The sequence below is a fragment of the Scardinius erythrophthalmus genome, assembly GCF_964197995.2.
Source record: "Scardinius erythrophthalmus genome assembly, chromosome: 3".
NCBI lineage: Eukaryota > Metazoa > Chordata > Actinopteri > Cypriniformes > Leuciscidae > Scardinius > Scardinius erythrophthalmus.
In genome coordinates this window covers 48,467,342-48,539,430 of record NC_138223.1, presented here as the reverse complement: position 1 = coordinate 48,539,430, position 72,089 = coordinate 48,467,342, and the positions used below count along the sequence as shown (strand labels likewise).

Sequence of the window (72,089 nt, the reverse complement as noted above, 5' to 3'; positions counted from 1 at the left end):
ATGCTTAATGTTGCAGTGCATGATGGGAGCCACCAATCAGAACGCATCAATGGCTGACATCATGCATTGCAGCATGAATAAATTATGCAGCTGAATTGTCCTGTAATTTCCATTGTTTGCTTTTATTTTGCTATTGTTTTGTTCTGACTTTAGTAGCTTGTTTTGTGATGTTCAGAGTTGATCTGTTTGTCACTAGTTTGTTTATTGTCACCATTGTTGAGATGCATATGCTGATTCTTGATGTCTGTGCGTTTAAACACAATAACTTCTTTGCACAAAGTATTTTCACAATTTTTCCTATTGCTGTTGGATCTCAAACTGTAGAATCTCAGAGCTAGAATCACCAATACTAAAACGAGACATCAAGCATATAGTCAAATATTTAGACTCTGAATGACATCAGTGAATCAGGACACTACATGATGATAATGTCATTATCATCAAAACATATTGTGAGCAGGTCATGTTTTCTCTTGCAGTAACAAATGTGCTTTATAATTACAATGTTGGAACAGTCAGAGAAAAACTAATATTAAAAAATGAAAAGAGTCAAGAGCCCAACTAAAGCAAACACTGACCACCAAAATGGTAACTTGAAAAGAAAACTTCCATAAAACATTACCGTCTAAACTTCTGTTGAATCTCAAGAACTTTTGTCGATGTATGACAGAAATAAAGTCAAACTGGTAATAATAAGTGCAACAATGTGTAATGACTCAAAGTCAGTTGTAGTTCTTGTGTTTCTCTTTTTTCTGTTATTGTTTTTTCTCTTTCCGTCAATGATTCTGCTTATTAACATCAGCTGTCACCACTAATGGCCAATCACTTAATTAATCACTTAATTATCTCATTAACTTCAACACTGCTTCAGTGTTAACTTAATTATCTCATTAACTTCAACACTGCTTCAGTGTTAATTTTAACACTCTGTAGAGTGGGACCATATGTGCTCTGAGCAGTGTTGATTTAACACTGGGGAATTTACTGTGTAGGTGCAGCATTCTAACATTGAGTCATAATGAGCTTTTTGTGAAGAAATTATCCGCTTCCAAATTATGTCATTTTAATCACGAAATTGAAACAACAATTAAAAAACAATTTGCTCTTTATGGTGTGCGAGTGATAGAGCAACGAACCAACTGATCAGATCGCAGCGTAACAACATTGAATGCTCGGCCGAACAGCTGATAGCTGTACAGGGCGCCTTATTATTTTTCATCTCCATAAATATATCTAGTAGTAATGCTAATGCAAGGGCTAGAAATCAATTAATCTTTTGCTGATACTTCCTTGTCATCATGGAGAGCACAGTTCATGGTTGCATAACTTGCATAGCAACGACAGACGCCACGGCAGAGCAAGCGCGAAAGGAGACAGCGGCGCGCTCGCGCTTTCCACTTGTTTTTACACATCTAAGGTGCGTTCCATTCGACAGGGTCCATACGCAGTGTTGACTGCTCCCCTACTCCCTGAGCACGGTAGATCAGTTAAAGTGGACTTCACTGACAATAACAGCTCATTTGAAACACCCTGCTAACGTCATCAAACTACGGGGATTATGATATAACATAAATATGTGATGCGATCTGGGAAAACCCACCACATGGCAAAATTTTACCTATTACAGGTTTTGATATCATATGGAAGCTGGTATAAAGCCCTTTCCAAATCTGTTTTTATTTTTATCATAGCTTATTGGTAGCAAAAGTTATGTTTATCTGAAGTCGGTCGATCGCTATGATTTTTTGGAACGGAATTTTGAGAAAAACAGGTTTAATTAACTGTCACCGTCGGGATGCTTGGCACTCTTTTTTTTATTGCATTTTTCTTCACATCACACATTTTAGTAATTATCATAAATTAGGTATCATTTGAAAGCTTACAAACTAAACATTCATACTGAGAAAACCGTTTTGGAATTGGACATTGTGTTACCATGGAAACGGTACTCTAAATTCTTTTAGTGGTTTCCTCTCCTATTAAGCTGTCAGTTTTCATATTACAAAATGTATCTTTCTGTAACCTTTTCTTATCTTAACAAATCACATATCATCATAAATATCTCAATGTTCCATTTTTTGTGATATAAAGTGATATTTGGACAGAAATGTATTAATTTGTTAAAGGAGAATGCATCAAACAAAATTCAATGGAATGTGTGTGACACCCGGTAGATATTTTTGGTACAGCGCCTAAACAAAATCTCATAGGAACTTACATTTTTGTGACATCAACTTCAAATTTGGAACATACCTTGGTTAGATATATGGCTTTTATTTTTATATGAATTAATATATGTATGTTATATTAATTAATTAATTTGGTTATATAAAATAAATATTTAGTACAGTACATTTGATTTGCCGTAAATTTTAAGTTCCAAAACGTTTTCATACTTTCATTTTATAAAGTGCTTTCACTTCCTCAATAATCTAAAATAAAATTCCAAAATCATACTTGAATTACAACCTTTTAAGTTTGGATAATGCATTTTCACGTCTATTCTCAAAAAGGGGACTGAGAGTTACGGGGTTAAAGAGACAATGAAAATAAATGCACAACAGTCAGGCATCACAAGTAAAAGTCATTTTACTGTGGTAAAAGACTTAATTTAGTCACTGTACATGTTGTAAAATATACAAAATGGTCACTTTGACCCCAAGGAACACACAACACTTACAAACAATCTGTTTATGAAGTTCAATATATTAACTTTTTAACTCATTTTTCTGCAAAAGAGCGTTATTATAAGTTACATATTTTCTTAACAATTAATATTTTTCTAAAAACGAATTACTCAAGTGCCTTGGAATTTTTCTTATAAAAAAAAACATTTAGTGTTTAAGTCTATACAAATATTTAATATCTATTCATACTATTGTAGAATTTACACTTTAAAAATGACACACACCATTATATATTACAACTGCAAAAGACTTGCAAGTTCAGACACCTACAGTTCACTATTATTTACAGCCTGAGGGAGGGGACAAACCAAGTTCTGTTTGTCCTCACTCACAAATTCCCTTATTTCATTGTAAAGATACTGTTGCCTTTTAGCATCAAGGCCCTTTGGATGGAGTTGACAAGGCAATTCATTTGGGTCAAGAGCAAGAGCATTTTTGCCCAAGTCTTGGGAAACTTCATCACTGTTTAGGAATTTTTTCATTGTGACAAGTGTGGAGCCCTTACTGAATGAGAAATGATGATAGCTTTTAATGTTGTCTAATTTTCTGAAATATGTACCCAAGAATGTGCTCCATTCATACATTGGTACAAGAACAGTACCATCCTCTTTACCGCAAAGACACGGTACATTGACCCCAGATGGACTTGATCTTTCAACTACTTGGGCAATATCATCTAAACAGTCAACCTTATTTCTTCTCAAGTTTCTTTTAAAGAGTCCAAAGCACCAGTCACAGGAAAACTTTGTGTGACCAGTAAGAAGGAAGCTCATTGTGACTGACACATGGCGACCTGTCAAGACACGCCACAAAATATACCACATCACAAAAGAATTCTTATTTTGCCCCGCACAGTTATCTGCATGGAGATGCATGTGCATTTCACCCAATCCATAGTTCTCAAGGAAATGGTGCAAAAGGCTAATAACACAGTTGCTACCTTTCCCAGTCTGTATGGATTCATCCAACAGGTAAGTGACTTGTTTTGGCAAGGCCTCACATGCTACACCAAAAACGCCACATTTACGTGGTGTTTTAAAATACATTGGACCTGGTTGTAGGGGATTGCTGGGGTAGTGAATCTGTTGAGCAAAGTCCATGCTATAATGTGTCATCCCCTCAAAGCTACAAGGAATGTGTGGACCTAACTCTAACTCAGAAGGCAAGTTTGCTTTTGAATCCGTACAAAGTTGCTGATAGTATGAACGTTCTATTCTAGCTTTCTCTAGGTGATCTGTGGCCAGACGATGCAGCTCTGCCTTCTCTGCATCAGACCTATTGGCAGCCTCGCTGATATTTTTTTGATACTTTTGGCATGTCCAACATAAGTCAGTTGCTGGCCGCATTGTGACAATAAATGGTGCAACCTCCCGCCAGATGCGACGAAATGTAACAACTGAGACCACACGCCGGTTTGTCGCAGCAACTGCCACACAGTAATCGGAGTACACCATTGCCTTTGTGCAGTTAGTTGGGAGCAGTTTCAAATCACTTCTCCAAAAGCCTGGTACCCTCCCAGGAAGATGAATGCCATGAGTTTCTGCATAGTTAAAAATGAAATGCGCAACATACACATTGTCATCTTTCTTAAGTGCATTAGGAGGCTGACGCTTTTTGTTGCCATGGATGCGTGGAGTAACACCGTGCTCCTTGTAATGCTTAATAAGAACATTTAGCTTGTCCTGCCCAATGGTGTGAAGATATTTGAATGTATCCCTGCATATTTTCTTGCCATGGTGAAAGAAATCAGTTCTTTGGGACTTTCGAGATGTCTGTTCTTTTTTTCGCGAACAGGATGTCAGCTGGGAGAGATGCATTCCACACGAGAGTTTGGCTAAAATGGCAATATCTAGCTCTTCCCTTGTCATTTCCAGGTAACAGCAACGAATCATCTGCAGCTCCTCTTGTTTAAAACGTGTTGAACATGGATAACCGTCATTGTGTTTGCAAGTACATACAAACTCTTGAATTTCATCTTCCTCATCATCTTGAACTGCAGCTGGTGGTAATACCTGTGCTACATCTTCAATAATAGGATGGTCATCATCTGAAATAAGAAAGGACACATAAATAACTAGACTTAGACTATATTAAATGTTTTAAAAATGGCTAAACCAGACATGCACTCCTAATACATCAACCCTGACAATGCATTACCTATTTCACCTGGACAGTGCACCTACGACCTGTTAAAACTTGTAGGCCTATAACAACAAACTTGTGATAATAATAAAAATAACTAGACTAGGTTACATATGTCGCAGAGTTAAGAAACTCTGTATGTTTTGTATTGGTTCAGAATCAACTCTTATCAGGCACATTAATAATCACTGAGTGTATTACAGTATATTCAGCAACTTATAATACATAACAGCTTCAATATCTCCTCGAGAAAAGATGACTTTACCCGTAGCGTAAGCTTATGCAACACGAGAGTAACGTTACTCTCGTAAGAGAACCAGATGCAGTTCGTAGCTGTAACTTTGAAGTTTAAGTTCAGGCTATCACATTTATATGAAAATGGTGCGTGGCAAAATTCAAGAAGAAAAAGAAAGCTCTTTCAGGAGCACTAAGAGCACTGTATCACTACACAAGGAGGAGACTAGCTACCAGTAAGTTAGTCCTGAAGAGGACAGCAACCACTTAGTAAAGTTAGTGAAGTAAATTTTCTGTTGTTTATACTGGGCGTTGTCTCTGAACTTTTGATCACTGCATGGTTAGATAGCACTAACGTTACTTGTTTATTGGAAGCCTACATTTAGAATAGCAAACACAGCGCACGAAAATAATAACGTTAACATACCTTCATCGGACTCCTCCTCTTCGGTAACTTCATCATCAGATCCTTCATCTGCATCTCTGGATGTGAAATAGTCCATTATGACATCATTTAGGGCACTGACATCCCCAGGAATTAGCAGATTGAGGCGAGCGAGATCATTTAAGTGAGCAGCTATTTCAGACTCCGTTGTTCTCTTGCTCTCCTCCATCTCGCGGTTGTTATAAAACTGCGTGACGTTATAGTTTAAACAGGATTGGGCGCCAAATGCGCACTAATACACATTCACTGTACATGTTATGTGGTTTATTTTATAGGTAAACTATCTTTGTAGTGTTATTAACAGTGTGTGTTAAGAGACGGACAGGTGATACGGCGATTTTTTTTCCCTCTCTGCCTGCCGGTCGCATAGAATGCATTAGAGAAAGAGAGTATTTTCAGCTTGACACTATAAATCGCTGTTTTTCTGCACTAAACAATGGAATTTTGCCAAGATATTTTCAGAGATAAGAGAAAAGATGTTATAGAATAATAATTTAATGAAAAAAAAAATTACAAAAAAAAACTGACATTCAAACTATTTTTGAATTTACTGAAAACGGCCCAGCGCGACATCCGACGGGTTTTCCCAGATCGCATCACATATATATAGGACATATATATAGGACTACATTATATTTTAATTTGTATTATTATATTATATATTTACAATTATATTGCACTATTTTACAACTACCTAAAATAAAATCACTTTACTTCACAAACTAGCTAAGCTGGCTGCATTCACTGTCATTTAACAATGGCGAAATGTATGAATACTTACACACACGTTAGTTATGTCCGTTCTTACTGGTAATGACGTGGTTCGCGAAATGACAGTTGGGTGATCATCGCTCTCCACTTCCTGTGAAGTGATGTATCGATGTTCCCTTATTCCCTATGCCGTGCGCAGTGCCCTTTGAACTGAACATGTTCGCTACCTTCGGATTGGAACCTCACTTAAGATGGCGGAATACCCTGTGAAGTCCACTTCGCAGTCCACAACGCACTTCTAGAGCGACGTTGTTGATTGTTTGAGCATGTGACTGCGCGTTTCTCCTCGTTTTCTATTGTTATGCGCAGCATATTTCCCGCACACACAAACACAGTTAAAAAACGAAATTCATGCTTGCATTTATTAAGACAAACCTAGTAAAAACGAATGCAGTCTATACACTGACTTGGCAGCTCTGTGAAATGTAATACAACAGTGCCACCTACTGTCTAAATGCATTAACATTAAAAGTATGAGGTGAAAATCTTTTGCATAGACACAAGTAAATGGGTTTGTCAATTAGCCTGAAATTATATATTTTTTAAAAAAAATCAGATCTTGTGCATCCTCACATTGGAGTCTCGAGTTAATGTACAAAGTTTGGTTTTGATACGTGACAGCGTTCCTGAAATATGAACTACTTCCTGTTTTGGCTACTACTCCGCTGATTTCGTTTGGCTGTGACGGGCAAACGCTTCCGAAAATCAAAAATCATTCTAGTAACTTTTGTGAGGCTTGGTCCAAGGATCATGTACGTCCAGTTTCGTGAAGATCAGACCAAATTTGTGACCTGTGAAACTTTAGTTTCGCTTTCTGCTCAATCCAATATGGCGGACGAACGACATGGACTTGTGATGTCATCTTAAAATCGTTTTTGTTGTGTTTAAAATGGAGATCACGATTACATATATCTGACAACTACACAGAATAACATGTTCCAGTCTATTTATAAAAAAAAAACTAATGTTAATCATTAATTCAAACACGTTTAAAACGAATGAATTCAGTCTCAGCAGTAAAGCAGTATCTGCTCCAAATATCGGCCCAAGAAAATCGGCAGCCCGTATCGGTAATCAGCTAAGGCTGATGAAAAAAAAAATCAGTATCGGCACTAAAAGATCCATATCGGTCGATCCCTAGATGCGAGTCATATAGAAATAGACATACACGTTTATTTTCATCAACATTGAAAATATAAATATTTAAAATGTCACAACAAGATTCTTAGAATCAATTTTACAGTAATGTGCACAATTTGTACCAGACACACATAACAACTACAAACCTATATTTAAATTGAACTAGTTGACCAGCAGTGGAAGGTGCCTGGGGGCACAGGCTAGCTGCCTCAATTAGAAGAACCCTAGTAACCCAAACACACATGTGAAGATTGGATGCAAGAATACACACAGCACTAGGTGTAATCACCACACACCATATACGTTGGCAGCTAGCCTCCCCGCTCCAGAAACCCCCAGCTCCTGCACAGAAAATAAACATACAAAATCAAAAAAACTTATAAAAGACAATATAGGTATAACAACAAAAGAAAACGGACACAAAATACAAATGACTTATCTTAAGAGAAAACAAATTAAAAGCACACACTTCACTCAGACTCTCAGCAGTTATAAATTACAATGCCCAGAGTGAATTATGAACCATAACGAAAAAATAAACATTGTGCACCAGCATATTGAGTCTATTTTTTTTTTATCAATCAAGGATCAAGCAGGTAGCAGCTGGTAAAGACGAACCAGCCAGCAAGCCGCACCAGCCCCGATCGAGGCGCGTAACGACACCGCAACGTGCGCACAGTTACTAACTAGACGTAGAGGCAAAACAGCAACGTAGTCACAATTAGACGCTTCACGATTCAATATTGACGCTCAATCCCATTGAGTTGGCAGGGAGGACCCTCAGATCTGCAGAGCATAACAACAATATGTAAAAGAGAGTAACAGATTACTAAACAACAAAGCTATAATTATACATACCGCGGGATGGTCAATGTAAACAAACCATTCATGGCCGCGCACCATGCGGGAATACAGCTGCTCGATCCGAAACATACCGCTGTAAATAACATGCTATAAATATTTACTGGAAATAGAACAGATAGCAGCTTAACACGGTCAACACTTGTTTATAAGGCTACACATACCAGTAATAAGTAGACAGCGAGCGCACAGCAGACAGGAAGACAAGAACACAGCCCTAAACCGTCGGCGTCAACAGATGACATCACGGCAATACCAAAACGCATATCCGGTCGCCAAAACCCACTTCTTTTATGGTGCGTTCAAGTTATCTCCTATAGATCGTATTTACGAGTTGAACGCATTTGAACGCCACCACAATGTCGTAAATACCAGTGGGGAGCTCAGGATTTTCAGAAATTATTTAAAGGGGTCATATAATTCCATTTTTGTACAAGCTAATATGATTCTTTAGGGTCTAAATTAAAAGTTTGTAATATACTTTAATTAAAAATTCTCATTAGTATTGTAAGAAAACACTAATTTTACCTGGTCAAAAACAGCTGTTTTCAGCACGCTGTTTCAGTGCATGTGTCTTTAAATGATAATGAGCTTTGCTCACCCCGCCCCTCTGTTCTGTGCGTACACCGTTTCTAACACAATAACCACGCGTTGTTCATTATAAACGTGGGATTATGAATTATATTGAGAACGTCGTACATAGAAAACATGCCGTAATGTACCCTGAGTGTAAACCTTAGATGCATTCATCGTGAAGCCTACAGCAAGGTTTGCAAATTTCGCAAAGATTAATATAAATACTAATATAAAGGTTAATAAAACATTACACTCACATCTTCTGGAGGTTCAGCAGGAACACGTTGGTACCGATCCGTTTTTTCTCGTTTGTAAAGCTGTCTGGTGTGAAATGATTCGCGCAAACATGAAAGCACAGACGATCGTGGGGAATCCCCGTGAGGGAATCCCCGCGTCAATCCTTTGGGCATATCGCTTCAAAAACAAAACTCAGCCACTGCATCTTCAACGGCTCGGATTTAGGAACATCCAAATGACTGCTGTGTTCCTTATTACATCTAAGAACAGAACACCACAATCGCTTAGACGCCATTCTACTCCAGCATATTAACAATGGCGGACTACTATGACGACGGCTGTCACAGCTTGCTCAGGGCGGGTCTTGTGTTGAAACACGGCTGTCAACCACAATAGCGGGAGGGGCGTTGGATATTATGACGTCACAATATCGAACGGCTTGATTTCATAGAGGGTCAACCATATAAGGAGATTAAAACAAAACCACTGGATGGATTTTTATCATGATAGGATGGTTGTGTACAGGCACTGCCAACAGACATTTCAGTGCAATCAACTTGTAAAAGTGCATGTACCATTATATGATCCCTTTAAAAACATAAAAATACAAAGTACACCTGATGCACATGTCTTTGTTCTTCGTTTTCTAGAACAAGAGTTTAAGAACCTTACTGTATTTTTGTTTAATTAATTAAGAGAAAGTACTCCGCCATCTTGCTCCGACAAAAGTGACTTGAACGCACATGCCGTTATAAGCATAGACATCATATAGATCGACGCCCTATCGACCGCTATCGCTTACTGGCGCGGTTGAGCCGTGGGGCCGCCATCTTAGACCGGTCACAAGCTCCACTCAGTGTAATCTGTATGGCAGGTGCAATGAGCTGTCAGCGCATTCAATTAATCATACCTCACTGAATACCGAACTGATTTTCATGCAGGTTTTTTTTCTGCAAAGGTTATTCATGTAGCTATGATACAGGACACATGGTTTGGCGTATTTTAATATTCATAGTAGGGCTTAACAGTTATATAATATTCTGATATAATAAAGTGACCAGACGTCCAAAATCAAAATATGTGATGTAAGATATAAGGTATTTTATAAATCACACACTATAAATATGATAAAGAAGCAGAAACAGATAGTTGCAGTAAAGTAAGATATTTTAATAAGTTGAAGAAACGTGTGTATTACACTGCTTCCCGATATCACGTGCGCATACACAAATAACATATAACGTTATATAACAGTTATGTCTGGTCGAACAATGTATGAATTAACTTCAGATTGGATTGCGTTGGTAATAGGCACTCACCTAGCGCTAAAAGTAAATTGCGTTCCTCTAACAAGTGCTTTCGAACTTCTTTCTGATCTGAATGGTGTGTGTAAAGTTAAAACACTTGAGTTGAGGGAGGGAGAATTATCTCAGTGTCTAGAACGCAACTGAATGCCTTTTTAATCGTCTCAATTCTTGAAAAACCACAGGAAACTACTTCTAAACACGAAATACTTGATTCACAGAGGGTCTATTTGCACGTCTATAAACGTTACCTGCGGTAATTTTATTTTACAGAAGGTAAAAGACAACTTAATTTTTTCTGACATTGTCCGTAATGATTAGCCTACTGAGATGGCACATTCGGACGGGAGTAAAATAACTGAGAAGCTCTTGTAATTATTACTTTACCCCACCTCTCCATGACGGGTGAACACCGGCTGGTGCAGTAAACATAGCCTAGCTAACGTTAGCTGGCTACGATTTCAGTACAGTAATATCAAAGATCCTTGCTCCTTCTCAATTATCTGGTAATATTCTATTCACAAAATACAACCAATAGTACGGTAATGTTAAAAGTAATCCCCCGGGCACTATTTGCGATGATCCGACGATTAGAACAAGGAAAATGCTCCACATTGCTCTGTCATCCTAACTGCTGCCAAGCAAACAAAACTAGGAGTACGACCGGTTTAAGATGGCGGCCGCATTTCTCAGTGAGCAGCGGCCAATGTGGCATCTAGTCTCTATATAATATCTATGGTTATAAGCACGACTTCCCACCTCGTACGTACGAACTTCCCAGGAGGACTTGAACGCACCATTATACCCCATACAAGGGCAGACAATAAGCCACACGCATGCGCACGATCTCCCAATAGGTGGAGTTACTCCACCCTGCTACATATATAAAATAGACTGACCCTAATTTGAGAAGAATATCCTAGTTTGTGAAATAAAAAATGAAATTAAGCCATCTTCTGCAACATACACAGCAAAAACTCCAGTGTTAAATTAACACTCCTGGGAGTGTATATGAGTCCACACTCAAGAGTGTAAAGTGTTAAAATATGAGTGTTAAATTAACACTCAAGAGTGTTAAAGTTAATGAGATAATTAAGTGATTAATTGAGTGATGATTGACCATTATTGAAGACACCTGATGTTAACAAGCAGAATCACTGAAGGAGAAAATCACAAATTGTAAGTTACCATTATGGTGATGGGTGTTTGCTTTAGTTGGGCTCTTGACCCTTAAATGTTTACTTTAAATTTTGCTTGTCTGCTGTTATTGATTTATAACAGTCAGATGAACAAAGAAACAATGTGATCTGATGGTGTTGGTTATGTTTTGACATAATCATGTTGTGATCTGAAAAACAAAACTTATTGAGATAGGTTGGTTTAACTTGTTAAGTATAGCAGCTCTGTGATTCTACAGTATATGATTTTCAGTATTTTTCATATAATCCAAAAATATTTCATAAACATTGTTCTGATCAAAAGACTTTTGAATGAATGTATTTAGAAACACAGACATCAATAATCAGCCTGTGAATCTCAACAATGGTGACAGTAATAAAGCATGTTGCAGTGGCTGCCACCAATCACAACTCATTAATGGCTCCCATCATGCATTGCGGTATGAATAAATTATGATCTGAATTGTCTATGTAATTTACTTTTCCTAATTGAATATCTGCTCGTCACCATTGTTGAGATGCATTGACTGAATCTTGACGTCTGTGTGTGCCTAAAAAGAAGATTTTTTCTTTTTTTTTTTTACAACTTTTAAGAAATCCTTTGTATTATATATACAATTCTGGATATTTATGCAGAATCACAGTTATGCTGTAACCAACAACATAAATCTAAGTCAGAAATAAGGATCTTAATGAGTTCAGTGATCAAGTTCAAATGATGATTGTCATAATATAACCAACACCATCAGATCACTTTTTTTCTTTGTTCATCTGTCAGTTATAACTCAGATACAACAGCCAAACAAAATCTAAAGCAAACATTTAAGGGTCAAGAGCCCAACTAAAGCAAACAATGATCACTATAACGGTTGCTTATAATTTGGGATTTTCTCCTCCAGTGATTCTGCTTGTTAACATCAGGTGTCTTCAATAATGATCAATCATCACTAAATGAATCACTTAATTATCTCATTAACTTTAACACTCTTGAGTGTTAATTTAACACTCATATTTTAACACTTTACACTCTTGAGTGTGGACTCATATACACTCCCAGGAGTGTTAATTTAACACTGGAGTTTTTGCAGTGTATCTATTTAAAATGTAACATACAAAAGTCTTAACTGTAGATATCTGTGAAATAATCAGAGAATCTGATTACAAAGTCTATGTACAATTTATGTATGACACGAGTCAATAATCTGAGTTTGAGGGATGGACGAGACTGTTGGGAATGTTGGGATTATCCATAGTGGGTTGCGTCGATCTGAGAAAAATAGGGAGAAGGGGGAACTAAGGAAATTACACATAGGCCTATTGTGTGGAAAGTTGTATTTGAATTTGAGGAAGGAAAACAGTGGACTTGGTTTCATATTTCCTCATTAGAATGATGGACAGATAACTTCACTATATCATCTCAACACAAACAAACTTTTTCTTCAGTCAGTCGTGTCGGGTGATGATCACTGTATCATAATCAGATTATATCAGGTAAGATCTTCTTTCTGCTCATAATGATCCTCATCACTCTCTTTATGTTAAAAACATATATTAATGTGTGTGTGTTACAGTTGTGTAGTTATAATTGATTTGTGTGTAGTTATAGTTGAGTAATTTGGGCTTTGACCAGGTCAGGACTCTTACTAACATTTTTAAGGATGAAACTTCATGAATAACCCCAGAGCACTTGTGATTCTTAATTTCTAGGAAAACAACAGAGCATTATTTAATTCGATGACTGTCTAAACACCAGTGAGGGGTAGGTTTAGGGGCGGGGTCAGTGGTAGGTTTAGGGGCGGAGTCAGGGGTAGGTTTAGGGGCGGGGTCAGGGGTTGGTCATTTGTACGAATTAGCCAATAGCCACCTCATAAAATATGAGAAATTTATCAAGTTGTTTCATCCTTTATTGCATTGTGCTTGACAATAACGGTTTTAAAAGTCTCAATTTGAACTCTGAACCAAAATAAAATGCTGTGGAATGTTTTACATGTGTGGTTGAAACAAAGAGAAAACACCTTTTATAAGTCATGTGTCAATGCAATGGCTAATTTGTTTATTGTCTATCTGTAAAGGAAACTCGTCCTCTGAACTGGTTTGTGGATAAACAGAAATAAACTGACAATGGTTTCCTTTCATAAAGGTGAGTAATCTTCTTGTGTTTACAGGTTGGCTCTCATCGCCCCAAAAACCTTATGAACTGTGAACGTTTTCTCAGACTCAATCCAACACAATTTCAGTTGTTTTTATTGACTTTTTTTTTTATTTTCATATTTCAGGTTTTATAAAAACTCATCCTCTCATCTCTGCTATTCTGTGTAAGTCTAAACAGTGTTTATTTTTTTTAATTTTTTATCTGTATGCTGATGTAATGAATCAGATCTGGTTTATCCTTCACGTCACTTCACACAGTAAATTCCCCGGTGTTGAATTACCATCGCTCAGTGTACATAAGGGAAACCCCAGCAGAGTGTTCAAAGAAACACAGAAGCAGTGTTAGAGTTAATGAGATAATTAAGTACAAGATAATCTTAGCTGGCCCCCTGCTCTTCCTCTCCTCTCCTCTGCTCTTCCTCTCCTCTGCTCTTCCTCTGCTCTGCTCTTCCTCTGCTCTTCCTCTGCTCTTCCTCTGCTCTTCCTCTGCTCTGCTCTTCCTCTGCTCTTCCTCTGCTCTTCCTCTGCTCTTCCTCTGCTCTGCTCTTCCTCTGCTCTTCCTCTCCTCTCCTCTGTTCTTCCTCTCCTCTCCTCTGCTCTTCCTCTCCTCTGCTATTCCTCCTCTGCCTCTCCTCTGCTCTTCCTCACCTCTGCTCTTCCTCTCCTCTGCTCTTCCTCTCCTCTGCTTTTCCTCTCCTCTGCTCTTCCTCTCCTCTGCTCTTCTTCTCCTCTGCTCTTCCTCTCCTCTGCTCTTCCTCTCCTCTGCTTTTCCTCTCCTCTGCTTTTCCTCTCCTCTGCTCTTCCTCTCCTATGCTCTTCCTCTACTCTGCTCTTCCTCTCCTCTGCTCTTCCTCTCCTCTCCTCTGCTCTTCCTCTCCTCTGCTCTTCCTCTCCTCTGCTTTTCCTCTCCTCTGCTTTTCCTCTGCTCTGCTCTTCCTCTCCTCTGATTTTCCTCTCCTCTGCTCTTCCTCTGCTCTTCCTCTCCTCTGCTCTTCCTCTCCTCTGCTTTTCCTCTCCTCTGCTTTTCCTCTCCTCTGCTTTTCCTCTGCTCTGCTCTTCCTCTCCTCTGATCTTCCTCTCCTCTGCTCTTCCTCTCCTCTGCTCTTCCTCTCCTCTGATCTTCCTCTCCTCTGCTCTTCCTCTCCTCTGATCTTCCTCTCCTCTGCTCTTCCTCTCCTCTGCTCTTCCTCTCCTCTGCTTTTCCTCTCCTCTGCTCTTCCTCTCCTCTGCTCTTCCTCTCCTCTGCTCTTCCTCTCCTCTGATCTTCCTCTCCTCTGATCTTCCTCTCCTCTGATCTTCCTCTCCTCTGCTCTTCCTCTCCTCTGCTTTTCCTCTCCTCTGCTCTTCCTCTCCTCTGCTCTTCCTCTCCTCTGCTCTTCCTCTCCTCTGATCTTCCTCTCCTCTGCTTTTCCTCTCCTCTGCTCTTCCTCTCCTCTGCTTTTCCTCTCCTCTCCTCTGCTTTTCCTCTCCTCTGCTCTTCCTCTCCTCTGCTCTTCCTCTCCTCTGCTCTTCCTCTCCTCTGATCTTCCTCACCTCTGCTTTTCCTCTCCTCTGCTCTTCCTCTGCTCTTCCTCTGCTCTTCCTCTCCTCTGCTCTTCCTCTGCTCTGCTCTTCCTCTCCTCTGCTCTTCCTCTGCTCTTCCTCTCCTCTGCTCTTCCTCTCCTCTGCTTTTCCTCTCCTCTGCTCTTCCTCTCCTCTGCTTTTCCTCTCATCTGCTCTTCCTCTCCTCTGATCTTCCTCTCCTCTGCTCTTCCTCTGCTCTTCCTCTCCTCTGATCTTCCTCACCTCTGCTTTTCCTCTCCTCTGCTCTTCCTCTGCTCTTTCTCTCCTCTGATCTGCTTTTCCTCTCCTCTGCTCTTCCTCTCCTCTGCTCTTCCTCTGCTCTTTCTCTCCTCTGATCTGCTTTTCCTCTCCTCTGCTCTTCCTCTCCTCTGCTCTTCCTCACCTCTGCTTTTCCTCTCCTCTGATCTTTCTCTCCTCTGATCTTCCTCTGCTCTTCCTCTCCTCTGATCTGCTTTTCCTCTCCTCTGCTCTTCCTCTCCTCTGCTCTTCCTCACCTCTGCTTTTCCTCTCCTCTGCTCTTCCTCTGCTCTTTCTCTCCTCTGCTCTGCTCTTTCTCTGCTCTTCCTCTCCTCTGATCTTCCTCACCTCTGCTTTTCCTCTCCTCTGCTCTTCCTCTGCTCTTTCTCTCCTCTGATCTGCTTTTCCTCTCCTCTGCTCTTCCTCTCCTCTGCTCTTCCTCTGCTCTTTCTCTCCTCTGATCTGCTTTTCCTCTCCTCTGCTCTTCCTCTCCTCTGCTCTTCCTCACCTCTGCTTTTCCTCTCCTCTGATCTTTCTCTCCTCTGATCTTCCTCTGCTCTTCCTCTCCTCTGATCTGCTTTTCCTCTCCTCTGCTCTTCCTCTCCTCTGCTCTTCCTCACCTCTGCTTTTCCTCTCCTCTGCTCTTCCTCTGCTCTTTCTCTCCTCTGCTCTGCTCTTTCTCTCCTCTGCTCTGCTTTTCCTCTCCTCTGCTCTGCTTTTCCTCTCCTCTGCTCTTCCTCTCCTCTGATCTTCCTCACCTCTGCTTTTCCTCTCCTCTGCTTTTCCTCTCCTCTGCTCTTCCTCTGCTCTTTCTCTCCTCTGCTCTGCTTTTCCTCTCCTCTGCTCTTCCTCTGCTCTGCTCTTCCTCTCCTCTGCTCTTCCTCTCCTCTGCTTTTCCTCTCCTCTCCTCTGCTCTTCCTCTCCTCTGCTCTTCCTCTCCTCTGCTCTTCCTCTCCTATGCTCTTCCTCTCCTCTGCTCTTCCTCTCCTCTGCTCTTCCTCTCCTCTGATCTTCCTCTCCTCTGCTCTTCCTCTCCTCTGCTCTTCCTCTCCTCTGCTCTTCCTCTCCTCTGCTTTTCCTCTCCTCTGCTCTTCCTCTCCTCTGCTTTTCCTCTCCTCTCCTCTGCTTTTCCTCTCCTCTGCTCTTCCTCTCCTCTGCTCTTCCTCTCCTCTGCTCTTCCTCTCCTCTGATCTTCCTCACCTCTGCTTTTCCTCTCCTCTGCTCTTCCTCTGCTTTTCCTCTCCTCTGCTCTTCCTCTCCTCTGCTCTGCTTTTCCTCTGCTCTGCTCTTCCTCTGCTCTTCCTCTCCTCTGCTCTTCCTCTCCTCTGCTCTTCCTCTCCTCTGCTTTTCCTCTCATCTGCTCTTCCTCTCCTCTGATATTCCTCTCCTCTGCTCTTCCTCTCCTCTGCTTTTCCTCTCCTCTGCTCTTCCTCTCCTCTGCTCTTCCTCTCCTCTGCTCTGCTTCTCCTCTGATCTTCCTCTCCTCTGCTCTTCCTCTCCTCTGCTTTTCCTCTCCTCTGCTTTTCCTCTCCTCTGCTCTTCACCTGCTCTTTCTCTCCTCTGATCTTCCTCTCCTCTGCTTTTCCTCTCCTCTGCTCTTCCTCTGCTCTTTCTCTCCTCTGCTCTGCTTTTCCTCTCCTCTGCTCTTCCTCTCCTCTCCTCTCCTCTCCTCTGCTCTTCCTCTGCTCTTCCTCTCCTCTCCTCTCTTCTGCTTCTCCTCTGCTTTTCCTCTCCTCTGCTCTTCCTCTCCTCTGATCTTCCTCACCTCTGCTTTTCCTCTCCTCTGCTCTTCCTCTGCTCTTTCTCTCCTCTGATCTGCTTTTCCTCTCCTCTGCTCTTCCTCTCCTCTGCTCTTCCTCACCTCTGCTTTTCCTCTCCTCTGATCTTTCTCTCCTCTGATCTTCCTCTGCTCTTCCTCTCCTCTGATCTGCTTTTCCTCTCCTCTGCTCTTCCTCACCTCTGCTTTTCCTCTCCTCTGCTCTTCCTCTGCTCTTTCTCTCCTCTGCTCTGCTTTTCCTCTCCTCTGCTCTGCTTTTCCTCTCCTCTGCTCTTCCTCTGCTCTTCCTCTCCTCTGATCTTCCTCACCTCTGCTTTTCCTCTCCTCTGCTCTTCCTCTCCTCTGCTCTTCCTCTCCTCTGATCTTCCTCACCTCTGCTTTTCCTCTCCTCTGCTCTTCCTCTGCTCTTTCTCTCCTCTGCTCTGCTTTTCCTCTCCTCTGCTCTTCCTCTGCTCCGCTCTTCCTCTCCTCTGCTCTTCCTCTCCTCTGCTTTTCCTCTCCTCTCCTCTCCTCTGCTCTTCCTCTCCTCTGCTCTTCCTCTCCTCTGCTCTTCCTCTCCTCTTCCTCTCCTCTCCTCTTCCTCTCCTCTGCTCTTCCTCTCCTCTGCTCTTCCTCTCCTCTGCTCTTCCTCTCCTCTTCCTCTCCTCTGCTCTTCCTCTCCTCTGCTCTTCCTCTCCTCTGCTTTTCCTCTCCTCTGCTCTTCCTCTCCTCTGCTCTTCCTCTCCTCTTCCTCTCCTCTGCTTTTCCTCTCCTCTGCTTTTCGTCTCCTCTGCTCTTCCTCTCCTCTGCTTTTCGTCTCCTCTGCTCTTCCTCTCCTCTGCTTTACCTCTGCTCTGCTCTTCCTCTCCTTTTCCTCTGCTCTTCCTCTCCTCTGCTCTTCCTCTCCTCTGATCTTCCTCTCCTCTGCTCTTCCTCTCCTCTTCCTCTTCTCTCCTCTTCCTCTCCTCTGCTTTTCCTCTCCTCTGCTTTTCGTCTCCTCTGCTCTTCCTCTCGTCTGCTTTTCCTCTCCTCTGCTTTTCGTCTCCTCTGCTCTTCCTCTCGTCTGCTTTTCCTCTCCTCTGCTCTTCCTCTCCTCTGCTTTTCCTCTGCTCTGCTCTTCCTCTCCTCTTCCTCTCCTCTCCTCTTCCTCTCCTCTGCTTTTCGTCTCCTCTGCTTTTCGTCTCCTCTGCTTTTCCTCTCCTCTGCTTTTCCTCTCCTCTGCTCTTCCTCTCCTCTGCTCTTCCTCTCCTCTGATCTTCCTCTCCTCTGCTCTTCCTCTCCTCTGCTCTTCCTCTCCTCTGCTTTTCCTCTCCTCTGCTCTTCCTCACCTCTGCTCTTCCTCTCCTCTGCTTTTCCTCTCCTCTGCTTTTCCTCTCCTCTGCTCTTCCTCTCCTCTGCTCTTCCTCTCCTCTGTTCTTCCTCACCTCTGCTCTTCCTCTCCTCTGCTCTTCCTCTCCTCTGCTCTTCCTCTCCTCTGCTCTTCCTCTCCTCTGCTTTTCCTCTCCTCTGCTCTTCCTCTCCTCTGCTCTTCCTCTCCTCTGCTCTTCCTCACCTCTGCTCTTCCTCTCCTCTGCTCTTCCTCTCCTCTGCTTTTCCTCTCCTCTGCTTTTCCTCTCCTCTGCTCTTCCTCTCCTCTGCTCTTCCTCTCCTCTGCTTTTCCTCTCCTCTGCTCTTCCTCTCCTCTTTCTCTCCTCTCCTCTATCTCTCCTCTGCTCTTCCTCTCCTCTGCTTTTCCTCTCCTCTGCTCTTCCTCTCTGCTCTTCCTCTCCTCTGCTCTTCCTCTCCTCTGCTCTTCCTCTCTTCTGCTCTTCCTCTCCTCTGCTCTTTCTCTCCTCTGATCTTCCTCTGCTCTTCCTCTCCTCTGATCTTCCTCACCTCTGCTTTTCCTCTCCTCTGCTCTTCCTCTCCTCTGCTCTTCCTCTCCTCTGCTCTTCCTCTCCTCTGCTTTTCCTCTCCTCTGCTCTTCCTCGCCTCTGCTCTTCCTCTCCTCTGCTTTTCCTCACCTCTGATCTTCCTCTCCTCTGCTCTTCCTCTCCTCTGCTCTTCCTCTCCTCTGCTCTTCCTCTCCTCTGCTTTTCCTCTCCTCTGCTCTTTCTCTCCTCTGATCTTCCTCTGCTCTTCCTCTCCTCTGATCTTCCTCACCTCTGCTTTTCCTCTCCTCTGCTCTTCCTCTCCTCTGCTCTTCCTCTCCTCTGCTTTTCCTCTCCTCTCCTCTGCTCTTCCTCTCCTCTGCTCTTCCTCTCCTCTGCTTTTCCTCTCCTCTGCTCTTCCTTTGCTCTTCCTCTCCTCTGCTCTTCCTCTCTTCTGCTCTTCCTCTCCTCTGCTCTTCCTCTCCTTTGCTCTTCCTCTCTTCTGCTCTTCCTCTCCTCTGCTCTTCCTCTCCTCTCCTCTGCTCTTCCTCTCCTCTGCTCTTCCTCTCCTCTGCTCTTTCTCTCCTCTGATCTTCCTCTCCTCTGCTCTTTCTCTCCTCTGCTTTTCCTCTCCTCTGCTCTTTCTCTCCTCTGCTCTTTCTCTCCTCTGATCTTCCTCTTCACTCCTCTGAGAGGTGAGATCAGTGTTGGACAGATCAGTTGTTTTAACTATTCATTAAAGTGAATGGTACAAAGGAGTCATTCGTTTGCGTATCGGATGTGTCATTAGTGGACGTGTAGTCTACGGCACGCATTGTGTGATTATCTCGGCAGTTTACGACATCGCGCAAGATTTGTGTCAAAAATATTTAATCACTGGATAGGCTTTTTCGTTTACTGAAATTGTGGTTAATGTCAGTTGAATGGGCGGAACGCTTTTTAGAGAAGATAAGGCGACATTTTTTTTAGCACAATTCACACCCCACGGTAATTCAGGAGAAAAACATATCCAAATACTCCACATGAAACTGGCCAGAACTGGGGCCTCATTAAATTATGGAATTATTTATTTATTTATTTATTTTAAATAGGCCCATTTGTGGAAAATATATGTAATATTTGAGTTACATAAAAGCTTTTCATTTGTTTTCTTCCTAATTGTCCTTGAAATAGTGGTCAAGAACTTGGGGTCAAGAACACCTCTGCAAGTCACTCACATGCTTTTTTGCATGTTAGGATCCTTTTGGCAGAAATTATTTTTCTTTCTGTTGAAACCTCTAGAATTCCTGAATCATTTGGTCATTCATGCAATAATTTATATTGATACAACTACAATATGATTGATTTATCTATGTAGAGAAACCACTCTAAACAACAACCACTTTATTTCATTCTGCTCTTCACATAAAGCTGCTGTTTGACTTCAGAAGATTTGAAATATGAGACACACATCATACTTCATATAGATACTGTAGAGCTGCAATGGTGCTTTTTTGTTAGTTTGAACAGAAAGGCTTGAGAGTTTCATAATGTGGAAAAGATGTGTGAGATTAATCATTTATAGGATAGAAAATACAATATTCTGTGAAAGAAAAAGTCATGATGGCAGAACTTTCATTTTTGGGTGAACTATTATTTTAAGTACAAGCTTATATTTATATATGTTTATTTATATTTTATTGTGTCCTAAACATGTTGATTCATTTGTATTTATAATTATTTTTTAGATGTCTTAAGACTGTACTTGGCCTTTTCAACTGTCTCACCGGCGACGACTGCAATAGGTAATGTACACTGAAAAAATGTTTTGTCATTTCAACCTAGATAATGTACTTAATCTGGAAACATCTACAATAACTGGTTGAAATGGTGAAATTAAATAAATTATTTAAGATTACAGATTATAACTGATTTCAACCAACCTTAAAAAAACAAGGTTTTATTGAAGCTTAACTGTCAGTAGATGTGAACCTGTGAACCTGTATAGCCAATGAAATAAAGTAACACACACATTGGACAGGAAATAGGCCTATATTAAAATATATATCTTATTCTTCATTCAGTTCTGAACAGAATCAGATTGAACAGATTTTTTAAACGCTTATCAAAATAGAGTAGTGCTACAGCGCTATTATTATCAGAGCATGTGAGCAGAAAGCAGGGAGAGGACGAGTGAACGAGAGGAGAGCATCATTTACCAGCGTTGCCCAGAACTGCTACACACACCAGCGTTGCCCAGCACTGCTACACACACCATGTTAAAGCTCAGAAGATTTGCAAACAGAAACAAGTCCAGAGAAACTTTCCAGAGCATTTTTAAGCAGACTTTGCTTTTACACACACAGCAGAGAGCACAGCGCACACACACACACACACACTCACCATGGAGAGCACACACACACACACATAGATATCATATAAAGACTAGATGTCTTAAGGCGGAGTCACTTCCGGCATCACCGGCGGTAGGGTGACCACCCGTCCCGCGTAGCGCGTGCGCGCACAGCGTTTGAAGCCCAATTCACGCGTCACGCAAATTGAGACCGTGTCACGCATAATCTATGCTTGCTCAAAAAAAAGTTGGTCGCTCTATATACTCGAGCCCCAAGCAGACAAACGAACATTACTTGACATTTCAGCACGCTATTGTTGTCACACAAACCCCTCAGTTGAACTGCTGACTAGGTTGTTGTCAACTTTTTCGTTGTTGTCATGACAGCGCACGCACGCGCATACCAGACACACTTGGCATATGCACACTTGGAAGGAAGGAACTTTTAGATGCGCGCTTTCCAATTCGAAAAATTCGAGAAAGAGACTGAGTCTGAGAGGCAACGCCATCATCAATTAAAAAGAGAAGGTGTAAGTACAAGAAACAAGAATGGGGAAATGAATATTTGTGGCTGAAAGGTGTTGAGGGGGATACCGAGAGGGCTTTTTGTGACCTTTGCAAAACGTCCTTCTCAATCGGACATGGAGGGAGGGGAATACGAGGTCAATCGTTCAATTTTTTTAAATACTTTTTTTTAACTGTTCCTGTGGTGTTGAGCAACTAAAATTCCTGTTAATCCTATAAATTTATATTATAATTTATTAATTTATTTAAAGTAAATAAATTGTAATGAAAAATAAATAAAATTAAATAGTAAATCTTAAGTGGAAGTACATCTGTCAATTCATTGAATGTTCAAAATATTATGAGTCTTTATTTAGAAAAAAAAATACACATTGGTTGGCTTATTCATGAGCATACATCAAAAATTACACGTTTAGGAGAATAGGGCATTATTAATACTATGCAAGGTGGTATGTGCTAGAAATTTGTTAACCACTATCAGTGAGTCTGCCAGTGGGGCACTGCCGCGCCAGACAGTGTCCCACACATAGGTCCCACATTGTCCCTCAGAAACATACCCCTTGTCCCCCCTTGGGCTTATTAGCAGGTGGTCACCCTAACGGCGGCCATTTTAGGACAGGGCTCTGTGAATTAAGGTGAGTGAGCAGCACGCACACAAATCCTCTTATCTCGCTGAAATCTGGACGGATTTACAAACGGTTTGGTTTCTTACAAACGTTATTAACGTGGCTATAATTCTGAATGCTTAAACATTTTGAACATAAAATCGGTAGAAAATTGAGCAAGTTATGGTTATTTAAAAGTACATGCACCATGTTATGAGTGAGCGAGCACCCTGTCGTAAGATGGCCGCCGTGTGTGGATGTCGAGCTCCATTGGCCACCAGCGCGGACGAGACATCTAGCCTTTATATGATATCTATGCACACACACACACAGCGGAAAGCACACACACACACACAGTGGAGAGCACACACACACACAGCGGAGAGCACAGCACACACACACACACACACACAGTGGAACATGAGCAGTCGCTTTGAGGTTGTGTATCTTCGGAAGTGGAACACACACCTTTTCTTCTTCTTTGTCCTTCAGAGCAGAGGTCCTGTAGCTGATATGAGTCACGACTACACTGCCCTCTATAGGACTGGTGCAGTCGCAGTGCGCATGTGTCGAATCTGTCCATCCTGAGCTTTAGTGGACACTTTTCTGAGCGCCTCGTGTCTGATCTCTTCTCAGTTCAAACACTGACTGTCACTGAGTGAACGACAGATCTCTGTCTCTCTCTCAATAGTGCTAGTTTAGAGTCAGACCCGATCAAACCACTGATACAGTGTTGCTGAGGACACGACTGGAATAAAACACTTCACACGCTGCGCAGAAACTCACTTATTTACTGTAAAATAAAATACTGTGCCCGTATTCATAAAGAATCTTGCAAAGAGTAGCTCCTAGTGACAAAATTCTAAGAAAATTCTTAGAAATGTGGGCGTTTACTCTTAAAATTAAAGAAAAAATCCTAGTAAAGAAAAAAGTAATTCAGAAAGCATCTTAACCCTTAAAAGAGGTCTTAAGCTCAAAATTGTAAGGAGTACGGACAAGGACTTTTAAGAGGCTTAAGAGTTTCTTTAGCAGAGGACAACATGGCAGAAAGACGAAGAGGGAGAAGAAATGTGTTGCAGACAATGGATGACAGTGAGTTAATAAGACGCTATAGATTAGATCGTGCAGGGATCATGTTTGTGACTGATCTTATTAGAGACACGCTAACATCTCCGACACAGCGCAGAAATTAAAGTAATCACTACATTAAGATATTTGGCAACTGGGAAAATGCAACAATGCAGAAGTGATGATTTGGGTCTGTCACAACATTCTGTAAGCAGAGTGATCACACAAACAATTACAGCGCTTTCAGAACCTCTTATTGTGTTGCAGTTCATTTCGTTTCAAATACCTTATAGGAAATTAACAGCATGGTAAATAAAAAAAGGATTTATATATACATATATAATGTGTGTGTGTGTGTGTGTGAGAGAGAGAGAGAGAGAGAGAGAGAGAGAGAGAGAGAGAGAGAGAGAGAGAGAGAGAGAGAGAGAGAGAGAGAGAGAGAGAGAGAGAGAGAGAGAGAGAGAGAGAGAGAGAGAGAATGGTCAAATAGGAAAAACTGCGCATGTTATTTCAAAGTGAAGGCTTAGAATAGACCCTATACTTAAAGGGATAGTTCACTTTGAAATTAATTTCTGATGTTTTAGCTTACCTCAAGGGCATCCAAGATGTAGGTGTCTTTGTTTCTGCAGTAGTTTCAATTTTGATATTTTTAGGTCAAACCGTTCTTGTCTGTCAGTCATATAAAAATATAGTATATGAAGTCCAAAGTAGTCGATTGCCGAGTTCACGCGCGTGATCATAGGTAACTAAACCTATGCGTGTGAACTCGGCAATCGACTACGTTGGACTTCAACCGAAAAACAGGATGTATACAGGTATTTGTGCTGGCTTAAATAACATCATTTTTATACATATCTTTCACATCTACTGAAAGAGGGATGAATGAGAGATGAAAGACAGATGAATGAGAGATGAATGAGAGATGAATGAGGGATGAATGAGAGATGAATGAAGGATGAATGAGGGATGAATGAGAGATGAATGAAGGATGAATGAGAGATGAATGAGAGATGAATGAGGGATGAATGAGAGATGAATGAGGGATGAATGAGAGATGAATGAGAGATGAATGAGGGATGAATGAGGGATGAATGAGGGATGAATGAGAGATGAATGAAGGATGAATGAGGGATGAATGAGGGATGAATGAGAGATGAATGAAGGATGAATGAAGGATGAATGAGAGATGAATGAGAGATGAATGAGGGATGAATGAGAGATGAATGAAGGATGAATGAGGGATGAATGAGGGATGAATGAGGGATGAATGAGGGTTGAATGAGAGATGAATGAGGGATGAATGAGAGATGAATGAGGGATGAATGAGAGATGAATGAGAGATGAATGAGGGATGAATGAGGGATGAATGAGAGATGAATGAGAGATGAATGAGGGATGAATGAGAGATGAATGAGAGATGAATGAGGGATGAATGAGGGATGAATGAGAGATGAATGAGGGATGAATGAGGGATGAAAGAGAGATGAATGAGGGATGAATGAGGGATGAATGAGGGATGAATGAGAGATGAATGAGGGATGAATGAGGGATGAATGAGAGATGAATGAGGGATGAATGAGGGATGAATGAGAGATGAATGAGGGATGAATGAGGGATGAATGAGGGATGAATGAAGGATGAATGAGAGATGAATGAGGGATGAATGAGGGATGAATGAGGGTTGAATGAGAGATGAATGAGGGATGAATGAGAGATGAATGAGGGATGAATGAGAGATGAATGAGGGATGAATGAGGGATGAATGAAGGATGAATGAGGGATGAATGAGGGATGAATGAGGGTTGAATGAGGGATGAATGAGGGTTGAATGAGGGATGAATGAGAGATGAATGAGGGATGAATGAGGGATGAATGAGAGATGAATGAGAGATGAATGAGGGATGAATGAGAGATGAATGAGGGATGAATGAGAGATGAATGAGGGATGAATGAGAGATGAATGAGGGATGAATGAGAGATGAGAGAGATGAATGAGGGATGAATGAGGGATGAATGAGAGATGAAAGAGAGATGAATGAGGGATGAATGAGAGATGAATGAGGGATGAATGAGAGATGAATGAGGGATGAATGAGGGATGAATGAGGGATGAATGAGAGATGAATGAGAGATGAATGAGGGATGAATGAGAGATGAATGAGGGATGAATGAGAGATGAATGAGGGATGAATGAGAGATGAATGAGAGATGAATGAGGGATGAATGAGGGATGAATGAGAGATGAATGAGAGATGAAAGAGATGAATGAGAGATGAATGAGAGATGAAACATCCCTCGTGATCCCTCATCTCTCGTTCATCTCTCGTTCATCTCTCATTCATCTCTCATTCATCCCTCTTTCATCCCTCATTCATCTCTCATTCATCCCTCATTAATCTCTCGTTCATCTCTCATTCATCTGTCTTTCATCACTCGTTCATCTCTCGTTCATCTCTCATTCATCTCTCATTCATCTCTCATTCATCCCTCATTCATCTCTCATTCATCCCTCTTTCATCCCTCATTAATCTCTCGTTCATCTCTCATTCATCTGTCTTTCATCACTCGTTCATCCCTCTTTCATCCCTCAATCATCTCTCGTTCATCTCTCATTCATCTCTCGTTCATCCCTCATTCATCTCTCATTCATCCCTCATTCATCCCTCATTCATCTCTCATTCATCTGTCTTTCATCCCTCATTCATCTCTCATTCATCTCTCGTTCATCTCTCATTCATCTCTCTTTCATCCCTCGTTCATCCCTCATTCATCTCTCGTTCATCTCTCATTCATCTGTCTTTCATCCCTCATTCATCCCTCATTCATCTCTCATTCATCCCTCTTTCATCCCTCATTAATCTCTCGTTCATCTCTCATTCATCTGTCTTTCATCCCTCGTTCATCCCTCGTTCATCCCTCGTTCATCTCTCGTTCATCTCTCGTTCATCTGTCTTTCATCCCTCGTTCATCTCTCGTTCATCTCTCATTCATCTCTCGTTCATCTCTCATTCATTTCTTATTCATCCCTCTTTCATCCCTCATTCATCTCTCGTTCATCTCTCATTCATCTGTCTTTCATCCCTCGTTCATCCCTCGTTCATCTCTCGTTCATCTCTCATTCATCTCTCATTCATCCCTCATTCATCTCTCATTCATCCCTCATTCATCTCTCATTCATCCCTCTTTCATCCCTCGTTCATTTCTCTTTCATCTCTCATTCATCCCTCATTCATCTCTCGTTCATCTCTCGTTCATCTCTCGTTCATCCCTCGTTCATCTCTCGTTCATCTCTCGTTCATCCCTCATTCATCTCTCATTCATCTCTCGCTCATCCCTCATTCATCTCTCATTCATCTCTCATTCATCTCTCGTTCATCTCTCGTTCATCTCTCATTAATCTCTCGTTCATCCCTCATTCATCTCTCATTCATCTCTGATTCATCTCTCGTTCATCCCTCATTCATCCCTCATTCATCCCTCATTCATCTCTCATTCATCTTTCGTTCATCCCTCTTTCATCCCTCATTCATCCCTCATTCATCTCTCATTCATCTGTCTTTCATCCCTCATTAATCCCTCATTCATCTCTCGTTCATCTCTCGTTCATCCCTCGTTCATCTCTCATTCATCTCTCATTCATCCCTCATTCATCCCTCGTTCATCTCTCGTTCATCCCTTGTTCATCCCTCATTCATCTCTCGTTCATCTCTCGTTCATCTCTCATTCATCTCTCATTCATCCCTCGTTCATCTCATTCATCTGTCTTTCATCACTCGTTCATCTCTCGTTCATCTCTCATTCATCTCTCATTCATCTCTTATTCATCTCTCATTCATCTCTCATTCATCCCTCATTCATCTCTCATTCATCCCTCTTTCATCCCTCATTAATCTCTCGTTCATCTCTCATTCATCTGTCTTTCATCACTCGTTCATCCCTCTTTCATCCCTCAATCATCTCTCGTTCATCTCTCATTCATCTCTCGTTCATCCCTCATTCATCTCTCATTCATCCCTCATTCATCCCTCATTCATCTCTCATTCATCTGTCTTTCATCCCTCATTCATCCCTCATTCATCTCTCATTCATCTCTCGTTCATCTCTCATTCATCTCTCTTTCATCCCTCGTTCATCCCTCATTCATCTCTCGTTCATCTCTCATTCATCTGTCTTTCATCCCTCATTCATCCCTCATTCATCTCTCATTCATCCCTCTTTCATCCCTCATTAATCTCTCGTTCATCTCTCATTCATCTGTCTTTCATCCCTCGTTCATCCCTCGTTCATCTCTCGTTCATCTGTCTTTCATCCCTCGTTCATCTCTCGTTCATCTCTCATTCATCTCTCGTTCATCTCTCATTCATCTCTCATTTATCCCTCTTTCATCCCTCATTCATCTCTCGTTCATCTCATTCATCTGTCTTTCATCCCTCGTTCATCCCTCGTTCATCCCTCGTTCATCTCTCGTTCATCTCTCGTTCATCTGTCTTTCATCCCTCGTTCATCTCTCGTTCATCTCTCATTCATATCTCGTTCATCTCTCATTCATCTCTTATTCATCCCTCTTTCATCCCTCATTCATCTCTCGTTCATCTCTCATTCATCTGTCTTTCATCCCTCGTTCATCCCTCGTTCATCCCTCGTTCATCTCTCATTCATCTCTCATTCATCCCTCATTCATCTCTCATTCATCCCTCATTCATCTCTCATTCATCCCTCTTTCATCCCTCGTTCATTTCTCTTCATCTCTCATTCATCCCTCATTCATCTCTCGTTCATTTCTCTTCATCTCTCATTCATCCCTCATTCATCTCTCGTTCATCTCTCGTTCATCTCTCGTTCATCCCTCATTCATCTCTCGTTCATCTCTCATTCATCTCTCGTTCATCCCTCATTCATCTCTCATTCATCTCTGATTCATCTCTCGTTCATCCCTCATTCATCCCTCATTCATCTCTCATTCATCTTTCGTTCATCCCTCTTTCATCCCTCATTCATCCCTCATTCATCTCTCATTCATCTGTCTTTCATCCCTCATTAATCCCTCATTCATCTCTCGTTCATCTCTCGTTCATCCCTCGTTCATCTCTCATTCATCTCTCATTCATCTCTCATTCATCTCTCATTCATCCCTCGTTCATCTCTCGTTCATCCCTTGTTCATCCCTCATTCATCTCTCGTTCATCTCTCGTTCATCTCTCATTCATCTCTCATTCATCCCTCGTTCATCTCATTCATCTCTCATTCATCCCTCATTCATCCCTCATTCATCTCTCATTCATCTCTCATTCATCCCTCGTTCATCCCTCGTTCATCCCTCGTTCATCTCTCATTCATCTCTCATTCATCTCTCATTCATCCCTCTTTCATCCCTCATTAATCCCTCATTCATCTCTTATTCATCCCTCATTCAGCCCTCATTCATCTCTCATTCATCTCTCATTCATCCCCCATTCATCTCTCGTTCATCTCTCATTCATCTGTCTTTCATCCCTCATTCATCTCTTTCATCCCTCATTCATCTCTCATTCATCTCTCATTCATCTGTCTTTCATCCCTCGTTCATCCCTCATTCATCTCTCGTTCATCTCTCGTTCATCCCTCATTCATCTCTCATTCATCTCTCATTCATCTCTCATTCATCTGTCTTTCATCCCTCGTTCATCCCTCATTCATCTCTCGTTCATCTCTCATTCATACCTCGTTCATCCCTCGTTCATCTCTCATTCATCTCTCGTTCATCTCTCATTCATCTCTCATTCATCTGTCTTTCATCCCTCGTTCATCTCTCATTCATCTCTCATTCATCCCTCATTCATCTCTCTTTCATCCCTCATTCATCTCTCGTTCATCCCTCATTCATCTCTCATTCATCTCTCGTTCATCCCTCATTCATCTCTCATTCATCTCTCAATCATCCCTCATTCATCCCTCATTCGCTCTGTATGGATGAGCATGGCCTGTTATGATTGGCCGGATTAAAAACACATCTAATGGGATAATCTTTTTTTCTTCCATCCTTTTATTTTGGGTTAAAAAACAACCCAAAATATTTACACACAAATTCATGGTGATTTACTAATATGAGACAATTTGCAAATGCAAGAAATGTAGAATAAAAAACAAAAAAAAAGACAAAAAAAAAACTGTTTCAAAATGATCAAAAATAATCAAAAAAATTATAATTTGTGAATATCAATTCGGTTATGCATTTGGGAATTGTATTTTGTGAATATATTTATATCGAGAATATAACTTCGTACTGGTGTTTTCCTAATATATATATATATATATATATATATATATATATATATATATATATATATATATATATATATATGTATATATATATATATATATATATAGAATTTATAATACATAATATATGTATAATGCAGTATATATAATTTGTTTTCATGAACATTTATATTTAGACTATGACTTCATATTGGTGTTTTCATAAGTTTATCTCTCTGCAGACCCCTGCTACAACTACACTGTGCTGAACGATACATGGAGATCCATCAGTAATACATATGCTTCAGTCAGAAACTGTGACACGTCTGTCTCCTGGAGCGGCTGGTATCGTCTCTTCATTAACAACACTAGCGCTCATATCCCAGACACATGTGTTGCGAGGTACAGCTGTGGCACTAATATCCCACTGTGGATACGTGGTGGACACCCAACAGAAACAGATGGAGTCGTCACTCGAGATGTCTGCGGTCACTGGGTTGGTTACGCTGGGAGTTACTGCTGCTATTTTGGGTCTTTTCCCATTAAAGTCAAAGCCTGTCCAGACAATTATTATGTCTATGAGCTGGTTAGAACAACTGTTTACTACTGTTCAGCATACTGTGCAGGTAATTATATTCACATGAGCTCTTTCTACACACTCATGATATTTGTGTCTCTGTTCATTAATCACTATTCATCCAAACTTTCAGACACTGGAAACATTAACACCAGCCCTACAACTGTCACACCAGTGACCATCTCACCTGGTAATGTTACACACTGTCTCTATTGGCTTATTTTCTGAGTGCTTTCTAATGTATGTAGGCTACAGATCAGGGCTGCATTTCCCAAAAGCATCGAACAACACCAATGGTCTCTATGATCAACTTAGGCTTACGATGCTTTCAGGAAACGCCGCTCTGTGTCATTGGATAGATGTGTGCGTGTGTCAGAAGAATGAAATATTTACTTCATCACTATAATTAAATAAAAACATCAGCTGTTGTTGCCAGTACTTTACTGTAGGAAATACAGTAGCAACATATTGTTGCCTCCAATTGATTCGTTAATCCATACAGTGATTTCTCAGGGTCATTATTGTATGTCTTGCTCATGTGTCAGCACTATTTAAATAAATGTTTATTTTATAATAAACCACAAAGCTTCCCAGCAAACAGAGTTTAGTTACAAGAACATTCTCCAAATATTCAGAGTTGGTTCAGGGAACATAAAAAAATGTAAATTTATACATTTATCAAATGTCCAAAATGTTATTTAAAGGTTAGTGTGATGTTCCATTCAAACACAAGTGTAATGACCTCAAATAATTATTTAATTTGTTTTATGTCTTTGTTTATTGTAGATAATTTGCACTAATATAATGTAAAGGGGATTAATATTGAGGGATTCGGAGAATATGTGTACTGTTGGGGGCGCTGTGAGGAGAAAAGACTAGTGAGTAAAAGGGAGAGAAGAAGCGCAGTTAACGCATGTTGTTGTTCATGTTAAAACTTTCAGCCCCAAAATCTGTTGCAGAAAACAAAAGAGAAAAACAACTGGGGCAAATACAGACGAGAAAAGGTTGTCGTTGTTATTGGCAACACAAGCACTAAAAGAAAGAGTAACAAGAACACAAACTACAACTCTTCAGACACAGCCTTAGATGATCTGATTAAACAACTCCACAAACAGCATTACCAGCTTCACTTATTACTAACCAGACTGACTTTATTTCTGTCAGATGTCTACAGAAGTTTTATTGAGAATTAACAGAGGTTTAGATGTTGATGAATGATTGTTTCGTTTAATGTCACCATTGATCTCCATCAGAGCATATGAGCGGAGTGGAGCGGTGAGAATCTCCGCTCATCGCTCACTGAACTGTTCACCCCTCCGCTCCCCCGCTCAAAGCTACATCAGGCCGCTCCGCTCATTTTCGCTCAGCGCTCAACGCAGTTTGCTTCGCGCTCCACTCAAATCACCCCCCGCTCGCTCCAAAAAAGGGAAAAAATCTACATGTATATCACTTGTAGCGGTCCCCAACCTTTTTTGCGCCACGGACCGGTTTAATATCAGACAATATCAGACACGGACCGGCCTTCAAGGTGTGTGGCGGATAAATACAACAAAAATAAAATGATACGACTGGCATAAAAACTGGGGTATTTTTTTAAATAGCCTATAAAAATAACCGTGAATCCAATGTGTAGGCCTACTCGCAACTTTATTAACAGCGTCCTCTAACATTGCGCAGGCAAATGAGAAAGTCTGAACACAAACAAAATGCCCCCAAAAGAAAAAAAATCTCTCTGTTTTCAGTGCTGATGCGTTCACGTAACATGTAAGGGCACCTAAAAGCTGTCACAACGAACCGGCAAAATGATTATGAATATGTAAAATATAGCAGAAGACATTTTAATTTTTTTATGTCTGTCGGCTGGAAAGATGCTGACTCGTGATCTTCGCAGTAGTAAACGCGCCTGAGAGAAATGCACATTTCATACGGGAGAGCAGTCTGTTTTCTTTCGTTTTGAATTGTTCTGTTTAAAAGTAGACATTTCAAGCTTTATATATATGTCTCAGGTGTGTGAGGCAAGTAGGCTATACGCTGAGTTTCGGTTCATTCATGAGACAAACTCCAGGTTCACGCCGGCGCCTTCGTATCGTGGTTATCTATTTTCTAATATATTACTTCTTATTAAATGCAGACAATTGGTTGATGAAACCTTGATTAAAATTAAGATACAATTAATACAAAACGAAATTAAATTTAAAGACAGGCTTTGTGCTTTCTGTTTGAGGTCTGAGTGAAAGTTTTAAAGCAGTCTTAAGTGCCGCTTTCAGAGCGCTCACGTCCGTAACGGAGAACTGTCCCGTCCAGAACATTTTTTTTTTGTATACATTTCTAAATAAATGCGACTTATAGTCCAGTGCGATGCTAGGCCTATGTTTTTTCTTCTTCATGGTGCATTTTTTGACTGATGCGCCTTATAGGCTACTCCGGAGCGACTTATATTGATAGTCTACACCTGTATGAATTCTCATTTTACTTTTTGAACTCCATTATTGAGCCGAGTTTTGCCTGAAAATAGTCTACTGTTGATGACTGTGCAAGACAAATGGATTCAGGGTCAGGCTTGACTGAGCATGCTTCAGACTTGTGGTGGGAGCGGAGCGGAGCGAAATTGGAGCGGGAAATGCGACGCTCCGTCCTTTAGAAATTGCCGCTCTGCGCTCTGTCCAAGATCCGCCCGCTCACGCTCCCCGCTCGCTCCCGCTCCACTCCGCTCACATGCTCTGATCTCCATCAGTGTTTACTTTAGTTGTGCTCGTGACTCTTGATGTTTGTTAAAGGGGTCATGAACTGGATCGTTTTATTATTTTATACTGTTGCCTGGGGTGCCCTTATAATGTTAGTACGATTTTTACATCAAAAATTGTCATAATTTATAAATAAAAGCCATTTTTCCAAGCCTGATTTAAGGCTCAGATTTGAACGCTCCGTTTTAAGGGGCGTGTCTGCTGGGAGACTGCAGTGCAAACGCCCACTGCTGTGATTGGCTGACATGCTTGCATATGAAATAGCTAGTATTACATGAACTCTCTCGAAAACTTTTACTACGTTTTTACTATTAAAGCTATCGAGATTAACAAATCGTGAAAAGTATCGTTTAAAGCATTATATTTAAATCTATTACATCGCATGAAAGGTTGCAGCATGATGAGCACTGACTGAGCAGATGACAGACAGTTTGTTGATCGCGTGAATAAAGATCTTATCATTGCAACGTAATTTTTGCACTCTCACAAATGCTTACACCAAATCACAATGCAAACACGATGTGAATACAAAGTAAGAGCTTCGTTGTGTAGTGTAACAGTGTCATTATTTCATCACGAGTTTGGTAAGTGTCCAGATAAGCTCTCGCGGCTCGCGCTGTGCTGTTTGATTGACAGCTTGGGCGAATGGAAAGGGATCATTCTTTGATCGCTTTCTGTATATATTTTAATTACAGTTTAAAGGTTATTTTCATAATAATACTACGGGAAATTATGTGAGTTGATCGTTTAGTCACTGATGCATAAACAGTATTGAACGATTTTAAGAGAAAGATATCTGAACTTGAATAATTACACATCAGAAATCACTGATCGCAGATCAGGCATTAGAATACACATGGTTACTTACATGTTGCTGGCAGATCCGTGTCGGGAAATTGTGATTGACTGATTTAATAAAGTTTAACCATGCTGGAATCCGAAGGAAGCTTATGACTGTCTTCTTCCACAAACAGGCACTCACAATATTTAGTAAACAGCATGTTTATTGCTTGGAAGTAGCTCGAACCGGTTTAGCAATTATCATGTCGTCCTATGTTAATTAGCATGTTTGGGTGAATCGGTGGGCGGGGCTAACCAGGCCGTGTTGAAGTAGGCGTTGATCTTCTTTTGTGGAGGCGGTGTTTTATCCTCTTTGACGTCATAGTTCCCCACTTTGAAAAACGAGTCGTTTGCTGAGCCTGATGTCTATAAAAGCTTTTATTGGACTAACAAGGTAGTTTTCAGTTCTGAAACTTACAGGATATTATTATAGTATGATGATCTCCTATATGTCAAAAGCTCAAGGAAAATTTGATTTCTCAGTTCATCACCCCTTTAAGTCTCTTTTGTTTCAGTCTTTGCAGGAGTTTTCACAAAACGTCACCATTGTTGTGTTTCATATACCGAATGTTGATGTGTGTGAGTTTATAAAAGACACTAAGCAGGTTTTAAATAAAGATAGCAATGACAGTGTTATTTCTACACTCTCTGACATCAACATTCAGCCTCTGAAATACAGCAATAGAGTTACAATAATCAATCTTTACAATTTCAGCTCAGTTTAATACTTCTCAATAATGCTTCAATGACAGAAAAAGCAGTTGTTGGACATTAAAGCTGACATGTTGATCTGATTTACCAATGTAGAAATGTTTTCTGAAAACTTCTAAAATGGCTGAAAAAAAAAGTAACTTAACAAATTGTCAAGAGCCTGGGTTATCATTCATTTTTAATAAAGATATGCTGTGGTGAATTAGGGATAGTTTATGAATATTTGCTTCAAAAGTCCTGGAAATGTATTTATAGAAATGTATGAAGCCTGTAGATTGTTCTCAGGAGTGTCTGGCTGTCGTTCACTGTACAGTAGCTCTGAATATTCCACACTTCAGTCAGAAACAGTCCTTGTGTTTTTAATGATAAAGAAATATAAAATATTGACATTCTGCTTCATTTAGAGCGAGCCTGTTGATCAGCATCTCTCTTTCATCCCTCATTCATCCCTCATTCATCCCTCATTCATCTCTCATTCATCTCTCATCCATCCCTCATTCATCTCTCTTTCATCTCTCTTTCATCCCTCATTCATCCCTCATTCATCTCTCATTCATCTCTCATTCATCCCTCATTCATACCTCATTCATCTCTCATTCATCTGTCTTTCATCCCTCATTCATCTCTCATTCATCTCTCATTCATCCCTCGTTCATCTCTCATTCATCTCTCTTTCATCCCTCATTCATCCCTCATTCATCTCTCATTCATCTCTCATTCATCCCTCATTCATCCCTCATTCATCTCTCATTCATCTGTCTTTCATCTCTCATTCATCTCTCATTCATCCCTCATTCATCTCTCATTCATCCCTCATTCATACCTCATTCATCTCTCATTCATCTGTCTTTCATCCCTCATTCATCTCTCATTCATCTCTCATTCATCCCTCGTTCATCTCTCATTCATCTCTCTTTCATCCCTCATTCATCCCTCATTCATCTCTCATTCATCTCTCATTCATCCCTCATTCATCCCTCATTCATCTCTCATTCATCTGTCTTTCATCCCTCATTCATCTCTCATTCATCTCTCATTCATCCCTCGTTCATCTCTCATTCATCTCTCTTTCATCCCTCATTCATCCCTCATTCATCTCTCATTCATCTCTCATTCATCCCTCATTCATACCTCATTCATCTCTCATTCATCTGTCTTTCATCCCTCATTCATCTCTCATTCATCTCTCATTCATCCCTCGTTCATCTCTCATTCATCTCTCATTCATCTGTCTTTCATCCCTCATTCATCTCTCATTCATCTCTCATTCATCTGTCTTTCATCCCTCATTCATCTCTCATTCATCTCTCATTCATCTGTCTTTCATCCCTCATTCATCCATCATTCATCCCTCATTCATCCCTCGTTCATCCCTCATTCATCTCTCATTCATCTCTCATTCATCCCTCATTCATCCCTCATTCATCTGTCTTTCATCCCTCATTCATCCCTCATTCATCCCTCATTCATCTCTCATTCATCTGTCTTTCATCCCTCATTCATCCCTCATTCATCCCTCATTCATCTGTCTTTCATCCCTCATTCATCCATCATTCATCTCTCATTCATCCCTCATTCATCCCTCATTCATCCCTCGTTCATCCCTCATTCATCTCTCGTTCATCTCTCATTCATCTCTCATTCATCCCTCATTCATCTCTCAATCATCTCTCATTCATCTCTCATTCATCCCTCATTCATCTCTCATTCATCCTTCATTCATCCCTCATTCATCCCTCATTCATCTCTCATTCATCCCTCATTCATCCCTCGTTCATCTCTCATTCATCTCTCATTCATCTCTCATTCATCTGTCTTTCATCCCTCATTCATCTGTCTTTCATCCCTCATTCATTCCTCATTCATCTCTCATTCATCTCTCATTCATCTCTCATTCATCTGTCTTTCATCCCTCATTCATCCATCATTCATCTCTCATTCATCCCTCATTCATCTCTCAATCATCTCTCATTCATCCCTCATTCATCCCTCATTCATCTCTCATTCATCCCTCTTTCATCCCTCATTCATCTCTCGTTCATCTCTCATTCATCTCTCATTCATCCCTCATTCATCTCTCAATCATCTCTCATTCATCCCTCATTCATCCCTCATTCATCTCTCATTCATCCCTCTTTCATCTCTCATTCATCTCTCATTAATCCCTCTTTCATCTCTCATTCATCTCTCATTCATCTCTCATTAATCCCTCTTTCATCCCTCATTCATCTCTCGTTCATCTCTCGTTCATCTCTCATTCATCTCTCATTCATCCCTCATTCATCTCTCAATCATCTCTCATTCATCCCTCATTCATCTGTCTTTCATCTCTCATTCATCTCTCATTCATCTCTCGTTCATCTCTCATTCATCCCTCATTCATCTCTCGTTCATCCCTCATTCATCTCTCATTCATCTGTCTTTCATCCCTCGTTCATCCCTCATTCATCTCTCGTTCATCTCTCATTCATCTGTCTTTCATCCCTCGTTCATCTCTCATTCATCTCTCATTCATCTCTCATTCATCTCTCATTCATCTGTCTTTCATCCCTCGTTCATCTCTCGTTCATCTCTCATTCATCTCTCATTCATCTCTCATTCATCTCTCATTCATCTGTCTTTCATCCCTCGTTCATCTCTCGTTCATCTCTCATTCATCTCTCATTCATCTCTCATTCATCTCCCATTCATCTGTCTTTCATCCCTCGTTCATCCCTCATTCATCCCTCATTCATCTCTCATTCATCTCTCATTCATCCCTCATTAATCTCTCGTTCATCTCTCATTCATCTCTCTTTCATCCCTCTTTCATCCCTCATTCATCTCTCGTTCATCTCTCATTCATCCCTCATTCATCTCTCATTCATCCCTCATTCATCTCTCATTCATCTCTCATTCATCCCTCATTCATCTCTCGTTCATCTCTCATTCATCCCTCATTCATCTCTCATTCATCCCTCATTCATCTCTCATTCATCTCTCATTCATCCCTCATTCATCTCTCATTCATCCCTCATTCATCTCTCATTCATCCCTCATTCGCTCTGTATGGATGAGCATGGCCTGTTATGATTGGCCGGATTAAAAACACATGTGATGGGATAATCTTTTTTTCTTCCATCCTTATATTTTGGGTTAAAAAACAACCCAAAATATTTACACACAAATTCATGGTGATTTACTAATATGAGACAATTTGCAAATGCAAGAAATGTAGAATAAAAAACAAAAAAAAGACAAAAAAAAAAAAACTGTTTCAAAATTATCAAAAATAATCCAAAAAAATATAATTTGTGAATATCAATTCGGTTATGCATTTGGGAATTGTATTTTGTGAATATATTTATATCGAGACTATAACTTCGTACTGGTGTTTTCCTAATATATATATATATATATATATATATATATATATATATATATATATATATATATATATATATATATATATATATATATATATAGAATTTATAATACATAATATATGTATAATGCAGTATATATAATTTGTTTTCATGAACATTTATATTTAGACTATGACTTCATATTGGTGTTTTCATAAGTTTATCTCTCTGCAGACCCCTGCTACAACTACACTGTGCTGGACAATCCATGGAGATCCATCAATAATACTCGTACTTCAGTCATAAACTGTGACTACCATGTCTCCTGGAGCGGCTGGTATCGTCTCTTCATTAACAGCACTAGCGCTCATATCCCAGACACATGTGTTGCATATGGTAGTTGTGGCACTGATTACGCGCTGTGGATACGTGGAGGACACCCAACAGTAACAGATGGAGTCGTCACTCGAGATGTCTGCGGTAATAATGGTGGATACTGCTGCTTTTACGGGTCTTTTCCCATTAAAGTCAAAGCCTGTCCAGGCAATTATTATGTCTATGAGCTGGTTAGAACAACTATCTGCAATCTTGCATACTGTGCAGGTAATTATATTCACATGAGCTCTTTCTACACACTCATGATATTTGTGTTTCTGCTCATTAATCACTATTCATCCAAACTTTCAGACACTGGCAGCATTAACACCAGCCCTACAACTGTCACACCAGTGACCATCTCACCTGGTAATGTTACACACTGTCTCTATTGGCTTATTTTCTGAATGCTTTCTAATGTATGTAGGCTACAGATCAGGACTGCATTTCCCAAAAGCATCGAACAACACCAATGGTCTCTATGATCAACTTAGGCTTACGATGCTTTCGGGAAACGCCGCTCTGTGTCATTGGATAGATGTGTGCGTGTGTCAGAAGAATAAAAGACTTACTCTTATACTGTACATTGTAAAAAAAAAATAAAAAAAAATCAAAGAAGAACAAAAAAACAGTAACAGATGGAGTCGTCAAGTCAAGTCATCTTCATTTACATAGCGCTTTTAACAATATAGATTGTTTCAAAGCAGCTTTACAGAGATAAACGTATAATTTAGGGTAACAGAGATTGTATATCTCACTCGAGATGTCTGTGGTAACGCTGGGAGTTACTGCTGCTATTACGGATCTTTTCCCATTAAAGTCAAAGCCTGTCCAGACAATTATTATGTCTATGAGTGTACTGTTCACCATATTGTGCAGATATTTATATTCACATGAGCTCTTTCTACACACTCATGATATTTGTGTCTCCATATATATTTAAAGATGAAGAATGTGTGTTCTGATTGTTTCGGGAATATCTGCATTGTTTTTAATGACGTTGCGTTAGTACACAGTAAATTCCCCAGTGTTAAATTAACACTGCTCAGAGCACATATGGTCCCACTCTACATGGTGTCAAAGAGTATAGAAGTACCAAGAGGCGAAACTCAATAGAACGTTCCATTGCAACAAACTCCCCCATGCGCAGAGCTGCAGCTCCGCCATCTTGGACTGAACGCAACACAGCTGTCATAGAATTGAACGATACCGGTTCAAATTCAAAAGCGGTTAAATGAACTAAAAAGTAGTTTCTAGTTTTTAATATCTCTAGAGCAGACATCCCATGTCTCCCGGAAGATCCGGGAGTCTCCCGCATATTGATAGCGGCTCCCGGATGCCCGCAAATGAGCTAAAGCCACCCGGAATCTAGAGCGAGCGAGAGCGCACAGCTCCAAACCGTGTAAGTTAACGTTAGAGCACACGGCGGAAAGGGTGAGGGAGAGAGATATCAACATATCAACCTAAAATGTGGAACACAACTTGTTCAGATTTTTTGCTTTCATTTTCTTGCAGTTCTAGAGTAAAATATATTTTGTAATATATTTTATATAAAATATAAATAATTATATTTTCAAATTTGTCAATTTTAATAAACTCAAACTTATTGAACTTTTTTCTGTTTCACTTTCATAATTTATTTCACTTCAACAATAATCTGACAAATTAAAACAAGACCAACCATAGGTCTAAATTCCAAAGCATTCTTGAATTACAACCATTTAAGTTTGGATAGTGATTTTCATGTTTATGCGAAAAAAAGGTGACAGTTAAAGGGTTAATTTAGTGATAACAATGAATTAATAAAGCGGTCATTTGCCAGGTTAGGTGTTCATATATCTCTGAAAGTATGCGATTTAAAAAGCCCATTTCGAGTCTTGACAATTTCGACATAACATTAGCAAACTGTTACTACGGTTATGGGATAGCTTACCGTTACAGCACCTGTTATCGTTGACGTTAGCTCACTTTAAAGTTAATAAAACCTTTTCTACTTTACCTCTCGTAAATTTCATTTGTACAGAGAGTCTGGCCTCTCTCGAGAAACGTTTACTTCATTGTAGGCGGGTTCTCTGTTAAAGTTCAAAACTATTGGATCTGCCCACAGTCACTCAAGATCTGCCATAGCCAATCGCTAACGTGTGGTCGTGACGTATGTCATGCGCCGAAACCGGCCGGAAACGACAAATCCAAATGATCAGAGGATTATGTTTAAAATAATATGTCTGTCAACGAGAGCTGCAGGTTTTGTTCATCGAATTTAAGAGTTCAAGGAACAATTGTAAATTCTAAATGTATATTTGACACTAAGGACAGTGATGTATTCAGTCAACTGTCGAAGCTGGGTCTAATCATTAACAATTCACCGCAAATGCTGTACAGTGATCACCAGGCTACTGCGCGATACGGAAACAACTTTTCTGCCTCCTTCACTTGGTCCTCCATTAGTGCAACAAGAGGGGAGACGACAACAACTATCGGCTTTGCATCCCTATCGTTCGCCTTAGCTAACTCATTCACCACTAGAACTGCCAGTCATTTTTACCGTTTTGAATTTTATATCTGCAATAACTTTGTTGAAAAAATAAATACAATCCTGCTGGTACCTGACTTTTCCTAAAAGTGTCTGTATTTTCATTTAAAATGTTTTTCATATAAATTACACATAAGGTAAACAAAAAAAAAATAATTAACATATTTATTTCGGCCATAAACGGTCATATTGACCGCACTGAATTTCGCGGTATTATATACCAATAGGCCTATACGCAACAATAAAATGTGGTAAAAAATACACTAAACATATTCAACAACAAATCATTTAAATGTAATGATATTCAGAACAGAACAAGAATGAAACATTAACTAAACAAGCCAAAATTAAATAGGCTACTTTATAAGCGAAAGTGAAAGTAAGCTGCGTTGGGCTCACGTAACTCTCTAATTAGAATCAAAATGTTTCAACATTTGCGATGTATTTGGATGCTAAACTATTCTATATTATAGGCTTTGAACTTCATTCACGTTCCAATATCGACGGAAAAAATCATCCTCTTCACACGCATAAAATGGTACGAATTGTAGCCTACCAGTACTGAGAAACAGAGCAGTGGAATTTTTATATATTAGGTTGACTATTTTATTATTATATTTTATTATGGCTATAATGAACAGGCTGCAATGCTGGAATATGGTGAGTGTGTCGGCCGGCACAATCAAACAGTGGAAACATGAAAACATAGGCTACTATTTTGTTCAGGGCATCTACGAATATTATTTATTTATAAATTGTAATTAAACTTGTTTAAATGTACAGTTTGGTGTTGTTTTGTTTTTTAAAAGACATCCTAATACAATAAATGCATTAATCTCTCAATTGGGTAGGCCTATTTATCATCAAAGATATAGAGTTTTGAATCTAGCGATCAAAATGACCATCTGACCATCATCTGATTTAATTTAAGGCTGTGGCTGAAGTCAGTTGTAGTTCTACTGTTTCTCTTTCCTTCAGTGATTCTGCTTGTTAACAACAACAGGTGTTCATCACTAATGCTCAATCATCACTCAATTGATCACTTAATTGTCTTATTAACTTTAACACTGCTTCAGTGTTACTTTAACACCATGTAGAGTGGGGCCATATGTGCTCTGAGTAGTGTTAATTTAACACTGGGGAATTTACTGTGTAGGCATACGCTAAATACAACAACAGCATCATGGAGGGGTTTGCAATACAGATGTTGTCTTATTTAAGTTTTACAACACGGAAATGTGTATCTGACATGCTGGACTACTGTTGAGAAAATTGCTTGCTTGTATTTCATACATTATAGCAGGGGTTTCCAACCCTGCTCTGCCGTCCTGCATTTTTCTGCTCCAACCCCATTCAAACTCACCAGCCTGTATTTTATCAAGTAATCCAATGTTGAAAGTGAAGTTCAACACTGTGCAGCAGTTCATGAGATAATTAAGTGGTTAATGTTTTTTTTTTTGTTGTTGTTTTTTACTGATTAGTGATTAGTATTTATATTAGTTGAGCTCTTGACCCTTGACTTTTAATTTTTGTATTTTCTGATTGTTGAAATATGTGTGTTTATAATATGCATTTATTGTGCAAAAAAAAGCCAAGGTAAGTTGTTGTTGTTAGATTATGATATGGTAGTTTATCATTAAAGGGATAGTTCACCCAAAAATGAAAATTCTATCATTGTTTACTCACCCTCAAGTTGTTCCAAACCTGTATGAGTTTCTTTGTTCTGCTGAACACAAAGGAAGATATTTGGAAGAATGTTTGAAACCAAACAGATCTCGGTCACCATTGACTACCATAGTATATTTTTTTCCTACTATGGAAGTCAATGGGGACTGAGATCTGTTGATTACAAACATTCTTCCAAGTATTTTCCTTTGTGTTCAGCAGAACAAAGAAATTCATACAGGTTTGGAACAACTTGAGGGTGAGTAAACAATGATAGAATTTTCATTTTTGGGTGAACTATCCCTTTAAGTTTCCTGATTCACTGATCTCATCCAAAATCTAATAACCATTAATAAAGTTGTTGTGCCATTAGTAAATTAAAGTTTTGCATGAAAATATTGTATCCAGAAAATCAATTATTCTCAACCCTGCTTATAGACCCCCAACACTGCACATTTTGTGTGTCTCCCTAATCGAACACACCTGATTCAACTCATCGGCTCATTGCACAACAAAAACACCAGTGTTAAATTAAGGGTACATTTACTCGACAACAATACGCTTAAAATGGAGGGTTTATCCTTGAGTTTTCCGCGTACAGTCGACACCATTGTCAAAATGATCCACATTCACATGGATCCGCAAAAACGACTAATTTCTGCTGCCGGGCCATTAGATGGCGATGAAACACTATAGACTGAACACGTGCATGACATCATCATCTTCAGAGATTTGCGTTTTTGTAGTTTACACGGAGACCGTTTTCAAAAACGTCCACTTTGAAACCGGGTTTCAAAAGTTTACGGTTTCTGGCACCCATAATGCCGTTTTCATGTAAATTAACGGTCAAAATGCATACAAATATTTACGTTTTTAGTTCAAAATGGTGTCATGTAAACAGCCCCTAACTCTGCTCAGAGTCTGACTTCAAACTTCAAAGTGTTGAAAGTAAATGAGTGATTAATTGAGTGACGATAGACCATTAGCGAAGACACCTGATATTAACAATCAGGATCACTGAAGGAAAGAGGAAATTATGCTGGAACTGACTAGTCAAATTTGTCAGAATTTTTTGGCTCTCCAGCAGTAGATTTACTTGAGCCTTATTGCAGCCGTATTTGTAATAAATTTACTAGGGCCGTATTGGTAGTTTTCTTCATCTTCTTCAGAAAAGTTTAAAATAAATTCAACTAGCCTAGACAAAAGGCTGACTTGGCATTTTTTATGCTTAAGGATTGGTCAGGCAAATTGGCCGATATTTCTCAAACTGTGCTGGTAAATATGTTTACAATTTTATTTATTTGCATTTGTAAATTTGTCTGAATGTTTGGTGTGTGAGTGTGTTTATCTAAGAGTGTGTGAAATGTGCATTTGCAGAACATGGCATTTTTTATAACATGAAATTAATGTCTGCACACAAGCTAGTGTATATTAAGTTATTTACTTATTATTTTTATTTGTTATTTCATTTTTTGACTGAGAGGAGACTTTATGTCCATATATGATAAAAATCTACAGGCAACGTCTCTTCATTCCCATATTTATGGTCGCATCCATCATTCTATTTCTGATCATTTATTTTTTCTTTAATTCTGACTGCTGCTAATCTATTAATCTTGTTTAGCACAGTGATTTACACTGATAGTTTTATGTGCTGGTAACATGAGTTCTGCTCCTAATGGAGAAACATCATAACAGTTTAAAGTGAGACACTGACTTTCACTCTGGACTAAGATCAAAATTAATAAAATATAACATAAATGGATAGGAATTTTCTAAAGTTTTGTCTGACGCAGATGTATTTTGTTATTGTCTTCATGCTGATTTTTTTCTTGCAGATATAAATATAACGCTGGAGAAAGGATGCACCGTAAGTTGAGTTTCTGAAATTGAAGTTTTATATTTTAACAATATAAGTGCATGGTCTTAAAGGGTCGTCTCTATTCTCTTAATGAGTAATGGGTGTGTTTTGGGCGTAACATGCAACAAACCAATCAGAGTCTCATCTTGCATTCCCTTTACAAGTCAGTTGCGCTCACGTCATGGCGGATTCGCTATTTACATGACGCAATTTGGAAGCGGAAAGACTAAACGCTTCTCCAGAGAGGAAACGGATCTGCTTGTGTGCGAGGTTAAAGCGCAAGAACACCATCTACGGGACAAGCCGGATTCCACGTTATCTTTATGTACAAAATATTAATCCTTTTACATTGTAATCCTTTTGTTTTAATATCTGGCATGTTTGTTGAATGCTGCGCGTCCCTGTGTGTGTAATAAGAAGAGTGTACGCGCGTTGTGGACTTGCCTATAGGCTCATATTAGTTCATATTAGTATTAGTGTACTAACGCACTCTTTAATAACAAAAAATAAATAAATACAGCGCCATTGACTTTAGACCAGGTTTCAGTTGGTCAATGGCGCGTCAGCTCCTCAAAACAGAAACGCACCATCAATGTGCCAGAACACACCTCGTTTTCAGACCAGAAGCCCATGGCCGCACAAATGGGCGCAAATGCATCTGCTTTTTAAACAAAGTGGCGCAGGACGTGAAAATGAAAACTGCGTCAGGCTGAAACTAGCAATACACACTTGCGTAGCGCCTGGCGCTGCATTGCACCCAGTGTATGATAGAGCCTTAGAGTTGAACTAACAAAGGCAATGTTTCCATCAATGTATTGTAGCCTATGCAATTTTTGGGAAATTGCATACAATTATGTGATGAGATAACTGGACTGATCTATCTCATGACACACCATCTAAAGTTTAGTTTTGGTCATTCTGAAATGCTTGTCATCAAAATGCTTTGGTTTGATTATCTCCCAGAACTGTCACACACATTAGGCATCTGAACAAAAGATAACATGACAGTGTTACCCAGTCAACTATTTGATCTCACAGTGATCTCACCATGAGCTCTCAGGATACTCATACTATGGCAACAATGTGAGGTCAAAGTGCACAAAGCCTACCCAGCTAGCAGGGAACGTTCTCAGAACGTTGGCTAACATTCCCTACAAGTTTTGTTAATGTTTTAAAGAAAACATTTGAATGTAATGTTCAAAGAATGTTTTAAGGATGTTTTCTCATTTCAAATAATGTTTCTATAAGGTAAAATGTAAGCTAAGATATAACGTTTTAACTGTAACATTTTGAGGATGTTTTAAGAGAATGTTCCTACACAGCAAAAACTCCAGTGTTGAATTAACTCTCCTGGGAGTTTATCTGATCCACACTCAAAGGGTTAAAGTGTTAAAATATGAGTGTTAAATGAACACTGAAGAGTGTTAAAATGAATGAGATAATTAAGTTATTATTTGTGTGATGATTAAGTATTATTGAAGACACCTGATGTTAACAAGCAGAATCACCAAAGGAGAAAATCTAATTTTAAGTTACCATTATGGAGAATAGCGTTTGCTTTAGTTGGGCTCTTGACCCTTAAACTATTAGCTTTAAATTTTGTCTGGCTATTATAACCAAGTTATATCAGTCAGATGAACAAAGAGAAAGGGTGATCAGGTTGTGTTGGTTATGTTTTGACATAATAATCAATTGACCTGAATCGCTAAACACATTTACATTTAATCATTAAGCAGACACTTTTGCTCAAAGTGATTTACAGAGGACTAAAATTTAGAGTTAGGTTTGCTTTGTTGATTAAAGCAGCCCAGTGATTTTATAGCATACGATTTATAGCATTTCTGTAGAATTAAAAATATTTCTTAAAAATTCTGTTCAAAAGATGTATTATTTGGACACACAGACATCTAGATTCAGCCTGTGAATCTCAACAATGGTGACAAAAATAAAGCATGTTGCAGTGCATTCTGGGTGCCACCAATCAAAACCCATTCATGGCTCCCATCATGCATTGCAGTATGAATAAATTATGATCTGGATTGTCTTATTTATTTTGTTTGCCACCATTGTTGAGATTCATACACTCAATCTTGATGTCTGTTTGTGCCTAAAAAAATGGTTTTTCTTTTTTTAAAAAAAAAAATCAAAAAAACTTTTAAGAAATTCTCTGGATTATTTTGAACATTCTGGATCTCATTTTTAAAATCACAGTGGTGCTGTAATCAACAATATAAATCTAAGTCAGAGATTAGACTTTAAATGAGTTTTGTGATTCAGGTCAAGCGATGATTATTTCAAAACATAACCAACAACATCTGATCACTTTTTCTCTTTGTTCATCTGGCAGTTATAATGTGTAAGAATGTCCTTACAACAGCCAAACAAATTTTAAAGTAAAAAATGTAAGAGCCCAACTAAAGCAAACACTATTCTGCATAATGGCAACTTAAAAATAGTGATTTTCTCCTTCAGTGATTCTGCTTGTTTACATCAGATGTCTTCAATAATAGTCAATCATCCCTCAATTCATCACTTAATTATCTCATTAACTTTTTATTACTGGAGTTTTTGCTTTGTACGTTTTAGGAGAACATTCTGGCAACCAAAATAAAACTACCCGCTGAAAACATTATTAGAACTTCATGGTAATGTTCTCAGAACGTTTTTAGAACAAAACATTTCTAGCTGGGTAGATACCCAGCATGCATTGCAGCATGAAGCTTTTGATTGTCACCATTGTTGAGATTCATATTCACTCAATGTCTCTTTGTGTCTAAATGACATAGTAATTCACATGTTTGTGTCTAATTATGCATTCATCATCCTTCATAAATAATAATGACATTGCTGAATTTCAAACTGTATAAAGAAGAGAAAATATAATGTTTAAAAGTCACGAGCCCAACTAAAGCAAACACTGATCACCATCATGGTAACGCCAAAGGAAATAATAAAACGTCAACATCTAAAACATATTAATAAACAACATCTTAATTCCCAATAAGAACTTCTGTAGACACCTGGGGCCCTATCTTGCACCCAGCGCAATTGACTTTGTACACAGACGCATGTATCATTCCTATTTTGCACCCGCGCAAAGCGCGCTTTTCCCTCCACAGAAGCACGTCGCTAGACTAGGGAATGAACTTGCGCTCCCTGGGCGGTTCAGCGCAAAAAAAGGAGGCGTGTTCCGGCGCAAACAATCCCTGGTGCTATTTTACTGTTCCATAAAACAATTGCGCCACTGGCCAGAAAAAAAATAGTCTAAAGTCAGTGGCACGTTGCGCGTTGTTCATTATGCTATTTTAAGGGCGCATGCTTGAACATAATGTATAGCGTGCACAACGCGCACACACTTTGATTCTCTAATCTACACAGAAGCAGCAGTTTTCATTTTTGCAAATCATATTATTACAAACGATAGATAGATAGATGATAGATAGATAGATAGATAGATAGATAGATAGATAGATAGATAGATAGATAGATAGATAGATAGATAGATAGATAGATAGATAGTTTATTATAAAAGCATACATCTAGCTTACACATTTGCCCACATTATTATATACCTGTTTAACCGAAGCTAATTTGGGTGTGTTTCTCCATCCCCAATGTCACTTCTCTCTCTTTTACGGCCGTGACGTGAGCGTTGCTCTCCTCGGCTGTGAACCGCTCCTGGCGCGCGCCTGGCAAATCCGCCGTTAAAATAGCAATACGCCAAGGAAAAAGCACGTCTGCTCTTAAAGGGAATGTGAGATGATGCTCTGATTTGTTTATTTCACATTACGCCCAAACCACACCTATGAGTAATGAAGCTACTTCAGACCAACCCATTTTAGATTTGCGCCGGGCGCAAGAGTCATTTATCCCGCCGGGAAAATAGCAACAGCGCCGAGACCCGCCCACAAAGTTACTTGTGCTTTGCGCTTTGACACTTGCGTTTCAGATCGTTAAAATAGGGCCCCTGAAGTCAGTCTGGTTAGTAACTAGATGTACCGCATCGCGGTACAAAATATGACCGCCGCTCAGGCCTGCACTGGCTTTCCACAAAAATAAATGACGTGGAGTAATTTGGCTGTATTGCGTGTTTATGTATATACCTAAATAAAGTAATAGTATGTGCATGTCTGTCTGTGTGTGTGTGTGTGTGTGTGTGTGTGTGTGTGTGTGTGTGTGTGTGTGTGTGTGTGTGTGTGTGTGTGTATGTGTGTGTGTTTGTGTATGTGTGTGTCTGTGTGTGTGTGTGTGTGTGTCTGTGCGTGTATGTATGTGTGCGTACATGTGTGCGCGTGTGTGTTTGTGTGTGTGTGTCTGTGCATGTGGATTTGTATGTGTGTGTATGGGTGTGTGTCTGTGCGTGTGGATGTCAGTGTGTGTGCATGCTTGCGTTTGTTTGTATTCCTGCATGTGTGTGTGTGACAGTATCATCCTAAACCAGCAACCCTTCGCTCAACAGCACCATCTACAGGCCGATGAGTGTACAGTCACTAAATGTGCACATAAATGAATTTATTTTATACCCCCCCATGGATGAAATTCTACAAAACTTAGCAGAGGATACCCCCAGAGGATGTCAAGTTAATCATACACATGAAATATGGTGCAGTTCTGAACATCTCCACTGAAGATAGGGGCGATTAAAGCAGAATAATATTGCATTTTCATTTTTTATGGGAGGGGCGCAAATCACAAATGAGTGATTATGGGCTAGGTTGATGTGGGCCCTTAAGAGCAACATACCATAAAAATTTCTTCATCCTCGGTGCCACGGTTCAGGTAGTTATTTAGGAAACTGCATTTTTGGGGGTTTGGGGGGGCCCAGCGCCGGGGGGGGGAGTGGCCCCTGGGGACCAAACGAAATTTTTCCGTAGAAGTCTAGTGGGGCTACATGACCACCAAATGTCATGTTCCCCTGTGTTTCGGTGTCCCTGGTATCGTTGACAAAAAATTTACGGGGACCCCAGCGCAGGGGGGGGGGAAGTGGCCCCCGGGGACCAAACGAAATTTTTCCGTAAAAGTCTAGTAGACCAACATACCATAAAAATTTCTTCATCCTCGGTGCCACGGTTCAGGTAGTTATTTAGGAAAAACATGCATTTTTTTGGGGTTGGGGTGGGGCCCAGCGCAGGGGGGGAGTGGCCCCCGGGGACCAAACGAAATTTTTCCGTAGAAGTCTAGTGGGGCTACATGCCCACCAAATTTCATGTTCCCCGGTGCTTCGGTGTCCCTGGTATCGTTGACGAAAAATTTACGGGGGCCCCAGCGCGGGGGGGGGGGGGGGAGTGGCCCCCGGGGACCAAACAAAATTTTTCCGTAAAAGTCTAGTAGACCAACATACCGTAAAAATGTCTTCATCCTCTGTGCCACGGTTCAGGTAGTTATTTAAGAAAAACTGAATTTTTTTGGGTTTGGGGGGGCCCAGCGCGGGGGGGGAGTGGCCCCCGGGCACCAAACTAAATTTTTCCTTAGAAGTCTAGTGGGGCTACATGCCCACCAAATTTCATGTTCCCCGGTGCTTCGGTGTCCCTGGTATCGTTGACGAAAAATTCACGGGGGCCCCAGGGTGGGGGGGGAAGTGGCCCCCGGGGACCAAACAAAATTTTTCCGTAAAAGTCTAGTAGACCAACATACCATAAAAATTTCTTCATCCTCGGTGCCACGGTTCAGGTAGTTATTTAGGAAAAACTGCATTTTTTTGGGTTTGGGGGGGCCCAGCGCGGGGGGGGAGTGGCCCCCGGGGACCAAACGAAATTTTTCCTTAGAAGTCTAGTGGGGCTACATGCCCACCAAATTTCATGTTCCCCGGTGCTTCGGTGTCCCTGGTATCGTTGACGAAAAATTCAGTAAGGTGACGGGAAAAAAAAAAAAAAACTGGGTTATTATTGGGTTTCATCTGAGCTTTGAGGAGCAAGTATTTTTATGCACAATTTTTTTTTATGTATTTATGCAATATTAATTTTTTTTGCTCAATTCGTAACTGGAAATGGTTTATTAGTTCAAAGAGTAGTGCAATAAAATATGCATTGTAGATATCCGTTATGTAAAATATGTATGTGCTGTTCTATTTATTGTTGCTACACAGCAAAATCCCCAGTGTTAAATTAACACTCCTCAGTGTTTATATGTGTCCACACTACAGAGTGTTAAAAATGAACACTGAAGCAGTGTTGAAGTTAATGAGATAATTAAGTGATTAATTAAGTGATGATTGGCCATTAGTGGTGACACCTGATGATAACAAGCAGACTCACTGAAGGAAAGAGAAACAAGAACAGAAAAAAGAGAAACACAAGAACTACTGACTTCGAGCCATTATTGCACTTATTATTTTACCAGTTTGACTTTATTTCTGTCATACATCTACACACTGTCTTATTTAGATTTAACAGAAGTTTAGATGGTAATGTTTTATGGAATGTTTCGTTTCATGTCACCATTATGGTGGCCAGTGTTTGCTTTAGTTGGGCTCTTGACCCTTTCCTTTTGAACATTAGTATTTCCCTGGCTGCTCCAACTCTGTGTTTATAGAGCATATGTGTTGTGGCAAGAGTAACTATGATTTGGGCTGTGTTTCCTGAAAACATCGCAAGCCTAATTTGATCTTATAGACCATTTGTTGCAGTTGGTCTGCAGTCAAGTAAGGCTTAAGATGCTTTTGGAAATGCAGCCCTGGTTATGTTTTGATGATGAAATTACTAGTGGCCTGATTCAATGATGTCATCCAGCATTTTAAACTGATTATCTAATTGTTTTATTAATTTTTCAAAACAGTAGTTACTTCCAGCCATTTTTAAACATTTGAAGTTTTTAAAATCACACACTGAAATCAAGAATTTACATATGAATCTCAACAATGGTGACAATCAAACAAATGCTTAATGTTGCAGTGCATGATGGGAGCCACCAATCAGAACGCATCAATGGCTGACATCATGCATTGCAGCATGAATAAATTATGCAGCTGAATTGTCCTGTAATTTTCATTGTTTTTTCTGTTGGCTTTTATTTTGCTATTGTTTTGTTCTGACTTTAGTAGCTTGTTTTGTGATGTTCAGAGTTGATCTGTTTGTCACTAGTTTGTTTAATGTCACCATTGTTGAGATGCATATGCTGATTCTTGATGTCTGTGTGTTTAAACACAATAACTTCTTAGCTCAAAGTATTTTAAAAATTGTTCATATTGCTGTTGGATCTCAAACTGTAGAATCACAGGACTAGAATCACCAATACTAAAACGAGACATCAAGCATAGTCAAAGATTTAGACTCCGAATTACATAAGTGAATCAGGACACTACGTGATGATAATGTCATTATCACCAAAACATATTGTGAGCAGGTCATGTTTTCTCTTGCAGTAACAAATGTGCTTTATAAACACAGTGTTGTAGCAACCAAAGAAAAAACAAATATTAACAAAATGAAAAGAGTCAAGAGCCCAACTAAAGCAAACACTGACCACCATAATGGTAACTTGAAAAGAATAATTCAAGAAAACATTACCATCTAAACTTCTGTTGAATCTCAAGAACTTTTGTCGATGTATGACAGAAATAAAGTCAAACTGGTAATAATAAGTGCAACAATGTGTAATGACTGGAAGTCAGTTGTAGTTCTTGTGTTTCTCTTTTTTCTGTTATTGTTTTTTCTCTTTCCGTCAATGACTCTGCATATTAACATCAGGTGTCACCACTAATGGCCAATCATCACTTAATTAATCACTTAATTATCTCATTAACTTCAACACTGCTTCAGTGTTAATTTTAACACTCTGTAGTGTGGACACATATAAACACTGAGGAGTGTTAATTTAACACTGGGGATTTTGCTGTGTAGATTTGTGTTGTGTGTCTGTACTAACATCACTGAACCTTCACAGTGACCTTCAGTGCAGTAACAATACATGTTTGGCTCTCTGTTAATATTGAAAAACATGATCAAAATCAACAGCTTTCACAATTGTGATTTCAGAGTCAGAACTGTTTCCAAAATCTTCTTGAGAAGATCGAGAACATCACATCACAAGTGCTCTCTGTGACTGTAAGTCTTCAAGAGAACAATAATCAAATAATCAAACATTTGTCAGTTATATACTGTAGATAACATATGATTGACAAAACAGTGCTGTCTTATTTGCTCTGTTGACATTTACTGTGACACTGTTTATCTGATCAATAAATTAGACTGTGACCAACATTTTGACTGTGGCCTTCAACGCTTCAGGGAAGATTTTAGAGTCATCTTCATCATCTTCATCATCTGTCAGCCCAGCTGAACTAGCCTCCTATGGAAACCGTGTGTTAAAAACCAGTGAGAAACTCATCTCTACATTGGTGAAGCCGACAGACACGAGTGACAATGTCAGTTTGACTCTTGCTGTTGTAGGTGAGTGGAGAAACTGTTATTATTGATGATGAAACTGAGATTATATATGATGTCAGGGAGTTTATATAGTCTAGAGAGCAGCGGTGGATCACGGGTGTCAGACGGTGAGGACGGTAAATGCAGCTACAGTAACTACATAACTGTGAAGAATTACAAATATTTTACTGCTCTTTTTGTTGTTGATGTCAAAGGTCAGTATTTTGGTTCAAAGTCATTCATCATTTGGTAGAAGCTCGTCACATTAGACAGGTTCCAGATGGACAGGTCTGTGTCCTGATAAACACTCATCCTGAAAAACCATGAAAAATTGTTTGATTTTAAGGACATTTTGGACATTTGGATTTGGAAGTTATACCACTTGGGAACCGAAGCACTTGTACAGTACTTGGCTATACAGTGTACTGTAAGATCTAACATTCGACCTCAAGATGACCTTACAGTTAATAGTGATTAATTTAATCTGTTAACTGAATAAATGTTAATATAAGTAAACCTAAAGGGTTCATCAGAGATGAAAACCCAACAATAGTGAATATTCATTTTATTTGTTTGTCTTTTGTGCAAATTCAATGGAATTGGACTTTCATAAAAATATAATAATTGTAAATAAATTTATATATCACATAACTGCTTGTTTGTTTTTAATCAGAGGTTGAAGTCTTCATGGTTGGACCACAGGTCACCTTAGATAAAATCCCTCGACTTGAGACAACAAATTCTTCTGTGGACATCGATCTCATTGGGATCGCCAAGAACAACAATGAAACAAGTAGGTTTGAAACATCTTAGAGTTATCATCAATATTGCTGGACCTCACGCTGCAGTAACACAGGGTTTGTGATGTGAATATATTAATGGTACAACACAATTGTTAGATTCAAATTACCTCAGTGAATGAGGTTATTTTTATTATGATTATAAGACCATCAAGTAACCATAATCACCTGATCTCATTTCACTTTAGCTTTCTTTGCTGCTGCAAATGTGTTTGACAAACACACTATCACAGCGCCAAAAACCGATAAAATATATAATAAGAGTTAAGAGCCCAACTAATGGAAACACTAATCACTGTTATGGTGACTTCAAATGAAACACATTAGAGTTAAACCTCTGTTAATTCTCAATTAGGGCTGGGCGATATATCGCACGATATTGTTATGCGCATCTCGTCAGTAAAGCCGGTTCCTTGATTAGTAGTAAATCACCATCACCTGCTTTCAGATGGAGCGGCATTTACTACAAAGAGCCGTAATTAACTGACAAGCTGAGCCATATCGCATTAATATCGCGGACGTATCGCCAGCGATATTTAATGCGATATGGCTCAGCTTGTCAGTAAACTACGGCTCTTTGTACACAGCGAAACATCCAGTGTTAAATTAACACTCCTGGGAGTGTATGAGTCCACACTCAAGAGTGTTTAAGTTAATGAGATAATTAAGTGATTAATTTAGTGATGATTGACTATTATTGAAGACACCTGATGTTAACAAGCAGAATCACTGAAGAAGAAAATCACAAATTGTAAGTTACCATTGTGGTGATGGGTGTTTGCTTTAGTTGGTCTCTTGAGCCTTATGTGTTTACTTTAGACTTTGTTTGGCTGTTGTATCTGAGTTATAACTGCCAGATGAGCAAAGAAAAAAGTGTTTTAATAGTGTTGGTTACATTATGACATTCATCATTTGAACTTTATCACTGAACTTAATAAGATCCTTCTTTCTGACTTCGATGTATGTTGTTGGTTGCAGCATTACTGTGAATCTGCATAAATGCCCAGAATTTTTAATATAATATAAAATATTTCTTAAAGTTATTACAATTTTTTTTTTTTTTAAGGCACACACAGATGTCAAGATTCAGTCAATGTTTCTCAACAATGGTGACGAGCAGAATATTCAATTAGGAAAAGTAAATTACATAGACAATTCAGATCATAATTTATACATACCGCAATGCATGATGGGAGCCATTAATGAGTTGTGATTGGTGGCAGCCACTGCAACATGCTTTATTATTGTCACCATTGTTGAGATTCACAGGCTGATTATTGATGTCTGTGTTTCTAAATAAATTCATTTGAAAGTCTTTTGATCAGGACAATGTTTATTAAATATTTTTGAATTACAAGTAAAATACTGATAATTGTAAGCTGAAGAATCACAAAACTGCAGCTAACAAATCAAACCAAACTATGTCAATAAGTTTTCTTTTTCAGATCACAGCATGATTATGTCAAAACATAACCAATACTATCAGATCACACTTTACTTTGTTCATTTAACTGTTATAAATCAATAACAGCAGACAAACAACAGTAAAAATTAAAGTATACATAAAATGGTCTAGAGCCCAACTAAAGCAAACACCCATCACAATAATGGTAACTTACAATTTGTGATTTTCTTCTTCAGTGATTCTGCTTGCTAACATCAGGTGTCTTCAATAATGTTCAATCATCACTAAATTAATCACTTAATTATCTCATTACCTTTAACAGTCTTGAGTGTTAATTTAACACTCTTATTTTAACACTTTACACTCTTGAGTGTGGACTCATATACACTTACAGCCCCAGGCAACACATTCGCCCCAGGAGTGTTAATTTAACACCGCTCCATCTGAAAGCAGGTGATGGCGATTTACTACTAATCAAGGGAACCGGCTTTACTGATGAGATGCGCCTAACAATATCGCGCGATATATCGCCCAGCCCTATTCTCAATAAAAACTTTTGTAGACGTCTGACAGAAATAAAGTCAGTCTGGTTAGTAATAAGTGAAGCTGGTAATGCTGTTTGTGGAGTTGTTTAATCCTCCTCTGCTGAGATCTTCACAGATTTAATGTCTTCTTTTCTCTTCAGTTGATTCATCTAAGACTGTGTCTGAAGTCAGTTGTAGTTCTTGTGTTTCTGCTCGTCTCTTTTTCTGTTCTCTTCTTTCCTTCAGTGATTCTGCTTGTTAACAGGCTTATTAACGCTGAGATGACTCTATATTTAATATACATAGATTTTGTGGCTCAGATAAGGTCCAGTTGTGGTTTATTTCTTTGCTCTTGGCTGACATGTGGCATTGCTATGGCCTGCTTGTTGCCCAGATCTGGCAAACAGGAGCGGTCCGCCCAAGGGCCGTCATTCCAAGCTGCATGTGGGCCAAATGTGGGCCGGATCTGGGCCGACACAATGTTACTATGTGGGTTACCACTAAGCCACATTTGCTTATTATAAATGTTTTTTTTTTATTGTTTTTGTTATTGTTTTAGTATTGTAAACATGTAAGCTTCTGTTTCTGTCACACAGGATCAGCTGCTGTGGCTTTCATGAGTTATAACACAATGGAGAATCTACTGAAGCCCGACTTCTTCAACACATCAAATGACACGATTAAAACCATGATGTCCACTGTGATCTCAGCTACTCTTCCCAAAACCACCAACACTGCACTCACCAAACCAGTCAACTTCACCTTCAAACACATCAGAGTGAGAGACTGAAATGTGTTTTTGTCCAACCTGAGAACTGATGAACATCTGAAAACATCAAATATTCAGTGTTGTTATATTTTCTACATGTTATTTCTTCTTTCTGCAGGAGTTTGACCCCAACGGTTCTCTGTCCTGTGTGTACTGGAACATCAGCGAGTGGATTGTAGATGGTTGTTCTGTTTTAGAGACCAACAGCAACTACACTGTGTGTTCCTGTGTTCATCTGTCCACATTCGCCGTCATCATGCAAACCAGCCGCCCATCAGAGGTACGAGAACATTAACCCTCTGGGGTCTGGGGTGTTTTTGGGGTCCTTGAGATGTTCTGACATGCCCTGACATTTGTGCTTTTTTCAGTTGCTTATAAACATATCAATGGCAAAAAAATATTACACTCTATTTAGCACAAACAGGGCTACCATGATATGTGAGCCACATGTATGTACACAGGCCCGGCGTCAAGGGGGGGGGCTTAACCTCAAGCCCCCCCTTGCGGTGATCTGAATGATGATTATGTGACTGAGTGTTCGTGCAGGGTTCGCCTAAACACTTTATGAATAAGATAACAATAAACGAGAACTGCCTGAACTGTTCTTTACTTTAGGCTATTAAACGTCTTTTCACACACGTGAGAGGAAAATCCGAAAATGACCTTAATTGCCTATCTACTAGCCCCGAGGTTAAAATGCATTGCACACATAGAACGAGCGCCAGCACATCCAGAATTAATGCATCATATACACAATCAAACATAAGGTCTGTTACAATTATTAGGCTACTTTTATTATCAAATCAATATTACAATTAATTAGCCCCGCAATAATCTCATAGCGCATCACTGCATAACCGACGTGCAGCGATGAAGATGTTATATTAGTCCTCATTTAAAAAACAATGTGTTTAACACGAAATAAATCTCATTTTTTTCACCATGGGCCACCAGAGAAATATTAAGAAATTAAATAAAGGTTAGGCCTATACGTTATCAGCACATGTTGAGTAGATTCAGCTCTCATCGGTCAGTTTTTATTTTCACTTTCTATAGTGAAAAATTGAATGGGATTTGATAGTAATTCTCTACCGACATAACTCTCGCTCAAAGTGCTGGCCTTCATAGTTTAAAACGCAAATATTTCAAATGTTGCGACGTGACGTTTTTCTTTTTCAACAATTGCGCAGAATGATGGACAACAATCAAATTTCACCGCGATATCCCCGCGAAATATTTCCAATCACATTTCACGCACGTCTTATTAACACACCCCCCCCCCCGCCCGCCCGTCACGCAAGACCACCTAAGAATTGTAAAAGCCCCCCCAAGTAGTTTGTCCTGGAGTCGGGACTGTATGTACATGTTTTCATTTTTGAGAGAATAATGTTTATGCATGGTTATTGAAAAAACTAAAAATGAAAGTTTCTGAAATAAGGCCACAAAACACATACTAAATATATGTCAATAAGACTTTTGACTAATGGATGTCGTCGCCTAGAGTGAAAATCATCCTGCCTAATCATTCACATAAAACGATACATTGATTTAAGTTTTGCAAAACACTTTTAGTTTGGAAAGGCAATTTGTGGATGGAGCGTAAACAATCATGCATATTTAGTAGTTCACACCTGATGAGACAATGCCCCTGCATACTTAATGTGCCATTCATTCAGGTGTGTCACCTATAGTTAACTTAAATATACAAGCTTCATAAAAATGATCATTCTAGAAGAAAATTTCAGATGGCATTTAGAGGCTTTTGCATCTGAACTCTTCATACACACACACACACACACACACACACACACACACACACACATATATATATGCATATATATATATGCACACACACACACACACACACACACACACATATATATATATATATATATATATATATATATATATATATATATATATTGTGTATATTTATACACAAATATTTTATATACATTTTTTTTTTCACACATTGTGCTTGCAAACTGTATAATATCCAAGGTAAACAGGTCTAGTAATTGTGCAGTTAATTCTCATACTGTATTTTCAGTTTTGGAATATTTATCCTCTCCCCAAATCTGTTACTAATAAAACACAATACAAATTATTTAAAGAAAAAAAAGTATATTTACCTTTTAATAGTTTGTTTACATCTACCTTGTAAATATATTTTTTTATTAAAAAGGTTACAATTACAACAACAGTTCAAGTGTAATCTTACAGTATATTCTACAGTAAAAACTGTACCCAAATCTACCCAAATCTGTTGTCTTTCATATTTCGCCTGGCAACGTTGTCTTTATGAAATATTAGGGCATATACATGTTAATTTGCAGTTTAATACGTTGCTTATACAAATAACCTACATTTTATTTCAACAAATATTTCAGTCGATTTTTACTCAACTCAGTATAGCAATACAGTTTGCTAAAACATCATCATTCATTCACACACGTGATTTAAATTTAAACTGTCATCTCTGCCGTTCATTCATTCATAAACAGAAACTTACAACTGTATTCCTCAGCTCAGTCTGATCCTTGCTCCTCGATATACCCGCACTTCTGAGGTACATTTTCCATTATTATTATTCCTCAGCACTGCGAGACGGTGTAAACAAGTAATGATCTGAATAAACTTGTGTTTCTCGAGCTGATATGGGGGCGTTCACAGGATTGCGCGGATTGCCTCAGCCATTTGGGTTTGAATAGCGTGCACTCTCCGTGGGCGTGTCACATTACATTTGAATGAGCTGTAATGAGCTCGACTGGAATCGCTCTCTTTTAATACAGATTTCACAAGATGAGAATATTTGTTTTTTATATAAATTACTTCATTTAAAAGAAGAGAATTCAAGCTTCATGCCCGTGTGACTGTATGTCTGTTTGACTGAGTATTCGCTGAGTTATTGTTAATTTTCGGACGCGTTTCAGAATGGACTACACTGACAGAGAGAAGGCAGAACTCGCATCACGTTTATTTTTCTTTATTTGGCAAAAAGCACAACACTTTGTTTTTATTGTGAGTATACACAAAAATAATACACATTTAACAGAATCGATTGATGTATGAAACTCCTATGGAAAATCAAAGTCAACAGAGTATTTATGAGTTTCTTTTACACTGATAAAAAAAAGCGAGCTGGTATCGCCGGCTATACCGCCGACCTCAGGGGGTTAAAAGTGAGCGTTGAAGAACAGCACAGATTTGGCATTCATGTACTCTGACATGTTTTCTCAGAGTGACTCATTGCTGGAGCTGTTGAATTTGGTGTGTGTGATCGTGGGGCTGGTGTTCTTCAGTTTGGCCCTGTTGACCTTTGCCCTTTGTCAGTGGAGTCCTGGAGTGAATAATGTGGCTCGAATCAACATCTGTGTGAGTCTTCTGTTGGCTCACCTTCTGTTCCTGCTCACACAACAGTTCCTGAGCCTCATACGCCCTCATCAGGTGAGGATGATGAAGGAGCCCTACAGCTCAGCACAGTCTCACTGAGAATCATCATAACCGTCTCTCATGATCTCCAGGTGTTGTGTGCCGTGATATCAGGTGTGCTGCAGTTCCTCTTTCTCTCCGGCTTTGTGTGGATGTTCATTGAAGCTGTGCTGCTCTTCATCTGTGTGAAGAACCTATCACAGATCAGCTCCAAAAAGAGGGAGGTACTTAGCAGTGGATTCCTGTGTGTGATTGGATATACGGTTGCTCTGGTTGTGGTGGCCGTGTCTGTCGGGCTGTTTCCTGAAGGATACGGCAGCGAACAGTGAGTTATTGTTGTTGTTGTTGTTGTTGTTGTTGTTTTAAGTTCATTTGATTAGAGGCAAATAATGCAGCTTGTGACTTTTGTGACATTTCTAATCTGATAAAAAAAAAACTTACACACACTGTAAAAGCACATACAATATTAAAAAGACTAAAAAAGTCAACACCAGACAGTATTTTTGCCAAGTTCATACAGTTCTTATATTATGTTTCCTCTAAACAGGTGCTGGATTAAAATTGATAAAGGTTTTATCTGGAGTTTTCTGGGTCCTGTTTGTGTCATACTAGTAGTAAGCACATATCTTGTTTCCTCATGATTTTAATTTATATTACAGGGAAAACAAGGTGATTAATTATTATTGTTCTACTTTTCAGTTAAACATGATTCTCTTCATCAACATCATCATCAATCTGAACTCAACTCTCAAAAATCTGAACGCTGAAGTTTCACAGATGAAACAAACCAAGTAACAAACATTCAGATTCAAACACTCCATACAAAAAAGTAGTCAATAAATACACTTTAACTCTTTCTCTGCAGGATTATGACAGTTAAAACACTGGCTCAGTTTGTGATTCTTGGATGCTCCTGGATTCTGGGTTTCTTCACTAATGGCAGGAAGGAGCTGGAGATCCTCTTCCTGATCTTGAACTCCCAGCAGGGAACCTTCATCTTCCTGGTCTATTGTGTCCTCAATAATGAGGTCAGCCATGTTTAAAATAATTTTTGTTCTCTGTAATTATTTCAACCATTTTATCATCACACTCCATAGGAAAACCATTTCACTCTCTTCAGAGACAGTATATAAAAGTAAAGTATCTATATTTACTTCTGAAATTGCAAATCTAGTCTCTTTAAACATGTTTTCTTACCTGTTTATTATAAGGAAATTCCACTGTGGTTCATGAGTTTTCGAGGTTAAATGGGTGTCATGAAGTCACTCAGCTCCTCTCGTCTCATTCTTGTCCAGGTCAGACAGCAGTTCAGGAAGTTCTTCAGATGTCTTTGCTGTGTCAAACAACACTGAGGACTACAGCAATCACGATCAGGAAATAAAAAGTGTCATTATTATACGTGTATTTTATATAATAGAGTGAATGTTTTGGGAATTTTAAATTCATAATTCAACTTGAATGACAGAAAAACATGTTATACGAGTGTCTTATTTTATAGAAGTTAATGTTTAAAAAAAATTAAATAGTCTTTCACTGTAAAAATGAATACGCTATATCTACTCAATAAAATTGTGACAACAAATTACAAGTAGCCTGGATGCCAGCCGAACTTAGCCCCGCCCACAACATTTTTAGGTCGGGAAGTTCGGTCTGGACTCGATCCGTTGAGGAGCTATTATGCCCGAACAAAAATAGTTCGGACCAATCAAATTATCAGGGCGGGCTTTATATGATGATGGACAGATGAGCAACGCAACGTAATCATCCACGTAACCAACGAGCGCTTGGGTTGAATTTGTTTACAACAAAGATGACTGCTGCTGGAGAATTATTTCACAAGTTCACACTTACAAATAAGTCAGATAGAATAAATGCATCTTTGGCGTGCTGTCCGAGGAGAGGCTCCGGGCTCGGTATTCGGCCCGAACCCAAAGCCAACTTTTCCTTTTTATTTGTTGCATGAGGCATGTGTCTAATATCTCTTGTTGCAGGCACTTGACCACTGGCTTTTCTTTACAAAGAACAATTGAAATAAAACTCAAGGAACTAAGCATATTTGTCTTTTATTAAACATTTAATGAAAAGTGTTTTTTTTTTTTTGGCAATGTTGTGTAATTTGGCACATGCAACAATGTCACAGGTCCTGTCAGGTGTGCAACCCTCAGACTTTTCAGACACTGACATCTTCCCTTTAGTTAGCCAAAGTTTATTTCATTGTGTGCCCTTGTCCTGGCTAGAGCTGCATTGTAACTGGTTTGGGTCAGGGAATGGGGTCATAAAACACCTGTCTGCAGGAAATGCAGTTCTGTTAGGATCAGCATAACTGTATGTAATACAGTGTATGTAATTATAATATTGCTGGACCTCACGCTGCAGTAACACAGGGTTTGTGATGAGAATATATTAATGGTACAACATAATAATGAGTTTCAAATTATCTCAGTGAAACAGGTTATTTCATGATGATTATAAAACCATCAACAGGTAACCATCATCACCTGATCTCATTTCACTTTAGCTTTCTTTGCTGCTGCAAATGTGTTTGACTAACACTCTGTCACAGCCACCAAAGAAGACAATAGATATAATAAGAGTTAAGAGCCCAACTAATGGAAACACTATTCACTGTAATGGTGACTTTAAATGAAACACATTATAGTTAAACCTCTGTTAATTCTCAATAAAAAACTTCTGTAGACGTCTGACAGAAATAAAGTCAGTCTGGTTGGTAATAAGTGAAGCTGGTAATGCTGTTTGTGGAGTTGTTTAATCCTCCAGTTCTGGTTTATTTCTTTGCTCTTGCCTGAGATGTGGCATTGCTATGGCCTGCTTGTGGCCCAGATCTGGCAAACAGGAGCGGCCCACCCAAATGCCATAAGTCCACACTGCATGTGGGCCAGATCATCTTTCCATGTGTGCCAGATGTGGGCCGGATCTGGGCCGTCACAATGTTGCTATGTGGGCAGTATTTCCATTAGTTGGTAGGGCTGGGCGATTTAAATCGCGATATTGTTATGCGCATCTCATCAGTAAAGCCGGTTCCTTGATTAGTAGTAAATCACCATCACCTGCTTTCAGATGGAGCTGCATTTACTACAAAGAGTAAATCCTGCTCCATCTGAAAGCAGGTGATGGTGATTTACTACTAATCAAGGAACCGGCTTTACTGACGAGATGCGCATAACAATCTCACGATATATATCGCCCAGTCCTAGTTAGGACCCACTCAGGCATCAGGTTGATCAGACCTGTGCTCTCTCTAACACCTCTTCCAGCAGCGACCCAGTCTCCCAGAGGTCTCCCATCCAGATGAAGACTGGGTTCAACCCTCCTGAGCTTTGGTGGGAGTGCAGGCGAAAGCTTCAGGTTGATCGCTGCTGGCTGGAGCTTCAGGTCTCCTCACCACAGCTCTCTCCAGACACTGGTGGTTGCAACAATGGTGACAATAAAAACAAAGAAGCTTGGGAATCAAGGATGAGATTGTATTATATATGAAGCCACCCATCATGCATTGCAGCATGAGACTTTTTTGTTTTGATTGTCACCATTGTTGTGATTCATATGCACAATCTTGATGTCTGAGTGTGACTGCATGATCAACTTAATCCAAATATGTTAGGCCCATGATTTTTTATTCACTTTTGGTATTATTGATCATTAAAGAACATGTATGATTTTCTGTGATGATATTATAATCTAGTCTTTATTTATTTCATACTAACATTTTTTTTTTGTTTAGAATGTTTTAGTTGATGCTTTATTGAGAATAATTAAGTTTGATTATCAGGGTTCGCTTTAGTTGTGCTCTTGACCAGAAGTGTTAAACATTAGTTTTTCTCTGGCTGCTGATAGGAATCCAAGAGAAACTCAAATCAGATGATGTTGGTCCCTTTAGTGATGATTGTCATTATGTAATGGCCTGGTTTATTGATACTATTTAAGATCTGATTATATTTATATTGATCTGATTGAGTTGTTAAATGTTGTGTTGTAAATTTTCCATGCCAATACTGTGCTGTGATACTCAGAAAGATTTTATAAAGTTATTATACAAAACTTTTTTTGACAGGATCATATAGACACAGACAACAATGGTGACTATGAAAGAAATTCAGCTCAACTTTGAAATCATCACAAAACCAGCTAAAGTCACAAAAAAGCTTTGTTGATTGTCACCATTGTTGAGATACATATGTTGATTGTAGATGTCACTATACTGCTAAAAAAAAGAAAAAAAAGAAAGAATTTTTGTAGAATATATATTGTTTTTTAATTGCAGATTATCAAATTGTTATAATGCTGATGCCACAATAGCAAAATGGTCATTTGAAAAATTGTTATATTAAACATCTATATCTATATGTTTCATAAACTCCACTTATGTAATCAGAGATTTGATTCTGAATCACATGAGTAAATCAGGTCACCATATGATGACTATAACATCACCAATTAGTGACTAAAATCATCTGGTGAGATAAATATGTATCAAATAAACAGTTAAAGCAGCAAGAGAAAAGCTAATGTTAATCTTTATTAATAAAAAATAACTTTTTTTGGTAAAAGATAAAATTAGTGAATTTTTGTTCTTTATGATGTTTAAAACTATAGACCTCTCACCATCTTTGTTTCAGGCTTTCTATGCAACAAATTATTAGCCTGGCTCCGCCCTCCTACGTACTTCCGCTCAATTTCATTTTCCTTCAGTACTACGTCTGGGACTGCTGTATATTCTTAGGTTTCCAGAATAAAAATTTTTGTAGGACCAATCAGCGAATAGAGGGAGTGGCTGAGAACGATGACGTTGATGTGATCACACACATGACTAGCGTCGGCCAATAGTGAGCCTACGTGTGACGTACAACACACAGACGCACTGCTTTATCAAGACTCGAGGAACAGAGAGAAGGAAATGAATAGTGGAATAAAGTCGGTTTTTTTTTTTTTTTGCGCACAAAAAGTATTCTCGTCGCTTTATAAACTTTATAAAAAACAGACATCTTATTCTAAACATAATCCTCTGATCATTCGGACGACCACACGTTAGCGATTGGCTATGGCAGATCCTGAGTGACTCTGGGCAGATCCAATAGTTTTGAACTTTAACAGAGAACCCGCCTTCAAGGAAGTAAACGTTTCTCAATGGAGCGAGGCCAGACTCTCTGTACAAATGAAATGTACGAGAGTCTGGTAGAACCAGGCTAACAAATTATGTGTTTTGGTTAACAATGTTATTAAGACCAACTAACGTAAAAAGTTAAGAGTCAAATTGCCCAACTAAATTAAATGCAACACTGTTCACCATAATGGTGATTTTAAACATCAACATCTAAACCCCTATTAATTCTCTTTAAGAACTTCTGTAGACGTCTGACAGAAATAAAGTCAGTCTGGTTAGTAATAAGTGAAGCTGGTAATGCTGTTTGTGGAGTTGTTTAATCCTCCTCTGCTGAGATCTTCACAGATTTAATGTCTTCTTTTCTCTTCAGTTGATTTCATCTAAGGCTGTGTCTGAAGTCAGTTGTAGTTCTAGTTTCTCTTTCCTTAAGTGATTCTGTTTGTTAACAGCAGGTGTTCATCACTAATGCTCAATCATCACTTTATTAATCAATTAATTATCTTGTTAACTTTAACACTGCTTCAGTGTTACACAGCAAAATCCCCAGTGTTAAATTAACACTTCTCAGTGTACTTATAGATATAGGTCCAACTAAAGGGTGTTAGAAATTAACACTGAAGCAGTGTTGAAGTTAATGAGATAATTAAGGGATTAATTAAGTGATGATTGGACATTAGTGGTGACACCTAATGTTAATGAGCAGAATCGTTGAAGGAAAGAGAAACACAATTTCGAGCCATTACACATTATTGCACTTATTATTACCAGTTTGACTTTATTTCTGTCATGCACACTCAAAAAATGTTGGCTATGTTTGGCTTTAATTAACTTTTTTATGTCAACAGGTTCCACATAACTGGTTAAACTAGTTAAACTGGATTATTTGTTTTGGTTGAATTTGAAAATATTAATTTTAGGATAATTGATCTTAACTAACTTAATTGTTTTGGACAAAATTGAGACTGTTAACCTTATTCAACTAAACGGCATTGGATTAACCTTATGTAATTAAGTTAATTGAAATAAATAATGTTACCAAATCCAACATAACCTAGTAACGTGGAACCTGTTGACATAAAAAAGTTTATTAGCATTTTTTATAGCCAAACAAATGCTGAGCTAATTTAACACTGTTTTTTTTTTTTTTTTGCTGTGTAGTGTGTCTGAAGGTCTTGATTAGCTTGTCCAGATGTGTTTATTTATGTTATTTATTTATTTAATTTATTTATTTAGCTAAACTCTGCAGGACAGTGGCATATCCAGAAACAAATCCCTCCAGAAACATCATGTCAGAGTGATTTCTGAAGGATCATGTGACACTGAAGACTGGGATAATGATGCTGAAATATCAGCTTTGATCACAGAAATAAATTATATTCTAAAGTATATTCAAAAAGAAATTGTAATAATATTTCACAATATTACATTTTTTTTTCCGTATATATTTGATCAAATAAATGCAGGCTTGATGAGCATAAGAGACTCCTTTCATGGCATTTTTTTATTATTTTTTTTATTTCCATGTAATTGCAAGAACGAAAAAAAGGGTATTATTTGTAATGTGAAACTAATGTGATATTAGGGATTATTTTTTGCCCCAGGGTTACACCCCTTATAGTCTGGGGTTTATTTTAACCCTTTATTCAGTACAGTTTATGGCTACTGTACTGGGGCATGGCGATATGTGCTGTAAGGACTATTTTACACCAGGGTTTCCCTTTATACAGTACAGCTTATTGCAACTGTACTGGGGCGTTAGGACCCACTCTGGCCTCAGGTTGATCAGACCTGTGCTCTCTCTAACACCTCTTCCAGCAGCGACCCAGTCTCCCAGAGGTCTCCCATCCAGATGAAGACTGGGCTCAACCCTCCTGAGCTTCGGTGGGAGTGCAGGCGAAAGCTTCAGGTTGATCGCTGCTGGCTGGAGCTTCAGGTCTCCTCACCACAGCTCTCTCCAGACACTGGTGGTTGCAACAATGGTGACAATAAAAACAAAGAAGCTTGGGAATCAAGGATGAGTTTGTATTATATATGAAGCCACCCATCATGCATTGCAGCATGAGGCTTTTTTTGTTTTGATTGTCACCATTGTTGTGATTCATATGCACAATCTTGATGTCTGAGTGTGACTGCATGATCAACTTAATCCAAATATTTTATGTTCATGATTTATGTTTGGTATTATTGATCATTAAAGAACAATAATAATAAAATTTGGCGATTAGTGTTTGCTGTAGTTGTTCTCTTGACCCTTCGGTGTTTAACATGAGTGTTTCTGTGGCTGCTTTAACTGTGAGTCTCTGATACATATTTGTTATGATAGGAATCCTCAGATCAGATGATGCTGGTCCCTTTTTAGTGATGATTGTCATCATGTAATGGCCTGATTTATTGATACTACCTGAAGTCTAATATCTAATTAAGTTGTTAAATAATTGGTTGTAAATTTTCCATGCCAATACTGTGCTGTGATTTTATGAAGTTATTATACAAACTATTTCTGACAAGATCATATAGACACAGACATCAAAAATCAGTGCATGATTCGCAACAATGGTGACTATGAAAAATATGCAGCTCAACTCTGATCTCGTCACAAAACCAGCTAAAGTCACAAAAAAGCTTTGTTGATTGTCACCATTGTTGAGATTCATATGTTGATTCTAGATGTCACTATACTGCTAAACAAAACAATGCAAAGCATATTCAGTATAATATATAGACTACATATATATTTGCTTCAGATTGTCATAATACGAATGGCAACATAACACAAGGGTCATGTAAAAATTTATTACATAAATTAAACGTATTCTATAGTTACATACAGCATATGTAAATTAAAATGATCTCTATATGTTACAAAAACTCAAATAATGTACTCAGAGATTTGACTCTAAGTCACATGAGAAAATCAAGTCATCATATGATGTTTATAACTTCACCAATAAGTGACCATCATCATCTGATGAAATTCTGTCTTGTATTTATTGTCATAATTAATGTGTATCAAACACACAGTTAAAGAAGCCGTGTAAACACAAATCAAGGCTCTCGAGCCCAACTAAAGCAAACACTGATCACCATCATGGTGACATCATATTTCTGTGAAAGTTTTTTTGCACTTTATTTAAATTAGCATATTTTACTTACATTTTATGGTTTTTGTTTGGAAGCCGCAGCTGACAGTCATTTGACCATCTTTTTACAATTGTTTTTACAATGAAGGTATATGATCTTGATTTTTAAGGAAATGCCTGTAAAATAACAGTGTTTTTCAGTTTATTAAATTCAGAATGTTTTATATTAATGTTATTTTAAATTTTTTTTATGGGGGGGGGGGCTGCCAGTCATTTGACCGTTTAATTATCAAACTGTTTGGTTACTGTTTCATTACAGACTGTGTCTGTAATTTTACATTCATTATTATGTAATTCGAGCAAACAGAAAAAATACTGTATGAAAAATACTGTACATTTTCTGTATAAAAAAATTGAATTACTGTAATTTGTCATTAATGTCACAATACCTAAAATCACAGCTGAATTTTTAATTATTTGCAAAAAAAATCAAAACGGAAAAAAAGAAAACCATTCTTTTAAATTGAAATAATATTTCACCATATTATAGTTTTTCTGTATATTTGATCAAATAAATGCAGGCTTGATGAGCAAAAGAGACTTCTTTCATGGCATTTTTTTTCGCTTCCATGTAGTTGTAAGAACAAAATAAAGTGCTGTATCATTTGTGATGTTAAATTTAAAAAAAAAATGTTATGTGATATTAGGGATTATTTTTTTGCCCCAGGGTTACACCCCTTATAGTTTGGGGTTTATTTTAACCCTTTATTCAGTACAGTTTATGGCTACTGTACTGGGGCGTTGGCGATATGTGCTGTAAGGACTATTTTACACCAGGGTTTCCCTTTATACAGTACAGCTTATTGCAACTGTACTGGGGCGTTAGGACCCACTCAGGCCTCAGGTTGATCAGACCTGTGCTCTCTCTAACACCTCTTCCAGCAGCGACCCAGTCTCCCAGAGGTCTCCCATCCAGATGAAGACTGGGCTCAACCCTCCTGAGCTTCAGTGGGAGTGCAGGCGAAAGCTTCAGGTTGATCGCTGCTGGCTGGAGCTTCAGGTCTCCTCACCACAGTTCTCTCCAGCCACTGGTGGTTGCAACAATGGTGACAAGAAAAACAAAGAAGCTTGGGAATCAAGGATGAGTTTGTATTATATATGAAGCCACCCATCATGCATTGCAGCATGAAGCTTTTTTTGTTTTGATTGTCACCATTGTTGTGATTCATATGCACAATCTTGATGTCTGAGTGTGACTGTTTGATCAATTTAATCCAAATATTTTACGCTCATAATTTTTATTAATTTTTAGGTGTTTATTCTATCCATGAACTCATCCAGCTGATTTCTCTAATTAGTTCTATCTGTCCCATGAATTTGCAAATTGCTCCTCGCCTCTACTCAATCACACCAGTATACTTCATTTACTTTGTTTTGTGTATACGTGTACTATGAGTTTTGCACACAGATGTGTTTTCTCTCTTTGGCCAGGTGAGGGAGCCACATCATCTGACAAATCTTTTCTGCTCATTTTATGTTTAAAAAAAAATCTTGTAAAAATTTTCTAAGTGTTATTGAGAAAGTTTTGTTTAACTTGTTAGCAGCAGCTTTGTGATTTTACAGTATATGATTATCAGGATTTTTCTTATAATTCATAATATTTAATAAACATTGTTCTGATCAAAAGACTTTCAAATGAATTTATTTAAAAACACAGACATCAATAATCAGCCTGTGAATCTCAACAATGGTGACAATAATAAAGCATGTTGCAGTGGCTGCCACCAATCACAACTCATTCATGGCTCCCATCATGCATTGCGGTATGAATAAATTATGATCTGAATTGTCTATGTAATTTACTTTTCCCAATTGAATATTCTGCTCGTCACCATTTTTTAAAACAACTTTTAAGAAATCCTTTATATGATATCTAAAATTCTGGATATTTATGCAGAATCTCAATTATGCTGAAAACAACAACATAAATCAAAAACATAGTTCAAATGATGATTGTCATAATATAACCAACAAATCACTTTTTTTTCTTTGTTCAACTGGCAGTTGTAACTCAGATACAGCAGCCAGACAAAATCTAAAGTTCATAATATAAGGGTCAAGAGCCCAACTAAAGCAAACACCCATCCCCATAACGGTGGCTTACAATTTGAGATTTTCTCCTTCAGTGATTCTGCTTGTTAACATCAGGTGTCTTCAATAATGATCAATCATCACTAAATTAATCACTTAATTATCTCATTAACTTTAACACTCTTGAGTGTGGACTCATATACACTCCCAGGAGTGTTCATTTAACACTGGAGTTTTTGCTGTGAAAGAGCCGTAGTTAACTGACAAGCCATATCGCATTAATTATCTCACGATATATATCGCACAGCCCTAGTTAGGACCCACTCAGGCCTTAGGTTGATCATACCTGTGCCCTCTCTAACACCTCTTCCAGCAGTGACCCAGGCTCCCAGAGGTCTCCCATCCAGATGAAGACTGGGCCCAACCCTCCTGAGCTTCAGTGGGAGTTCAGGCGAAAGCTTCAGGTTGATCGCTGCTGGCTGGAGCTTCAGATCTCCTCACCACAGCTCTCTCCAGACACTGGTGGTTGCAACAATGGTGACAATAAAAACAAAGAAGCTTGGGAATCAAGGATGAGATTGTATTATATATGAAGCCACCCATCATGCATTGCAGCATGAAGCTTTTTTGTTTTGATTGTCACCATTGTTGTGATTCATGTGCAAAATCTTGATGTCTGAGTGTGACTGCATGATCATCTTAATCCAAATATGTTATGCCCAAGATGTTTATTCACTTGTATTGGTTGTATTGTTGTATTCACTCGGTATTATTGATCATTAAAGAACATGTATGATTTTCTGTGATGATAATATAATCTAGTCTTTATTTATTTCACACTAACAATTTTTTTGAGAATTAACAGAGGTTTAGAATGTTTTAGTTGATGTTTTATTTAAAATAATTAAGTTTGATGATCAGGGTTCGCTTTAGTTGTGCTCTTGACCAGAAGTGTTAAACATTAGTTTTTCTCTGGCTGCTGATAGGAATCCAAGAGAAACTCAAATCAGATGATGTTGGTCCCTTTTTAGTGATGATTGTCATCATGTAATGGCCTGGTTTATTGATACTATTTAAGATCTGATTATATTTATATTGATCTGATTAAGTTGTTAAATGTTGTGTTGTAAATTTTCCATGCCAATACTGTGCTGTGATACTCTGAAAGATTTTATAAAGTTATTATACAAAACTTTTTTGACAGGATCATATAGACACAGACAACAATGGTGACTATGAAAGAAATTCAGCTCAACTTTGAAATCATCACAAAACCAGCTAAAGTCACAAAAAAGCTTTGTTGATTGTCACCATTGTTGAGATTTATATGTTGATTGTAGATGTCACTATACTGCTAAAAAAATAAATAAAAATAAAATAATTTGTAAAATATATATTGTTTTTTAATTGCAGATTAACAAATTGTTATAATGCTGGTGCCACAATAGCACAACGGTCATTTGAAAAATTGTTATATTAAACATAGCCTACTCTATATGTTTCATAAACTCCACTAATGTAATCAGAGATTTGATTCTGAATCACATGAGTAAATCAGGTCACCATATGATGACTATAACATCACCAATTAGTGACTAAAATCATCTGGTGAGATAAATATGTATCAAATAAACAGTTAAAGCAGCCAGTGAAAAGCTAATGTTAATAATTTAGTTTTAAAATGCCAAGATCTGTAAAAATTAACATTGTTGATTATTGTTAATACTTTATTAATAAAAAATAACTTTTTTTGGTCAAAGATAAAATTAGTGAATTTTTGTACTTTATGATGTTTAAAACTATAGACCTCTCACCATCTTTGTTTCAGGCTTTCTATGCAACAAATTATGTGTTTCGGTTAACAATGTTATTAAGACCAACTAACGTAAAAACGTTAAGAGTCAAATTGCCCAACTAAATTAAATGCAACACTGTTCACCATAACGGTGATTTTAAAC

At 38.8% G+C, this 72,089-nt stretch overlaps 1 protein-coding gene across 1 annotated transcript; it reads left to right on the top strand.

The window, feature by feature from the left end:
• Positions 1 to 23,014: 23,014 nt before the first annotated feature.
• On the top strand, positions 23,015 to 61,239 carry LOC308687934 (adhesion G protein-coupled receptor E1-like; the record flags this gene model as incomplete). The annotated part of the gene is made up of 15 exons (XM_081360752.1): positions 23,015 to 23,141; positions 30,141 to 30,524; positions 30,609 to 30,665; positions 38,349 to 38,717; positions 38,802 to 38,858; positions 52,774 to 52,935; positions 53,585 to 53,704; positions 56,237 to 56,418; positions 56,528 to 56,689; positions 59,650 to 59,856; positions 59,934 to 60,166; positions 60,389 to 60,455; positions 60,541 to 60,632; positions 60,707 to 60,869; positions 61,137 to 61,239. 15 exons carry the CDS (start codon positions 23,015 to 23,017, stop codon positions 61,191 to 61,193), a joined length of 2,439 nt encoding a protein of 812 aa, XP_081216878.1. The 3' UTR covers positions 61,194 to 61,239.
• Positions 61,240 to 72,089: the final 10,850 nt, after the last annotated feature.